Source organism: Oryx dammah, unplaced genomic scaffold (assembly GCF_014754425.2).
Source record: "Oryx dammah isolate SB20612 unplaced genomic scaffold, SCBI_Odam_1.1 HiC_scaffold_15, whole genome shotgun sequence".
In the NCBI taxonomy this organism is placed as follows: Eukaryota; Metazoa; Chordata; class Mammalia; order Artiodactyla; family Bovidae; genus Oryx; species Oryx dammah.
In genome coordinates, this window is record NW_024070199.1 from 37,811,399 (window position 1) to 37,883,487 (window position 72,089).

The 72,089-nt window shown below is 42.1% G+C and overlaps 1 protein-coding gene and 1 pseudogene across 1 annotated transcript; both read right to left on the reverse strand.

Annotated features, from left to right (window-relative positions):
• Positions 1 to 20,387: 20,387 nt before the first annotated feature.
• Positions 20,388 to 25,372, reverse strand: LOC120874084 (annotated as a pseudogene).
• Positions 25,373 to 35,807: 10,435 nt separating this feature from the next.
• On the reverse strand, positions 35,808 to 44,951 carry LOC120874517 (pregnancy-associated glycoprotein 6-like). Its single transcript, XM_040255940.1, is given in 9 exon segments — positions 35,808 to 36,080; positions 37,770 to 37,868; positions 37,944 to 38,097; positions 39,773 to 39,889; positions 40,816 to 41,009; positions 42,210 to 42,328; positions 42,427 to 42,544; positions 43,520 to 43,670; positions 44,851 to 44,951. Coding segments are annotated over 9 exon segments (1,203 nt in total). The 3' UTR covers positions 35,808 to 35,930.
• Positions 44,952 to 72,089: the final 27,138 nt, after the last annotated feature.

Genomic DNA, 72,089 nt, shown 5'->3' on the forward strand with positions numbered 1-72,089 from the left:
GTCCTGAGTCAAGAACCCATGAATATCACCAGACAGTTACAGGCTCCTGCCCAACAGAGGCAGCCTCAGCATCCTCAGCGACACCGAACTCTGAGCCACTTGTCCACTGATTGGCACTGAGCTTCAGTCTGGAACAAGTGTTCTGGAGCAAGTCCAATCTCCCTCATCCAAGAGATGGGAAACTGAACCCTGGAGTGTATGACTCACCTTAAGGCTGCAGGTAAGTTAGTGAAGATTTAGGACCCAGGAACTCTGGTTCCCAGGCTAGGAGACTTCAAGGAGGGGAAAGATGAGAGAAAGCTCAATTGTGTACACTATTGGGTAGCTCTCAGATGTCTGCAAGCACCAGAGTGGAAGTTCCTTTCCCTTTGTCCTTCAAGTCTGGTTCTGATTTTATCAGCAGACCTGCCTCCATGTAGCAGCAGGAAAGCAATATTCAGGGCTGTTTCTTTTGGGTTCCAGGCACAGTGGGGGAACCCCAGCTGTAGTGACCCCAGTAGGCAGACCTGCAGGTGGTGACTGACTCATTCCCAACTCAGAGTCCAAAGAGCTCCCACTCCTCATTCACACAACACAGACTTTGGGTGACTGGATAACCTGCACCTGCATTCAAGTGAGAAGCATTCATTTCTCAGCCTTCTGGCAACTTAGATAAGTGTCTTATATTTCTTCAGAGAACACCTGGCTGACCAAGGCTGGAGTCTGAGACTAGCGTGGATGAAGCGGATGTGTTCCCTCTTTGATGCTCAAAATAGACCTTGGAGATTCAAAGGCCTTGAGGGGGTTACAATCACACTTATGTTTTTTCAGGACTTTGCTTGATGAATCTGCTTGGAGAAAAAGGACAGAAACACAGGACAGGGCTGGACATTTCTGGGTCCCAGCTGATTGTGAGTTGAGTTCCAGCCACCAAGCTACAGAGTCAGGTGCTGATGTTATTCACAAGCCATCTTTGAAGAAGGAATAGAGGAAAGAGTTGTTGGGCAGAGAGCAGTGTGGTCAAAGGGTGATGGGAATCACACGAGGCAAGATGAAACAAGAGTCATTACTTGTTTCTTTGCTCTATCAGTTCCTTGGCGTTTCTACTCCTGAGAACAAGTACATGGAAATAGAGGCATTGGTGGTGCTCCTGGCACCTGATGCTCCTGGGGATAACCAGTTTGTGAACACTTCCCTGAGTCCAGAGCATATTCAGCCTCGTGATAGCTTCAGGTTCTCCCTTCTTGGGTAGACCGATATCCCTCATTGCTGCTAACTCACAACTGAAGCATGGGATGAGGTCATGGTGGTTGACCTGTAGACCAAGTTCCAAACATGCAAGGAAGATTGGCCGTGGAAGGGTAGCCATTTACTAACCTTGGTTACTTTGTTCCTTAACAGGGGCAACTTCCCACATCTACAATGATTTTCTCCCAGCATTTGCATGGCCAGGTCCTTCTCAACATTTACCATCATCTCAAATGAGTCTCTCTCAGGCTTGCTTTCCCTGGCCACAGACCCTCATGCAAAAAGTGCCTATAGACACTTCCCTCCATCAATACCACAATTATAGTTATCAAAGTGGAAAGGTGGGAGAGGGATAAATTGAGAGTTTGAGATTAATATATGTATACTACTTTATTTAATATATCATCAACAATGACCTACTGTACAACACAGGACTTATGCTCAATAGACTGTAATAACCTGTACGGGAAAAGAATCTGAGAAAGAATGGATACATGTGTATGTATAAGGGAATTAATTTCCCATACAACTAATACGAATACAATACTGTAAATTAACTATACTCCTATATAAATTAAAATCCGAATTTTGAAAAATACCTTTGTGAACCACAGAAAATCTTGTGTAATGGAACTGATGTGAGAGTCATCTGTTTCAACAATCGGTATTTGATCTTTATTGGTGATTAACATATTGTCTTTGTAATAAAATATAACAGCTATGTAGAGTCCCCTAAAAAGAAAAAGCAAAATAAAAATTGTCCTCAACCATCTTCTACAAAAAAAAATGCTTATGTCTAGAGACTCATGGAGTTCTTTAGACTTGCAGGATTCCAGATATGATGCTGGAGATGGCAAAGTGGGTGCAAAAATCGAGACATTATCTGAGGTTGCATTTTCCTGAGCTTTGGTGTATTCTTGCTTCTAGTGTCACCTTTGATTTGTCTTTGGAGGATCTAATACAAAGGCTACGAGACACCAGCTCAGTGTTATTTGAAGAGTAAGAGGGAGGTTCTAGTGGGAGAGTGAAATCCCAGCTCCCTAGTCTTGGGTTGGGGCACAAATTATGTCCCAAGTTCCCTATGAAAACAGGCTGTAGTTTCCCTCTCCACGACTTGCATGATATCAGACCCAGACTGGTTCATCCTTTTTCATGTCCTGCTTCCCCTGAGACCTTACGGATTTCTCTATAAGAATATTTTTTAATATACATTGATTTACTTTAATTGGAGGCTAGTTACTTTACAATATGGTAGTGGTTTTGCCATACATTGACATGAATCTGCCACAGGGGTACATGTGTTCCCTATCCTTAACCCCCCTCCTACCCACCTCCTCATCACATCTCTCTGGGTCATCCCAGTACACCATCCCCAACCACCTTGTCTCGTTCATCAAACCTGGACTGGCGATCCATTTCACATATGATAGTATACATGTCTCAGTGCCATTCTGCGAAATCATCCCACCCTCGCCCTCTCCCACACAGTCCAAATGACTGTTCTATACATCCGTGTCTCTTGCTGTCTCATATACAGGGTTATCGTTACCATCTTCCTAAATTCCATGTATATGAGTTAGTATTGCTGTATTGGTGTTTTTCTTTCTGACTTACTTCACTCTGTATAATAGGCTTCAGTTTCACCCACCTCATTAGAACTAATTCAAATGTATTCTTTTTTTTTCCCCCGGGTCATCTTACTCATTGATTTATTAAAAGCTTTTTTTTTGTTTGTTTGTTTGGGTTTTTTGTTGTTGTTGTTGTTGTTGCTGCTGTTATTTATTTATTTATTTATTTTTACTTTACAATACTGTATTGGTTTTGTCATACATTGACATGAATCCGCCACGGGTGTACATGAGTTCCCAATCCAGAAAGCCCCTCCCACCTCTCTCCCCATATCATCTCTCTGGGTCATCCCAGTGCACCAGCCCCAAGCATGCTGTATCCTATATCGAACCTAGACTGGCAATTCGTTTCTTACATGATAGTATACATGTTTCAATGCCATTGGCTGAGTAATACTCCATTGTGTATATGTACCAAAGCTTTCTTATCCATTCGTGTGCTGATGCATATCTAGGTTGTTTCCATGTCCTAGCTATTATAAACAGTGCTGCGATGAACACTGGGGTACTCGCATCTCTTTCAATCCTGGTTTCCTCAGGGCATATGCCCAGCAGTGGGACTGCAGGATCATAAGGCAGTTCTATTTCCAGTTTTTTAAGGAATCTCCACACTGTTCTTCAGAGTGGCTGTACTAGTGTGCATTCTCACCAACAGTGTAAGAGGGTTCTCTTTCCTCCACACCCTCTCCAGCATTTACTCTTTGTAGACTTTTGGATCGCAGCCATTCTGACTGGTGTGAAATGGTACCTCCCTGTGGTTCTGATTAGCATTTCTCTGATAAAGAGCGATGTTGAGCAACTTTTCATGTGTTTATTAGCCATCTGTATGTCTTCTTTGGAGAAATGTCTGTTTAGTTCTTTAGCCCATTTTTTGATTGGGTCGTTTATTTTTCTGGAATTGAGCTGCATGAGTTGCTTCCATATTTTTGAGATTAATTATTTGTCCATTGCTTCATTTGCTATTATTTTCTCCCAATCTGAAGGCTGTCTTTTCACCTTGCTTATAGTTTCCTTTATTGTGCAAAAGCTTTTAAGTTTAATTAGGTCCCATTTGTTTCTTTTTGCTTTTATTTCCAATATTCTGGTGGTTGGGTCATAGAGGATCCTGCTGTGATTTATGTCAGAGAGTGTTTTCCCTATGTTTTCCTCTAGGAGTTTTAGAGTTTCTGGTCTTATGTTTATATATGTACTCCATTTTGAGTTTATTTTTGTGTATGGTGTTAGAAAGCGTTCTAGTCTCATTCTTTTACAAACGGTTGACCAGTTTTCCCAACAACACTTGTTAAAGAGTTTGTCTTTTCTCCATTGTGTATTTTGCCTCCTTTGTCAAAGATAAGGTGTCCATAGGTACGTAGATTTATCTCTGGGCTTTCTATTTTGTTTCACTGATCTACATTTCTGTCTTTGTGCCAGTACCATACTGTTTTGATGACTGTAGCTTTGTAGTAGAGCCTGAAGTCAGGCAGGTTGATTTCTCCAGTTCCTTTCTTCTTTCTCAAGGTTGGTTTGGCTATTCAAAGTTTTTTTTTTTTTTTTGTATTTCCATATAAATTGTGAAATTATTTGTTCTAGTTCTGTGAAAAATACTGCCGATAGCTTGATAGGGATTGCATTGAATCTATAGATTCCTTTTGGTAATATACTCAATTTTACTATACCGATTCTTCTTATCCATGAACACAGTATATTTCTCCATCTATTAGTGTTCTCTTTGATTTCTTTCACCAGTGTTTTATAGTTTTCTATATATAAGTCTTTTGTTTCTTTAGGTAGATATATTCCTATGTATTTTATTCTTTTCATTGCAATGGTGAATGGAATTGTTTCTTTAATTTATTTTCTATTTTCTCATTATTAGTGTATAGGAATGAAAGGGATTTCTTTGTGTTGATTTATATCCTGCAACTTTACTATGTGGATTGATTAGCTCTAGTAATTTTCTGGTGGATACTTTAGGGTTTTCTATGTAGAGGATCATGTCATCTGGAAACATTGAGAGTTTTACTTCTTCTTTTCATGTCTGGATTCCTTTTATTTATTTTTCTGTAATGATTGATGTGTCTAAAACTTCCAAAACTATGTTGAGTAGTAATGATGAGAGTGGACACCCTTGTCTTATTGCTGACTTTAGGGGAAATGCTTTCAAATTTTTCACCATTGAGGATAATGTTTGCTGTGGCTTTGTAATATATGGCATTTATTATGTTGAGGTATGTTCTTTCTATTCCTGCTTTTTGGAGGGTTTTATCATAAATGGATGTTGAATTTTTTAAAAGGCTTTCTCATCATCTATTTATATAATCATATGGTTCTTAGCTTTCAATTTGTTAATGTGGTATATTATGTTGATTGATTTGTGGATATTGAAGAATCCTTGCATCCCTCATAATAACCCACTTGGTCATGATGTATGATCTTTTTAATATGTTGTTGGATTCTGTTTGCTAGAATTTTGTTAAGGATTTTTGCATCTATGTTCATCAGTGATATTGGCCTATATGTGGCATCTCTATCTGGTTTTGGTATTAGCGTGATGGTGGCCTCATAGAATGAGTTTGGCAGTTTGTCTTCGTCTGCAATTTTCTGGAAGAGTTTAAGTAGGATAGGTGTTAGCTCTTCTCTAAATTTTTGATAGAATTTAGCTGAGAAGCCGTCTGATCCTGGGCTTCTGTTTGCTGGGAGATTTCTGATCACAGTTTCAATTTTTGTGCTTATGATGGGTCTATTAATATTTTCTATTTCTTCCTGGTTCAGTTTTTGAAAGTTTATTTTTCTAAGATTTAGTCAATTTCTTCCCAGTTGTCCATTTTATTGGCATATAGTTGCTGATAGTAGTCTCTTATGATCCTTTGTATTTCTGTGTTGTCTGTTGTGATCTCTCTATTTTCATTTCTAATTTTGTTGATTTGATTCTTCTCCCTTTGTTTCTGATGAGTCTGGCTAATGGTCTGTCAATTCTATTTATCCTCTCAAAGAACCAGGTTTTGGCTTTGTTGATTTTTCTTATGGTTTCCTCTATTTCTTTTGCATTTATTTATGCCCAAATTTCTAAGTTTTCTTTCCTTCTACTAACCCTGGGGTTATTTATTTCTTCCTTTTCTAGTTGCTTTAGGTGTAGAGTTAGGTTATTTATTTGACTTTTTTCTTGTTTCTTGAGGTAAGCCTGTATTGCTAGGAACCTTCCACTTAAAACTGCTTTTACAGGATCCCATAGTTTTGGGGTTCTTGTGTTTTCATTTTTATTCTTGTCTATGCATATTTTGTTTTCCTTTTTATTTCTTCCATGGATTGTTGGTTATACAGCAGCGTGTTTTTCAGCCTCCATATGATGGAATTTTTCATAGTTTTCTCCTGTAATTGACATCTGATCTTACTTCATTGTGGCCAGAAAAGATGCTTGGAATTATTTCTGTTATTATGAATTTATCAAGGCCAGATTTATGCCCCAGGAAGTGGTCTAACCTGGAGAAGTTTCCATGTATAGCTGCAAAAAAGGTTAAATTCATTGTTTGGGGGGTGAAATTGATATCTATAGATATCAATGAGGCCTAACTGGTCTATTGTATCATTTAAAGTTTGTGTTTCCTTATTATTTTCCTGTTTAGTTTATCTATCCCTAGGTGTGAGTGGGATATTAAAGTTTCCCATAATTCTTGTGTTATTGTTACTTTCCCCATATATATATATATATATATATAATTTAATTTTTTTTTTGGCTGCACTAGGTCTTCATTGCTGCTCAGGTCTTCTCTATTTGCAACGAGCTGGGGTTACTTGCAGTACATTGGGGTAATTACAGTACACTGGCTTTTTAATCCTGTGTTTCACTTGATGCAGATCACAGGCTCTACGGCACTCAGGCTCAGTAGTAGTGGCCCGTTGGTTTAGTTGCCCTGGGCCATTTGAAATCTTCCCAAGCCAGGTCTCAAACGCGTATCTTAAGCACTGGATCAAAAGGGAAAACACTCTGGAAGGAATTTGAAATACATCAGTTTTACATGAAACTTGGCACCATGGCCTATTTTTAAGGAGACCAATAGAGGATTGTCCACTATTTCAAGTATTCTCCTGAGACCAGGACTGATTTAGGTGCCCATTCCAAGTGTTCCTACAGCATCTTGAAGCTGTCCCCACCATGATGCTTTGTTCTTCCTTGAGTTTCTGAAACCCACACTAGACCACAGCTTCCAGAGGGCAGGGCTGTCACTTGACTCACTTGTAAGTATACGTCAGTAGATCTTGTCTCATTATACCAGACTCTAATGTCTAGACAAGGGTAACACAAAGACCAGTTATTCTATTATGAGTGTTAGGTTACAGGTTCAACTACTGTAATCGAACCTTAAATAACATTGTCTTAAATACAATACAGTTTCAATTCTCTTTTATATAATATTAGTGCAGGTCTCTCCACAGAAATGGGGACCCACTTCTTTCTTGTTACATCTTCCACCTGTGCTACTTAACTCTGGTCAAATATGGCTGTTCCAGCCCCTATCACTACATCTGCATTCCAGCTAGTGGGACAGAAAATAATACTTCCGTTTAGAAGTGACATACCATCAGTATCTTTCATGGTCATGGCAAACCTGGGGGTGATGTGTCCACAGAAGGGCAGGGGAATGTGATCCTACTACAGAATATTCATGATGAGTAACAAGGGCCACCACCCTTCATTCATGTCCCTGTAATTCATTCTTCTTTGGTTCTCCCCACACAGCTTTCAGCCTGTTTACATCTGCAGATATAGATATGGATGAGATTATAAGAGAGGAAATAGCCAAGGCTGTACAAATATGGAGAAAACAAGAAAGGAAAGAAGATAAGAAAGTATAAAGATGCAAAATCTATAAGAAAGTATACTTATAATCATAATTTTGCAGTTATAAAATTTAGATATACCTGTGGTTGATGAATCAATTTATAAAATAAAAATAAGAGTAATGTAAAATATAAATATATTTACTAAACACAACAAAATAATAAGGCTATATCATATTAAACACATAGTAGTATCAGGATTATTTTGGATACACAGTGCAAAAAACTAGAACAACCATAATTTTAGCAAGATAAGCTTGATTTTTCCCTCCCACTGAAACAAAACTGGAGGTGGGCCAGTGAGAGTTTGGGTGGTATCCATCTCCAATGTTACCTGATTGTCCAATACAACTGCAGGAGTTCCAGACATCACAATTAAAATCCAGGGAGCAGTTAGAAAGAAAGTAGGGAAGGGAAGAAACTCATCTCTCAGCTAAATCAACTCCTTGAAAGCAGTCTTCTAAGAAATCTTTCTTACAGGTCTGCTCGCATCTCAGTCACCAGTCACGAATAAAAGCACAAGTGTGTAGGAAATGCAGTCCTGTAGCTACTGGGCTCATGGCTATATAACAATTTTCACTTTTGAAAGAGAAGCAGAGAATAGGTCATTACGTAGGCAGCCAGCAGTGTCTGCCTTAAAGTACAAACCTGTTCTGAATTTATTAGGCTGAACAGCTGGGCACAGTGTGGGAGCCAGGAGGAAGGAGCAGCAATGAGAGAGAGCTGGATGGATCTGAACTGTGCTCCAGGAAAAAAAAAAAAAAAACAGACAGACTGGTCAGTAGAGATCTTCTAAGGACTGAAGTGAGGATTATACATATCACAGGACCCAATTTGGTTTGAAAACTGCTTTTCCAACTCAGATCCCAAATCTATCTCAATTCTTCAGCTTCTAAATACCTTATCTTTGTTACCTCACATTCTGACCTACCTGTCTCACCTTCCTTACTTCTGTTCACATCACTTCTCCATCTAGTCCACCAGCATTAAAAAACCCAGTACTGAGGAGTTAGCAACACTTTCTAGAAGTGTGTAGAAACACAATGACTATTTCTACTTTAATATTAGTTTCTCCTGATCAAGGTCTTTTGAAGGACTGATATGGCTAGAATTATAGAGATCTCACATTTGAGGCCTTTTTAAAAACATTTCTTGTTACACTGGTGTGTTGGTGGTGATGCAGTCTCATAGTTGTTGTATGTCTGAGAAAGTATTTTATCCTGTTTTTGATATGTATTTTTCTTGGGTATAGAATTCTGAATCAATTATATTTCTCTCAGCATTTTAAGATGTGGTGTCAGTGTCCTCTGGCTAACATTGTTTCATATGCCTAATCTATTGTTTTTCCCATTTTTTGTTCTACTGTGCCTGTTTTTCCTTCTGGTTACATTTCTTTGGTTGATTGTTTTAAACAATGAATTATCATGCACCATTGAATAGTTGTCCTATTTCTTGTCTTTGAATTAATTAAACTTTTTTGTTAATGGGTTTAAAGCTTTCATCATATCTGGAAAATTTTCAGCCAGTAATTATGAAATTCTTTTCTCTATTCTCTTTCTTTCACTTCCTGTGGGATTCCATTCACATATATTTCAGTGTTATTAAAGTTGTTTCAAATCTCTGCAATGCACAATTAATTTTTTGCCACAGTCTTTTCATTCCTATTTTCCATGTCTGTATTTAACACACTCAATCTTCTTCAGCTTCATGGCTATTAAGATTATTATTCTAGGAAACATTTTAATGTCCTTCCCTGCTAATTATAATGTATATTTTAACTGAGTTTTTACTAATTGATTTTTCCCTCATTATGGATATTTTCTTGCTTCTTTACACATTGGATTTTTTTTCTTTTTAAATTTATGTATTTATCTTAGAGTATAATTACTTTACAATATTTTGATTGACATAGGACAAATATTTTCACAATTCATATAGAAATTTTAAATTGCATATTGGATTAGAAAGATGGTAGCGATAACCCTGTATGTGAGACAGCAATGGAGACACAGATGTATGGATATGGCAATTGTTACACTTTGGATGCTGGATATACTTAATTTTCATAAATTATTCCTGGAACTGTTTGCAAATACTGTTAATTTCTTGGAAACAATTGTATTTCTTGAAGGCTTGCTGTTCAGGTTTTTTAGCTGATATAAGACCAGCCTTTAGACCAGGTTTACTATTCCCCACTAGTAAGGCAATATTGTCTTCAGGGCCACACTGATGTCATGGAAATTATGAATAATTTCCATGCTGGGGGGGGGGGGCACACCAATAGACTTGGAGCAATTTGAGACTCAAGGATTGTTCCCTATAATCCTGACCAGTACTATCAACTCTCTGCTGAAAACTGGAAGGGTATCACATGTACACTCACACAGTTCTCTGTGTGTAGCTCTCTCCTGTGAACTCTAACTACCTAGAGTCTCAAATTTCTCTACTTGAGGAGACTGTTTGTCTCTGCCTGTATCCCTTCCATGTATTTCCCTTCCAAATATTCTAAAATATTTCTAGAGTTGGTGCAATTGTAGAACTCACCTTGCTTACTCCCCACCTCAGGAATCCATTCTCTGCTGCTTGACATTTGACGTAAAAAACTGATCTTTAATTTATCTCATCTACTTTCAAGTTGTTTGAGACAGGAGGATAAATGTGTCCTTTGCTCCTCTCTGCCCACCAAAATGGAGGTTCCCCTGCAATCAGAACTCACTGAATGCCTTGTGAATGTTAAGCAGTGACTTCTGTGCATGGGTGCAGACTAACTAGGGATATGTGTTGGGGCCTTGGGGAGCCCTGTCTTGCTAGAAAAACATGATAATTACAACTAGCATTTCCTATGGGGTATGTTCAGTTCAGTTCAGTCTCTCAGTCGTGTCCAACTCTTTGCAACCCCATGGACTGCAGCACGCCAGGCTTCTCTGTCCTTAACCAACTCCTGGATCTTTCTGAAACTCATGTCATCGAGTCAGTGATGCCATACAGCCATCTCATCCTCTGTCATCCTCTTCTCCTCCTACCTTCAATCTTTCCCAGTAATAGGGTCTTTTCTAATGAGTAAGTTCTTCACATCAGTTGGCCAAAGTATTGGAGTTTCAGTTTCAGCATCGGTCCTTCCAATGAATATTCAGGATTGATTTCCTTTAGCATGGACTTGTTGGATGTCCTTGTAGTCCAAGGGACTCTCAAGAGTCTTATCCAACACCACAGTTCAAAACCTTCAATTCTTCATTACTCACCATTCTTTATGTTCCAACTGTCACATCCATACATGAAAACTGGAAAAAATCATAGCTTTGTTTATACTGAATTTTTTCAGCTTTTAAAAATGCTGCTAGGCTTGTCATAGCTTTTCTTCAAACAAGCAAGCATCTTTTAATTTCATGGCTGCAGTCGTCATCTGCGGTGATTTTCGAGCCCCCCAAAAATAAAGTCTCTCACTGTTTCCATTGTTTCTCCATCTATTTGCAATGAAGTGATGGGACCAAATGCCATGATCTTCATTTTCTGAATGTGGAGTTAAAGCCAAATGTTTCTCTCTCCTTTTTCACTTTCATCAAGAGGCTCTTTAGTTTCTCTTCGCTTTCTGCCATGAGAGTGGTGACTTCTGCATATATGAGGTTATTGATATTTCTACCAGAAAAAGTGATTCCAGATTTTGCTTCATCCAGTGGGGCATTTTGCATGATGTACTCGGCATATAATTTAAATAAGCAGGGTGACAATATACAGCCTTTATGTACTCCTATCCTGATTTGGAACCAGTCTGCTGTTCCTTGTTCAGTTCTAACTGTTGCTTCTTGATCTGCATACAGATTTCTCAGAAGGCAGGTAAGATGGTCTGGTATTCTAATCTCAGTAAGTTTTCCACAGTTTGTTCTGATCCACACAGTTAAAGGCTTTTGCATGGTCAATAAAGCAGAAGTGTGTATATTTCTGGAATTCTCTTGCTTTATTTATGATCCAATGGAGGATGTCAATTTGATCTCTGGTTCCTCTGCCTTTCCTAAATCCAGCTTGAACATATGGAAATTCCCAGTTCATGTACTGTTGAAGACTTAATTGGAGAAATTATTTTGGTAGCATGTGAGATGAGTGCAACTGTGTGGCAGTTGAAAATTCTTTGAAATCGCCTTTCTTTGGAACTGAAAATGAAAATGGCCTTTCCAGTACTGTGGCCACCACTGAGTTTTCCAAATTTGCCAGCATATTGAGTGCAGCACTTTAACAGCATCATCTTTTAAGATCTGAAATAGCTCAACTGCAATTCCATCACCTCCACTAGCTTTACTCATAGTGATGCTTCTTAAGGCCCCCATGACTTCACATTTCAGGATGTCCAGCTCTAAGTGAGTGATCACACCATCATGGTTATCTGGGTCATTAATATCCTTTTTGTATAGTTCTTCTACATATACTTTCAACCTCTTCTTATTATATTCTGCTTCTCTTAGGTCCATGACATTTCTATCTTTTATTTGACCCATCTTTGCATGAAATGATCCTTCCCTACCTCTAAATTTCTTGAGCAGATCTCTGGCCTTTCCCATTCTATTGTTTTCCTCTATATATTTGCATTGATAACTTAGGAAGGCTTTTTTAAAATCTCTTCTTGCTGTCTTTGGAACTCTGCATTCAGAATGGTAGGTGTTTATTTTCTCTTTGCCTTTTGCTTCTCTTCTTTTCTAAGTTATTTCTAAGGCATCCTCAGACAACTATTTTGCCTTTTTGCATTTCATTTTCTTGGGGATGGTCTTGATGAGGTATGTACATATCAAGAAACGAAGATCACTGCATCCAGTTCCATTATTTCATGGCAAATACATGGAGAAACAATGAAAGCGGTGACAGACTTTATTTTCCTGGGTTCCAAATTCACTGCAGATAGTGACTGCAGCTGTGAAAAAAAAAAAGACACTTGGTCCTTGGGAAAAACACTGTGAAAAACCTTGACGGTATACTAAAAAGCAGAGACATAACTTTACCAGCAAAAGTCTGTATAGTCAAAGCTATGGTTTTTCCAGAAGTCGTGACAGATGTGAGAGTTGGACCATAAAGAAAGCTGACCTCTAGAGAATTGATGCTTTTGAATTGTGTGATGTACAAGACTCTTGAGAGTCCCTTGGACTGCAAGGAGATCCAACCAGTCCATCCTAAAGGAAATTTATTCTGAATATTCATTGGAAGGACCGATGCTGAAGCTGAACTTCCATTACTTTGGCCAAATGATGGGTAGAAATGACTCAATATAAAATACCCCAGTGCTGGGAAAGATTAAAGGCAGGAGACAAAGGTGAAGACAAAAGACGAAATTGTTGGGTGGCATCAACATGTTTAACTTGGTAAACATGAGTTTGAGCAAGCTCTGGGAGTTGGTGATGGACAGGGAAGCCTGGCATGCTGCACCCCATGATATAGCAAAGAGTTGGACATGACTGAGAGATTGAACTTAACTCATGTACAGAGGACAGTCAGGGAGCAGGCAGAAATCTTTAAGGAAAGAGGAAAGAACAATTCCTGGATAGCTGAAAATTATGGGTCAGCAGGCCATTTCAAGCTGGAGAAGCTCTAGGGAAGCAAGTCTATGCCAAGTGGAGAGGATGGTAAAAGAAAGGCAGGGTGGCAGTGCTGGGATTTCCCAGATGACTAGATCCCACTTCTATTAAGCTTTATCAATGGTCAATATTATTAGGTGATTAGAAACATGAGTTTTGTTTTTTTAAGTGGTAGAGCAATATTCAATGGAAGGACTGATGATGAAGATGAAGCTCCAACACTTAGGCCAATGGTGTCAAGACCCAAATCTTTGGAATAGACCTTAATGCTGGGAAAGATTTGGGACAGAAGGAGAGGGAGTAAAAGGATGAGATTACGAGATGGTCACCTACTCAAAGGACATGAATTTGAGGAAACTACATGAAATAGTGAAAGACAGGGAAGCCTGTTTTGTTGCCGAACATGTAATCACAAAGAGTGAGACATGACCTAGCAACTGAATGATACCAATGGGGAAACAGGGTCCAGTGAAGGCTCTGGTCCTGGTTTGAGTAGAGAAAGACTTAGTTGAAATGGGAAGCTTCTCATCCTCTGGTGCAGGTCCTTGAATCCAAGGCAAGGAGCACCAGATTTTGAATGCATTACCAAGTATTTTTTTTCTAAAAAACAAGATCTCTTTTCTGCAGGAAAGAGAGCGTTGACTGAGTTTGTTCTCTAGATTTTACTGAGGGATGTGGAAGGGATCTGGAGTGGGATGAGTCTGCAAAAACCAAGTGACCAGCTGCTTCAGGGCAAAGCTTGTGGTAGACATTCTGCACTAGGTGGAAAACGAATCCAGAGAGTGTCCCTTCTGGCGTGTACATGTCAATCTCTCACATTGATTCAACAGATCACTTCAATGTTGTTTGTGGCAAGCAAGAAATGGATGGAAGATTTGCTATTTTCAATTCCTGTGGGTAGTTAGATGGCCAAATTTTTGCTTATTTCATTGCATGGTTGGAATGATGCTTGGGAAAGAAAACTAGATCAAGTCCACACATATTTGGTCCTTAAACAGCAAGCATAGGAAGGTTTCTAAGGCAACTGTAGCTAATTTAAACATGCGGGGCCAAATGGGGACAGTTTTATTAAACAGGCTGAGATTGGACTGTACAGGTTGCCATAGCTGTTGCTATGACAAGTAGCCATAACCGCTACTTCTTGCTCTGCTGGAGATGTGGGAAACCGAAAAGAGACGAAAGCCTTACAACTATACTTGCAGTGTGATTTCAGGGGAGAAGTAGTTGACAAGATTGGGCTGACTGGTAAGGCTGAGAAGGGAGCAATCTGAGCCTGTAATCATTAGCTCTTGTTGGAGCCTAGAAAACAGAAGCATAGGCTCAGTCAGAGTTTGGGGTCAGGGTTCAGAGATAGATGTCATTTGGCTTGAATCAATATTTAGCATTGGGAAGGCAACCATAACCTCTAAACAGAAGAATTCCTTGTCCCCAGGTGGCAGAGTAATTCATATTTGTTCCAAACTCAAGAATGCAGTAAGCCCTCTCATGGCCACCTGTTCTTAGCAGGCACACATGCATCTAGAGGTGGAATTATCATCATCGTGCCCATTGACCAGACTGTAATACTGAGGTTAAGGTACTTGATTAAAGTCACACAGCTAAGCACGTGAAAAGCCACAAACCCAGGGTACTAGTCCTCAAATTGTGTGTTTTTTGCTCCATACCCACTGGGAGTGGTGGGTGGTGATGTGGCAACAATGATTAAGCAGAAGCAAGAAGTATTTAGGCTTAAATTGAAGTAAGTAAGGAAAACCAGTAGAACATTCAGCTATGATCTAAATCAGAATGTAAATCTAAATGGATTAGGTCTGTTAGCCTGAAGAACTATGGATGGATGTTTGTAACATTTTATGAGAGGTGGTCACCAAAACCATTCCCAAGAAAAACAAATGTGAGAAAGAAAAGGGGTTGCCTGAGGAGGGCTTAAAAACAGCTGAGAAAATAAGAGAAGTGAAAGGCAAAGGAGAAAAGGAAAGACATACCCAATGGAATGTGGACTTCCAGAGAATAGCAAGGGGATATAAGAAAGTCTTCATAAGTGAACACTGCAAGAATTAGAGGGAAAAAATAGAATTGTAAAGAGTATAGATCACTTCAGAAAAATTGGAGCTACCAGAAGAAGATTTCATGCAAGGATGGGCACAATAAAGGACAGAAAAGTCAAAGACCTAACAGAAGCAGATGAGATTAAGAAGAGGTGGCAAGAATTCACAGAAGAACTGTACAAACATGGTCATAAAGACTGGGATAGTGATGGTGCTTGGGTCACACATGTAAAGCTTGATATACTGGAGTATGAAGTCAAGTGGGCCTTAGGAAGCATCACTACAAAGAATGATAAGAGAGGTGATGGAATTCCAGTTGAGCTATTTAAAAATCCTAAAGAATGACACTGTAAAAGTAATGCATTCAATATGTCAGCAAATTTGGAATAGTCATCAGTGGCCACAGTGCTGGAAAAGGTCAGTTTTCATTCTAATCCAAAAGAAAAGCAATTCCAAAAAATGTTCATCCTATCATGCAATACAGCTCATCTCACTTGGTAGCAAGGTAATGCTCAAAATACTTCAAGCTAAGCTTCAACAATACATGAACTGAAAACTTCCAGATGTACAAATGGGTTTGAGGAACCAGAGATCAAATTGCCAACATCCATTGGATCTTAGAGAAAGCAAGGGAATCTACCATGGTCCAGCCCCGAATGGAACCAGGGTATCCTCAGGAGGACGTTGTTGGCATCTGAAAAGAGATTAGAGATCTAGAGGGAGATAAAAGGGGAATATTACAGTTAAGAAAATATAGGAGAAAAGAGGCTGATATTCCTTGGTTTATGCAGAAAGCCAATAAAGTCTCAGACAAGAGACTTGCACTGTTCATGTAGGCCACAGGCGCCCACTTGAATAGCGGAGGGTGCCCCTCCTTGGGCTCCCTCTCCCGTGGGTCTTAGAAGCCCGGGCAGAGAAATGAACTCAGAGGGCCCCTGCGCTCCAGGGATTCAGCCTGAAAACAAAGAGGATAATGACGACAAGGGGAGACCACGCTTCATCAAGCAAGGCCCAAACTTTATTTTTTCCAAGGAGCTTATATACCTTGAGTTTTACATAGAAAGTAATGGGAGGTGCAGAGTCATGCAGGGTCAGCAGTCCTGACCTTTATTGAGACCACACTTTCTTTCTGCATTGCTTCCGATATACAAAGTTCTCAGGTGATTTACATCATCTTCTGGCCAAGAGGCCTGCTAACAATTTATGACCCTTTCTGATAATGATTAGTCAAGCAGAAAACTTATTTTCTCCAAAGGTGATTATTCTAAAGTCAGGCTCCACTCTCCAAAAGCACTAGATAAGGTTACATTCCTAATGTTAAGGGTAAAGTAGGCTATAACACAATAAACTGTGGAAAATTCTGAAAGAGATGGGAATATCAGACCACCTAACCTGCCTCTTGAGAAATCTGTATGCAGGCCAGGAAGCAACAGTTAGAACTGGACATGGAACAATAGACTGGTTCCAAATAGGAAAAGGAGTATATCAAGGCTGTATATTGTCACCCTGCTTATTTAACTTCTATGCAGAGTACATCATGAGAAATGCTGGACGGGAAGAATCACAAGCTGGAATCAAGATTGCCAGGAGAAATATCAATAACCTCAGATATGCAGATGACACCACCCTTATGGGAGAAAGTGAAGAGGAACTAAAAAGCCTCTTGATGAAAGTGAAAGTGGAGAGTGAAAAAGTTGGCTTAAAGCTCAACATTCAGAAAACGAAGATCATGGCATCTGGTCCCATCACTCCATGGGAAATAGATGGGGAAACAGTGGAAACAGTGTCAGACTTTATTTTTTTGGCTCCGAAATCACAGCAGATGGTGACTGCAGCCACGAAATTAAAAGATGCTTGCTCCTTGGAAGAAAGTTATGAGCAACCCAGATAGCATATTCAAAAGCAGAGACATTACTTTGCCGACTAAGGTCTGTCTAGTCAAGGCTATGGTTTTTCCAGTAGTCATGTATGGATGTCAGAGTTGGACTGTGAAGAAAGCTGAGCACCAAAGAATTGATGCTTTTAAACTGTGGTGTTGGAGAAGACTCTTGAGAGTCCCTTGGACCACAAGGAGATCCAACCAGTCCATTCTGAAGGAGATCAGCCCTGGGATTTCTTTGGAAGGAATAATGCTAAAGCTGAAACTCCAGTACTTTGGCCACCTCATGCGAAGAGTTGACTCATTGGAAAATACTCTGATGCTGGGAGGGATTGGGGGCAGGAGGAGAAGGGGACAACAGAGGATGAGATGGCTGGATGGTATCACTGACTGGATGAGTGTGAGTCTGGGTGAACTCCAGGAGTTGGTGATGGACAGGGAGGCCTGGCATGCTGCGATTCATGGGGTTGCAAAGAGTCGGACACGACTGAGGGACTGAACTGAACTGAACTGAGGCTATAACATGGAAAGAATTTCTGATGTGGTTAAATCAAAGGCTACAACTTATTTTTCCACATACCAACTATACTAATTAATGTATACTCTCAAAAACTTAATGGATAAGGGATATGGAAACTTAGCAGCAACAATTGGCTCAACAATGAAACCCTCCACAAGTACTATTCTAATAATTTCTTAACTCCCCATAAGGCTCTACATTTTTAGAATACTATAGGCTTCCCGTGCCTCTCATGGTTGCGAGGCTATAAACAATCACATGTGTAACTTCAGGAGTCTGAACAAAACCTGTCAGGCAAGCTAGAAAGTCATCAGAGGGGTTTGGATTGGAACACTCTTATTATGCCCAGGAGGCTTATTAACTAAAGTTCTAAGTTGATTTTATTCAGAGAAAGGTGGTGGGGATAGCTCCTCGTTAATGTCGGAAGTTGTTGGTGAGAGGCATGAAATAGTAAGACAGACAGATTCTGGTTTTTGGGTAGATGCGCAAGCAGGTTCAGGGGATCCCTCGGGTCCTGATCTGCCTTACCCGATAGGTCTCTCCGCATGAGCTTGTCATGGGTGGGATCTACCGTGCTAGCTCCCGGCAGGAATCCCAGAAAATATTTCCATCTGCTTCACTGACTATGATAAAGCCTTTCAGTTTGTGACCACAACAAACTGTGGAAATTTTTTAAGGAAATGAGAGTACCAGATCACCTTACCTGTCTCCTGAAAAGTCTGTATGTAACTCAAAAAGCAGCACTTAGAATCAGACACAAACCAACTGAAAGATTTAAAACTTGGAAAGAAGTGTGACAAGGTGTACATTCTCACTCTGGTTATTTAATTTCTAAATAGGATACATCATCCAATATGCTCAACTGCATAAATCCCAAGCTGGAATAAAGATTGCTGGGAGAAATATCAACATCCACAGATATGAAGATGACATTGCCCTAATAGCAGAAAGCAAAAAAGAACTAAAGAGCCTCTTGGTGAGGAGAGGAGATGCAAAAACTGGCTTAAAACTCAACATTCAAACAACTATTCACAAAAATATACTGAATATTCATGGCATCCGATCCCACCACATCATGGCATGTAGATGACAGAAAAGTGGAAACAGTGGCAGATTTTATTCTCTTGGGCTCCAAAACCACTATGGACCTTGACTGCAGCCACAAAATTAAAAGACATTTGCTCCTTGGAAGGAAGAAAGGCTATGAAAAAACCTGCACAGTGCATTAAAAAGCAGAGACTCACTTTGCTACAGAGGTCTGTAGTGTCAAAGCTATGATTTTTCCAGTAATCCTTTACAGATGTGAAATCTGGACCATAAGAAAGGATGAATGCCAAAGAATTGAGCTTTTGAACTGTGGTGCTTGAGAAGATTCTTGAGAGTCCCTTATACAACAAGGAGATCAAACCAGTCAATCTGAAAGGAAATCAACCTGTGACCCTTGCTGACCCAGTTGAGGCATCTACTGAGGTCCTCCAGGTGGAAAGAACGGATGCTTCCACTTCAAAATTGCCTACCCATGGCAGCTCCAAGCAAATAGTTTGTAGCTCCACCCCTCGAGGAAGCTCAGAAAGGCTGAAGGCTCTGTGTACCCTGGGTCCCCCGATTCATGCATTGCATTCTCCCCAGCAGCATTGGAGGCCAAGCAAGGGGCATTCTGGGCCCTGAAAGAGTGGGACAGCTCAGGGATCCACTGTGGCCACAACTTACCAAGTAGAATTGTAAACAGAGCAGGCATATGTGGCAGAGAGCTGGTGACTGGGGTGTGGGAACAAGAGGGAACCAGCTCTGCATAAAGTACATCACCCAAAATCCCCTGGAGGACAAGCCCAGTGATAAGGTCATCTGAGATGGGACAAAAAGAGTCTATTTCATTATCCCTTATAATTCCTCTGAATGAGGAGGTGGTGGAGTTGATGGGTCATCACAAACTCTTCCATTGCCTAGACCATCCTCCAGTCGCTATCCTTGGGGCTGCCTCTCCCCAGCTTCAGTCATGTAGTTCTGGAGGAAATTGACAATCATGAGTGCTGCTGGGTCAGGGCCCAAGAGGATGTAAAGCCAGTCATAAGACCCCATATCCCTGCCAAGATGGCTGATCTAGGGTTGTACATGTGATCTGAGGTGGGCCATTCAGAGAACACCCTTGAACTCTGATGTCTGCAATCTTCTTTCCTTACTAGGTGATGCCTTTGGGATTTAAAACCCTAGGTCAGGTAGCTTGAACTCCCTCACTAAGTGTAGAAGCCTTAGGGAAGAAAGTTGCCAGGCTAAGACCATCAAAGTAGACTGAAGGGAATGAGAAAAGGTGATAGAGAATTGATGACTTCTGATTTCTTGGGTCCATTCACTGAGATCTTTGTATTTGCTCTGATTCTTGTGTCGTGGATTCCCAGAATCATTTCAATGAGTCTCCGTTTTCCTTGAAGCCAGTTTGAGTATGGCTCCTCTCAATTTTGATTCAGACTTGGTTCTAGATCCTTCACTCCCAGACACAAACAGAGGCAACCATTTGTTTCAGCACCATTAAGAGTGAAATCCTTTATTCTTTACTGAGAATAGGTTGTGCAGACCACCGAATACAGTTCACCAGCATCCTGGGCAGCAGTGCCCAAAGTGTGAGGGAGTGTGTGTTAGAAGCAGCCTTACTGATTCCTGAACCACTCCAAGCATTTATATTGCCCGTGCCAGGCCAATCCTGTCATTTCCTCAATCAGAGACCGAAAAATACAGCCTCAGGAAGACGTCACCCAGGAACCAGGTCTCTGTAGAGGAACTCACTCGGTTCTCTTGAAAGGTGGTATAGCAGTGGCCTCTATCATCCTGGGGGAATCAGAGACATACACCAGTCAGCATGAGCCCTTACCAGTGACTTCCCCCAATACCCAGACCCAGCACAATTTTTTGTTTTATTTCCCTCTTTTGATAAGTATCAAGGGGTTTTCTCAGCAGCAGGGGATGTGAGAGTTCGTCCAAAACCAGAGTGCCAAGCTATGAGCTTGCCATGAGGAAGGATGTGGTGAGTGGAGGACTGGGAGTTGGGGAAACAGGAATGAAAAACAACAAAGTCCTACTGTAGAGCATAAGGGACTATATTCAATGTTCAATGATAAACCATATGAAAATAATAAGAAAAATATATATTTTTTCTGTGTATAACTGAGTCACACTGTTGTGCAGCAGAACTTAATGCAACACTTAGGAGTAGCCACACATCAATGTAATTTTTTTTAGAAAAGAACAAGTGTGTCCATAGTGTGTCCATTTTCTCTGCAGAGAATGCTGGTTCTCCTCCTGCATCCCCACAATCCAAACTTTATTTAAAAAAAAAAAAAACTTTTTTTGTATTGCAATATAGCTGATTAACAATATTCTGAGTTTCAGGTGGACGGGAAAGGGACTCAACCGTATATATCCATGTATCCTGGTCCCAAGGGCACCTCTCCCACCCAGGCTGTCATATAACTGAGTGGAGTTCCCGGAGCTACAAAGTAACTTGTTGTTGGTTATCCATCTTAAATAGAGCAGTGCCCACAACACGTTCTTGAAGACTTAACTCAGGAACTCTGAGAAGCCTCCTTCGGACTGCACTCACCCTCTTTGGCCACTCCAGGCTTGGTTGGGTGATGTACTCTGGTTCCCCATCCCCACTGGTCAGTCCGTAGCCCTCATCACCCCTCATAAGTCCCCAGTGCCCCAGTGCAGACCACCTTCAGTTGCCATTTTCATGGAATCCAGTGCAGTTTTGCCTAGAACCAGGCAACCCTCCATATGGCTCAATGAGTTTGTGGATTTAGAATTCCTGAAATCCCCTCTTTTCCTCAAAGCCTTCTTTGAGCCCATCAGCCTACTCTGAACTCTTGCATGGAGCTGACATGCAGCCTCCACCCTGTGCCGGGGCTGAGCAGTTACTGTGCACCCTTTATTTACTTTAGCATCCAACCTCCCCACAAAGGGATCGCGTACCTCATCTCACAAAGGAGGCACCTGGCCAGAGCAATGGGAACATGCAGCCAAGAACTAGGCTGACCATGTAATTTATCATCCAAACCAAGAAGTTTGAGAAAGGAATGGAGATAGTTAACGTATGCTGGGACATCACACTGGGACTGTCCCCAGCCATTCTCCTTGTAACATGGCCTATTTCAGGGACTGCTAGAGCTGAATTTCATCTTCATGTACCTACGGGTTCAGATTGAGTTGAAACTCTTTGAGGACTGACAACCTTAGTGTTCCCCTCTCCTTGTGACTCCCACCATGCCATATGGTGTGGCACATCCACATTTATTTCAGGAAGATCAGTGTCCCACACAGCCCTTACTTCTCAAGTGATTCGTTTTGTGGGAGGCACTGGCCCAGCCACAGGGCTCAGCAGCATCTGCAATGGTAAGACATGGCCTCCAGAGGGCTCCCTGCTTCCAGCAGGAGCCCAAGTGTTCCTGCAAGGTCCAGTTTGAGAACAAGTGCTCAGTATTGTCCCCTCACCTTGAGGATGTAGGCTCGACCTGGCACTGTGTAGTTGATGCCATTGATGGTGAAGATAATAGAGGGCAGGGTATTGACCTCAGAACACAAAACGTAGTGCTGTTATAGAGAGAGAGAGAGAGGTTGGCCCTGGAGATTCTTGTTGTGTGTGGAGAGTGGGAGTAACCCTGGGGCATGACCCTTCACCTCGGAACCCCGTGGCATGGCACCAATGTACATATGAATATTATTGACCAGTCTTCTTGGGCCTACGATATCTGATGTCCCGATGTCCACAAGGGCCTTGCAGCCGTCAAAACAAGCAATAACCTTTCTTTCAATGGAGATGCTGAGAGACAATGGAAGAAAGCAGGCATCAAAGTCACTCTGAGTCTCCTCAGAGTAGTCCTCTTCCTGACTGTCTCATAAACAGCCCTTCATCTGTTGCCCTCTTTTCCTTTACTCTCGACACAACACCTTTCTTCACATCCTCGGATGCAGTACTTGAATACACCAGGATCTTTTGTACCTTGACACAAGCTCGTCTTCCTTCCTAGAAGACTCCACTCCCCTTTGACTAGCAAATTTCTTCTCATCTTCCAGATTCCACCTTAATTGTGTTGTTTTTGGGAAGTCTTTCCCACGGTGTTTATCAGTCTCCTATCTTGGTCACTCTCTGTAGACCCTTCCTCAAGTCTACTCCTGCTGCTGCTGCTAACTGATTTCACTCATGTCCAACTCTGTAGAACTTCATAGAGGGCAGCCCACTAGGCTCTGCCATCCCTGGGATTGTCCAGGCAAAGTACTGGAGTGGGTTGCCATTACCTTCTCCTCCTCATGTCTAGCATGTACCAAAGTCACAATTAACTATGTGGGTGAGTCACTTCATGTACATCTGCCTTCTTAGATGTGAGGGAGAGTTTTATTCTCCTTGCCTCCCTAAAGTGCCTGGCACACAGTGGATGCCCAAAGCTTATCTGTTAAATGAGTGAATGAAGACTGAGAAAACAATAAGAAACTTCCAGAGAGCTGTATCTGATGGGGAACAAATAATGTGTTGCACAGAGTTAAGATGGAGATTCACAGAGGCAGCAGATTCTCAGAGTAGGGGAGAGAGGGGCTTCTCTGGAAGAGGGTTTCTCCCAGCACTGCTCCTACAACCAGCACAGACCCTGAGACCCTGGCCAGGAAGTACATGACTAGCCCACAGAAACTCCAAAGGATAGATCAACTTTTGTCTGAGGGTATCACACAGAACCGTATCCAATATGCCTCTTGTCTTTAAGTCATTCCTGGATCCCATCTTCCTGATTCTCTGTTATAGACCCTGCCCCACTGTGTGCCCAAGAAAGTGGGGTGTCCTTTTTATTAGTTGCTTTTACATCTTAAGACTGCAGCCAACCTCTCTCCACTGCTGGGTAGCTGCTCCCTAATAAGACCCGTTCTCCCCATTTTCTCAGGACTGTCCCTGTTTTTAAAATGACATTTATCTGTACTGACAACTTCCTATGTCCTATCTAGCCCTGAACAGTTAGTCATCTTATCATAACTCTGTTCAGGCTGGTGAAATTCTCCCTGATCCTCTGGTTACCACACTGTAGAGTCCTCTAACCATGCTCCCCACCTCAAAGGGCAGTGGGTGCAGCCCTCTCCCAGCTGCACAGACTTCTCTGGACACTTTTATGACCCTTGTCAGAGCCTTGCTCAGAAGGCCTAGGGATTATGAACCAATGGGTTGTTTGTGTATCTGTGTGCTTGTGTGTTTGTTTGTATGTGTGCTTGTATGTGTCTCTGTGTGTGCTTGTGTGTCTCTGACTACCTATGCATAATTTTGTGTCTGTGTAGGTTTATATGTGTCTGCTTGTGTGTTTCCATGTGTCTGTGTATCTGTCTGTGTCTTTGAAGGTGGCGTCTGAGAATGCATTTGTGTGTGTCTGCCTGTGTCCATGTACAGTAGTGGGAGCATCACTTGGGCTGACCCTCAGAGGGAGAGGCTAACTGGTCCATGTGTACACTCCAGTAGCCAGCTTGGATCAATGGTACCCAGTTGAGCACTTCCTGGTAGTAGGATTTATCCACCCCACCAAACATCACCACACTGCCTTTCACCCTGCATGTGTAGAGAGAAGAGAGGAGGGGATCCTTGGGAGACAGTAACAACAGCACTCTCTCAGAGCTGTGCTTGTCCACCCATCAAAGCCCTAATAAGGTCTCCATATACAGATGCAGAAATCAAGGCTAGGAGAGATTGAGATCCAGACCGAGGTTGGCTACTGGCTAATGAGTGACACAGAGGAGGTTAGAAGCTGACACTTTCATTTGACATGTATTTACTCTTTTCCTAACTCTCAGGCTGGCATGGGCATGCTTGAAGACAAAATAAGCCCTTTTTCTAATCTAAAAACAGTAAGCACTGTGTTAGATTCTGTAGGCTTTACACAGAATACAAGTACAGTAACTTTTTACTGCTGTGGTTCTTGCATCTGTGGAAACTGAATTCCTCTGCCTGGTTGTTCTCAATTGCTTTGCAGTTGGTTCTACCTTCTGACCAGAGATGGTTCACTCTTCATCTGTAACTAGTTGACTGCTTTAGTTCAGAAGGAAGTGCTGCTGCTGCTGCTGCTGCTGCTAAGTCGATTCAGTCGTGTCTGATTCTGTGCAACCCCATAGATGGCAGCCCACCAGGCTCCCGAATCCCTGGGATTTTCCAGGCAAGATCTCTGGAGTGGTTTGCCATTTCCTTCCCCAATGCGTGAAAGTGAAAGTGAAGTCATTCAGTCATGTCTGACTCTTAGCAACCCCATGGACTACAGCCTACCAGGCCTCTCCACCCTTGGGTTTTTCCAGGCAAGAGTACTGTAGTGGGTCATCATTGCCTTCTGCTCAGAAGGAACAATCTCCCTCAAACTAATGACACATCTTTGACACAGAAATGGATGTTTACCTGCCACCTGGTAATTTCTGGGCCCAGTCCCCAAGGCAACAGTTGAGGATGATAGTGCCTTCTCCTCTGTGTGAGGCCCCTTTTGCCCAGTGTTTCTGCCTCCTGCAGGAGCCCCAGCCCCAACATATCACGTGGCATCTCCAGATGAGCCCCAGTGCTAAGCTAGAGCACCAGGGGGCTCTGTGGAGCACCATCCTCCCAAAACACTCACATCCACGATGTTCCTCAGGGGGTGCATAGTTATATTTGAGCCACAAGAAGAAATCTGGGGAGGGTCTGTAAGCATGTTCCTTCAGGAAATTGTTCAGGATGTTTTTTTCACTGAAGGTATTTCTCATGGTCTTCTCTTTCCTTAGAGGTATTATTTCACCAAACATTTGACAAAGAAAACAAAGAAGATGCTACAATTAGGTGTCAGTGTTAAGGTATAACTGTCATTGCAATGGCACTGTGTATTTTCTAATCATTTTTATGAGTCACCTTATTATAAGAATTGTATGCATATTCCATGGCAAAGAAATAGGTTTGAATAAAGTTTCTGTTGTATAATATTGGGTAAGCCATATGACCATGTGGGGTCTCAGTCTCCCCTTCCCTAAAGTGGTGGAATGTAACAATTCAAACCCTCCAAATAGAATATCTTGGGGATAAGTGAAGTGATGAATATAAGGTACCTGATAAATAGGAAGTCTCAACAATAACAGCAATTAACATTGCTGTTTCAACCCCACTGTATCCTTCTCATAGTAGCTCAGGGAATGGGATAGAAGGGGGGTTCATATCCTCTTTTACAAGGGAGGAATTTGAAATGCAAGAGGCTTATGAATTGGCTGTGATCACACTGCTTGTCAGATATAAAACAGTGTATAAGTAGCTCTCCCAACCTTTCTCCAATTTAAAGAGAAGAGAGAGTTGAAAGAAGAATCCAGGAGACAGGGAACAAGTTTAGAAAATGTAGAAAATTAAAAGAAAAGTTAAAAGAAAACACTACAGAGAGAAATACACTCACAGAGAATTCCAAAGGGATGGAGACATAAATAATAGTGATACAGAGATGCAGACATAGACATATACACACTTAAGTAGAGAGGGGACAAAGAGGACATACTAAATAAAAGGTAGAGAAGGGCTATTACACAAGACCACACCTACATCAGCCTTGACTGTGCGCTGAACAATTGCAAGGAATTCCAATTTCAATAGGTCATGACATGACTGGACCCCAAGAGTTGTGCAACTATGCAAATCTACACCAAGAACCTAGGGTCCCATGGTTCCTGTAGCAAGGTACTTATCAACAAGTAAGGGTTGAATTTTAAGATTGTCAGGGAAATATTCCATTGTGTTCTAAACTTGATGAATAGAATAATAATCAGATAAAAAGAAAAATCACAGAAATTAAGATGATGTGGCTTACAGTCTCCCTACTTAAATGACTCTGCACTCTGAGAAGGCCACCAGCCCGAGGAGCACAAGCCACTTCATGCTTCTTTCCTGGCTCCAAGGCCTCAGGGAAGTTCAGGTTCTTAGCATGTAGTGGTGACCAGGAGCCCCTAGTTATATATGCCCTGACATGCCTAGTTTAGCCCTTTAGGCCAATAATAGGTCTGGATAAAACACAAAGCTCTCAATCAAATCTTTACCTTCATCAGTGTCCTTGGCGAGTGGACTTTGAAGCTTCACAGAATACAGAGAATTGAGCTGTAATCTCTTCCTTGAAGCTTGGCTGGAAAATCAAACTGATCTGGATGGACATCTAAGAAGATGGAGAACCTTGCCAACTTGGAGAAAAAAACTGTTAAGAACATCATAAAAATGGATACTAAGGGGCATGCTGGACATTCGTGGTTATATGTCATCTTCCTAGATACTTCGTGAGATATGTATTGCTGTCTTCATTGGAGAGGAGATTGCTAGGAGGATAAGTTGTCAAAAGGCAAAGTGAAGACTTCAGGGACAGCCCAGGGACATAAAACTAGCTTTAGGTATTGGATCTAATGGCAGACATCCGGGGCACCTATGTTGCAAGGCTGCATCAAAGATTTAGGGTAGAGCAGTACTTCTATTGTATGGTTTCAGTATTGGAAGAAATGTCATATGCATCCACAAGATATTTTATAACATCCACCAAACGTTCAAGGAAGAACTCTGTGCTAGGTTCTGGGTTAAAGGCTTCAAAGTCAAAGTTGATCAGGACAAAAATAGTCTTTATCTTAAGAAAGCTAGCAGTCTAGTTCTCTCAAAGTCATGACCCCCAGAGGCAGGGGATATGATACTAGGACTAGATGGCCATGTTGAACCCTGGGCCACACAGGCTTTACCAATAGAAGCAGCCTTTCCTCCACTTCACCCTTGCTGGGAAGCAGGCCAGTTGGCCATGTTTTTGAGAAAATCGGAAGTTTGGATATTTATGTACAATCTACTGATTTTAATGTTAGCAACTAATTTTTTTTTCCCTGAAAAAACAGTGCAAATGAAATCTCCACAGTGATGTGCTGGAAATAGCCTTCAGTCTCTGCAGGTTTTTATTTCTTGCCTAGAGTTGGGAGTGCAGTGGGGAAAGAGAGGAATTTAATTCATGTCGGTTGATTTAAAAAGAGATTGAATGCATACTGAACATGTGTGTTTCCTTTCTATTTATAAAGAAAGATCATCAAAGACATACAAACCAAAATTTAACTGCTGAAGATAAATGGATATATTTCTGATACAATTATCCCATAGTGTCTATGCCATGAAATTTTTGTCTGCCAAACCAAACATACAAAAAAATAATTTTGAAATGTCTTCCCAATCAAAGAAGAAAAAAAGAACTGTGGCAGCAAAAGAAAAGGCAATCGTGTTTAATGACTCATCCAGGACTCCCAGGGCCTATTCCTCATGAGATCTATCCATGCCTGTCCCTTGAATACATCAGGAGCCTCTTCTGTTTCCAGATGTGTTTATATGGGGCACTGTGACTTAATCCTCATTTTTGCATGTTGTTTAAATTCAGTTCTGGTGGTTAAATCTCAACAAGGGTAATATGACATCACTGACGAATGGCACACACATATGCCTTTTGAACTATGGTGTTGGAGAAGACTTTAGAGAGTCCCTTGGACTGCAAGGAAATCAAACTAGTCCATCCTAAAAAAAGAAAAAAAGAAAAAAAATCAGTCCTGAATATTCACTGGAAGGACTGATGCTGAAGTTGAAGCTCCGATTATTTGCCCACCTGATGGGAAGAACTGACTCACTGGAAAAGACCCTGATATTAGGAAAGATTCAAGGCAGGAAGAGAAGGGGAAGACGAGATGAGATGGTTGGATGGTATCACCAATTCGATGGACATAAGCTTGAGGAAGCTCTGGGAGTTGGTGATGGATAGGGAAAACTGGCATCGTGCAGTCCATGGCATTGCAAACAGACGGACATTACTGAAAGGACTGAAGTGAACTGAACAAATTGAGAACAAAGAGAATGCTGCTGCTGCTAAGTCGCTTCAGTCTTGTCCAACTCTGTGCAACCCCATAGACGGCAGCCCACCAGGCTCCCCCATCCCTAGGATTTTCCAGGCAAGAACTCTGGAGTGGGTTGCCATTTCCTTCTCCAATGTGTGAAAATGAAAAGTGAAAGTCGTGTCTGACTCTGTACGACCCCATGGACTGCAGCCTACCAGGCTCTTCCACCCATGGGATTTTCCAGGCAAGAGTACTGGAGTGGGGTGCTATTGCCTTCTCCAGAAAAAAGAGACTGATAAATCTAATTGCATCAAGTTGGTGACTAGCTGCCCATAACAACACATTACTTAAGTGGCTTTAAAATTCAGAATTATGACTACATTCAGAGTGGAATATCTTCTAGGGAAAAACAAAAATACTGCCCATACATTAAAAAAAAAGAAAGAAAAAAGAAAAGAAACAGAAAAACAGGAAAGAAATCTGAAACTATATTCAACAACTTATTGTTCCTCATAACTTCTGTTATTGTGACAGAATCATATGCATGTTAACAGGTAAAAGCAAGACAATAATTAAAACTAACGTTCTGAAGTAAGCCTTTCAGTGGCTAGAAAAAGAGGTTCACACATAACATTAAAAAAGTTTAATTCAAACCCTGCTGTCTTAAATCTTGAACTGAAAGCATAAGTTTGTACCAACTAATTATATTCCTTTATATTTTATTTGTTAAGGAAAATGTGTACTTCCGACTCTAACAAATGTAAAGCCTACAAGCAATGACAGTTTGATAACAGTGACTATTCTAACTATTCTAACATGTAGCTTTTAAATACATTTCCCATCAGGTGATGTATGGACTCTTAAAGAGATGGCTGATTTCAGGACTGGGTAAAGAAATGGACAAAATAATCTTGGGAATCATGAAGGACCAGAAGGCTAAGGCACTTCAAAGCCCAATGAGGACTGGACAGAAATTTTAGGAATCCAAATGAAAAGTCCAAACATCTACCAGTTTGTTGGGCAGAATGATGTTTCTGCTACTCAACACACTGTTGATGTTTCTCAAGCTTTCCTGCCAAGAAGCAAACATCCTGTGATTTCAAGGCTGCAGTCACCATCCACAGTGGTTTTAGAGGCTGAGATGAAGAAATCTGTCACTGCTTCCACCTTTTCTCCTTCTATTTGCCATGAAGGATGGGGCTGGATACCATGATCTTAGTTTTTTAAGATTTAATTTTAAGCTGGCTGAATGTGTCCAAATGTTAGTAGGCAACATCTAATTTTTCACTGTGATAGATTATTAGGGCACCAACTCACCATTCTGAGCATTGAGAAAGGAAAATAACCATCAATATTTATGCTATTTTTGTTTCTATTATGCATATTCTATGTAACTACAAACAGTTCCAGGAAAACAAGCTAGACTGTCCCTTCTGGGGATGATGAGAGAGTGATGGGGAGCAGCTATAATATAGATGAAGCCTCACTCACTGGCCTGCAGCTCACCTCCTGCTGTGCAGGTCTGGTTCCTAATAGACCAAGGACTGGTACTGGTCCTGACCCACTGTGCTGGTTTTGTGGACTCCTGCTCTAAACCCAATAGTGGGACATTCTGTAAGACAAACCACCCTGCTTCCACCCAGTTTCTGAATAAATAAATGACATTAAAATTGGGAGAGGAATATTTATTTAGTCTTAAAGTAGAATAACCAAGCGCAACATATGACAACATTCTTTCAATAAACTGTGAAAACTGCTTTTTAAAAAACAGGGAAATTTGTACATGGACAGGATACTATATGTTAATTTTATTGGGAACAAAACAGCATTTTTTTCACATCCTATCATTTTACCCCAAATACTCATTATGTATATTTTTTGAAATGTTCATCTCGTCCCTAAAACCCTTCAGGAAAAAATGAACAAGGGGTAAAAGAAAGAATGAAACGAGGGTCTATCTCTATTTAAAAACAGATCTGCACAGCTGCTATGGATTGAATTGTGTCCGTGCTTGATTCCCAATGTGATGGTATTAGGAAGTAGGGCCTTTGGGAGGTATGCAAGTTGACATGGGATTTTGATCATGGTCCCTCATGATGGGATTATCCTCTCCCTCTTTTTCTCTCTTATTCTCCCTCTTCCTCCTTCCCTTCCCCCACCACAAATGAGAACATAGCAAGAAGAGAAAGACCTGATGCAAATCAAGAATGTCTTCACCGGGAACTCAAATGTTCCCGGTGAACTCAAACCATGACCTTGGTGTTGCATAATTTCTGGTCTATGAAAACCTGTGGGACTAAGAGGTTGGTTTTGTAGTTATAGATGCTAAATGATGAAACATAGGGTTCATGACCCTCTTCTTTCTTAAATTTGTTATGTTTGAAATCGTTTTGTAGTAATAAGTTTATAGAATGAAGTTTCTGTTTTAGTGATACCCTGAGGGGCCCAAGATATGAGATTCAGGCAGGTCCCTGATGAGTGAGTGGTTGGAGGACCACACGCTCCTTATCCCAACTCTTCTTTTGTCATCTGAAAACCATCCCCCCATACCTGACAACCTTACCTCCAAATATATCTGCATCTCCACTCCCCTGCTAAGCTACTGACTCATCTAGTTGGAGATGTTGATGATTCAGGACAGTCTGGAAGGAGAGGAATGCAGACATTTTTAGAAAGAATGCGCTGAGCCTACTCCTCCTTGGTTTTCTCTTCTTTAATGGCATCTTCACGTGAGGGATAGGGTCTGGTTAGAGAGGAAGCCACAAGTGAGACTGCATGTATATTTGCAAGAGAAGGGAGGAGGAATTCACAACCCAAAAACCAGGAGGTGGGCAGTTTGCACAGGACCCAGGAGGGAAGGAAGAAGCACTGGGAAAAGAATAGTGCCTACCTGAGTCCCAGACCTACCTGAGTCTTCTTGTTAAACTTGGAGGTCGCTTCCTTCGTGGTTTAATTTCTGCTCCAGATGTGGAGGAGATAGAGCTGTACTCACTGCTAATAAGTCACGGGGAGAGGGACAGCCTCCCCTGGGAGCCCTTTGATTCCACTCTAACTGTGGGTATCGTTTCAAGCCAGAGTGCAAATGGCAGGTAATCCAAAAGATGACCTACTTTAAATAGTATTTAAAATACTACAAAATTTGTCTAAGAGTCCTGGCATATCTTGTTCCCAGTGTTTTTTAGGAGAGATGATTCCTTAGTCTAATTTGGCTTCTGCTGAGAATTCTACAAGCTTCAGCATTGGTAACTTCTTACTTCTAACTACCGGATTTCATCCCACAGAACCCAAATGATGATAGGCTCCAGGTGGCAAGGCCTTTAAGGTCCTAGGTGTCACAGCAGCTGTGTGCCAAGTGGCCTACCACTCCCAGTCCTGAGCTGAGGACTCATGAACATCACCAGACAGTTACAGCCCCCTGATACCAGAGGCAGCCTCAGAATCCTCAGCAACACCCACCTCTGAGCCACGTGCCCACTGTTTAGCACTGAGCTTCAGTCTGGAACAAGTGTTCTGGAGCAAGTCCAGTCTCTTATCCAAGAGATGGGAAACTGAACCCTGTAGTGTATGACTCACCTTAAGGCTGCAGGTAAGTTAGTGAAGACTTGGGACCCAGGAACTCTGGTTCCCAGGCTAGATGACTTCAAGGAAGGGAAAGATGAGGGAAAGCTCAATTGCATCCACTGCTGGGTAGCTGAGATGTCTGCAAGCACCAGAGTGGAAGTTCCTTTCCCTTTGCCCCTCAAGTCTGGTTCCAGTTTTATCAGCAGACCTGCTTCCATGTAGCAGCAGGAAAGCAATATTCAGGGCTGTTTCTTCTGGATTCCAGACACAGTTGGGGAGCCCCAGCTGTAGTGACCCCAGTAGGCAGTCCTGCAGGTGGTGACTGACTCACTCCCAACTCAGAATCTCTAGAGCTCCCGCTCCTCATTCACACAACACAGACTCTGGATGACTGGATAGAATGCACCTGCATTCAAGTGAGAAGCATTATTTTCTCAGCCTTCTGGTAACTTAGATATGTGTCTTATGTTTCCTCAGGGAACCCCTGGTGAGCAAGGCATGGGTCTGAGACTAGCCTGCATGAAACATATCTGTTCCCTCTTTGATGCTCAAAATAGACCTTGGAGCTTCAAAGGCCTTCAGAGGGTTACAGTCACACTTACGTTTTTTCAGGACTTTACTTTATGAATCTGGTTGTAGAAAAAGGACAGAAACACAAGACAAGACTGGACATCTCTGGGTCCCAACTAATTGTGAGTTGAGTTCCAGGCTTCAGAGACAGGTGCTGATGTTACTCACAAGCCACATTTGAAGAAGGAATAGAGGAAAGAGTTTTGGGGCAAAGAGCAGTGTGTTCAAAGAGCCATGGGAATCACCCAGGGCAAGATGAAACAAGAGTCATTACTTGTTTCTTTGCTGTGCCATTTCCTTGGAGTCCCTACTCCTGAGAACAAGTACATGGAGATAGTCAGAGGCATTGGTGGTACCCCTTGCTCCTGATGCTCTTGGAGATAACCAGTTTGTGGGCACTTCCCTGAGTCCAGAGCATATTCAGCCTCAGGATAGCCTCAGGTTCTCCCTTCTTGTGTAGGCTGACATGGCTCATTGCTGCTAACTCACAACTAAAGCATGGAATGAGGTCATGGTGTTTGACCTGTAGGCCACGTTCCAAGCATGGAAGGAAGGTTGGCAGTGGAAGTGTAGCCATTTATTAAGCTTGGTTACCTTGATCCTTAGCAGGGGCTACTTCCCACATCTACAATATTCCTCTCCCAGCTTTTTGCTTGGCTAGGTCCTTCTCAACATTTACCGTCAACTCAAATAAGTCTCTCTCAGGCTTGCTTTCCCTGGCCACTGCACTCTCACATGCACAGACTCTGATTCAAAAATTGCCTATAGACACTTCCCTCCATCAAAAAAATAATTATAGTTACAAAAGGGGAAAGGTGGGAGAGGGATAAATTGAGAGTTTGAGATTAATATCTGTATACTAATTTGTTTAATAAATAATCAACAAATACATATTGTACAGCAAAGGAATTCTGCTTAATAGTCTGTAATAACCTGTATGGGAAAAAAATTAAGAAAAATGGATACATGTGTATGTATAAGGGAATTAATTTTCCATATAACTAATATTAATACAATACTGTAAATTAAGTATACTCCTATATAAATTAAAAGCTGAATTTTGAAAAATGCCTATGTCTAGAGATTCATGGAGTTCTTCAGACTCGCAGGATTCCAGATATGATGCTGGAGATGGCAGAGTGGGTGCAGAAATTGAGACATTATCTGAGGTTGCATTTTCCTGAGCTTTAGTGTCTTTTTGCTTCTAGTATCACTTTGATTTGTCTTTGGAGGATCTAATACAAAGGCTCTGAGACACCAGTTCAGTGTTAGTTGAAGAATGAGGGGGAGGTGCTAGTGGGAGAGTGAAATCCCAGCTCCCTAGTTTTGGGTGGGGCACGTTTGAGGCATGATTTATGTCCCAAGTTCCCTATGAAAACAGGATGTAGCCTTCCTCTCCACGACTTGAATGATATCAGACCCAGATTGGTTTATCTTTTTGCATGTCCAGCTTCCCCTGAGACCTCACTCTTTTCTCTATGAGAATATTTTTTAATATAAATTTATTTACTTCAATTGGAGGCTAGTTACTTTACAATATGATAGTGGTTTTTCCATACATTGACATAAATCTGCCACAGGTGTACATGTGTTCCTCATTCTTAACCCCCCTCCCACCCACCTCCCCATCACATCCCTCTGGGTCACCCCAGTGCACCATCCCCAAGCACCCTGTCTCATTCATCAAACCTGGACTGGTGATCCATTTCCCACATGATAATATACATGTTTCAATGCCATTCTCCAAAATCCTCCCACCCTTGCCCTCTTCCATAGAGTCCAAAACACTGTTCTATACATCTGTGTCTTTTTTGCTTTCTTGTGTATAGGGTTATGGTTACCATCTTTCTAAATTCCATATATATGTGTTAGTATACTGTATTGGTGTTTTTCTTTCTGGCTTACTTCACTCTGTATAATAGGCTGCAGTTTCACCCACCTCATTAGAACTGATTCAAATGTATTCTTTTTAATGGCTGAGTAATACTCCATTGTGTATATGTACCACAGCTTTCTCATCCATTTGTCTGCTGATGGACATATAGGTTGCTTCCATGTCCTGGCTATTTTAAAAAGGCTTGTGATGAACATTGGGATACATGTGTCTCTTTCAATTCTGGTTTCGTTGGTGTGTATGCCCAGCAGTGGGATTGCTGGGTCATAAGGCAGTTCTATTTCCAGTTTTTTAAGGAATCTCCACACTGTTCTCCAGAGAGGCTGTACTAGTTTGCATTCCCACCAACAGTGTAAGAGGGTTCCTTTTTCTCCACACCCTCTCCAGCATTTAATGTTTGTAGACTTTTGGATAGCAGCCATTCTGACTGGCGTGAAATGGTACCTCATTGTGTTTTTTATTTGGATTTCCCTGATAATGAGTGATGTTGAGGAACTTTTCATATATTTGTTAGCCATCTGTATGTCTTCTTTGGAGAAATGTCTGTTTAGTTCTTTGGCCCATTTTTTGATTGGGTCGTTTATTTTTCTGGAATTGAGCTGCAGTAGTTGCTTGTATATTTTTGAGATTAATTCTTTGTCCATTCCTTCATTTGCAATTATTTTCTCCCATTCTGAAGGCTGTCTTTTCACCTTGCTTATAGTTCCCTTCATTGTGCAAAATGTGTGCTGCTGTGTCAGGGCCAATGACCATGTAAGCCCATCCATCAAAGGACCCTATGGCCCTGCCAGGATGGCTGATCTCATGCAGTACATGTGAACTGAGGTGCATCATTCAGAGAATACCCTTGAACTCTAATGGCTCCCAGCTTCTTTCTTTACTAGGAAATGCCTTCAGGATATAAAACCCTAGGGCAGGTAGCTTGGACTCCCTCACTAGGTGTAGAAGCCTTAAGGAAGAAAGTTGTCAGCTAAGACCGTCAAAGAAGAGGGAAGGGAAAGGCTGAGGGAGAAAAAGAGAGAACTGATGACTTCTGATTTCTAGGGTCCAGTCACAGAGATCTTTGTATTTGCTCTGATTCTTGTATCCTCGATTCCTATAATCATTTCAATGAGTCCCCCTTTTCCTTGAAGCAGGTGGAGGAGGGCTCCTCTCAATTTTGATTCAGATTTTGTTCTAGGTACTGCACTCCCAGACAAAAAAAAAACAGAGGCAACCATTTGTTTCAGCACTATTAAGAGTGATACCCTTTATTCTTTACTGAGAATAGAGTGTGCAGACTATCAAACACAACACCAGCATCCTGGGAAGCAGTGCCCAAGTGTGAGTGAGTGTGTTAGGAGCGGCATTATTGATTCCTGAACCACTCCAAGCATTTATACTGACTGTGCCAGGCCAATCCTGTCATGTCCTTGATCAAAGACTGTGAAATACAGCCTGAGGAAGACATCACCCAGGATCCAGGTCTCTGTAGATGGACGAAAATAGCTCTCTTTAAAGGTGGTATAGCAGCGACCTCTAGAATCCTGGGGGAATCAGAAACACACACCAGTCAGCATGAGCCCTTACCGGTGACTCCCTCCAATATCCAGACCCAGCACAATTCGTTGTTTTATTTCCCTGTTTTGGTAAGTATCAGGGGGTTTTCTCAGCAGCAGGGGATATGAGAGTTCATCAATCAAAGAGGGCCAAGACATGAGGTTGCCATGAGGAAGGGTGTGGGGTAGGGGAGGCCTGGGAGTTGGGGAAATAGAGGAATGAAAAACAACAAAGCCCTACTGTAGAGCACAAGAAACTATATTCAACATTCAGTGATAAATCATATAAAAAGAATTTTAAAATATATATTTTTATGTGTATAACTGCATCACATTGCTGTGCAGCAGAACTTAATGCCACAATGAAGATTAGCCACATTTCAATATAAGTTTTTTTTCAAAAAGAACAAGTGTGTCTATAGCTCTCCTCACTCCCTATTTCTTTCCTTCTGACTCTTGCTCCTTGTTTTCTCTGCAGAGAATGCTGGTTCTCCTCCTGCATCCCCATAATCTGTACTTTATTAAAAACCTTTATATTGTATTTGCGTATAGCTGATTAACAATATTCTGAGTTTCAGGTGGACAGTAAAGGGACTCAACCGTATGTATCTGGGTATCCTGGTCCCAAAGACACCCCTCACATCCAGCCTGTCATATAACTGAGTAGAGTTCCCTGGGCTACACAGCAACATATTGTTGGTTATCCATCTTAAATAGAGCAGTGCCCACAACACTTTCTTGAAGCTTTAACTCAGAAACCCTGTGAAGCCTCCTTCAGCCCACACTCACCCTCTCTGGCTACTCCAGGCTTGGTTGGATAACATGTTCTTGTTCCCCATCCCCACTGGTCTCTCCGTAGCCCTCATCACCCCTAGTAAATCCCCAGTGCCCCAGTGCAGACCACCTTGAGATGCCATTTGCTGGAATCCAGTGTAGTTTTGCCTAGAATCAAGCAACCCTCCATATGGCTCAATGGGTTTGTGGTTTTAGAATTCCTGAAATTCCCTCTCTTCCTCAAAGCCTTCTTTGAGCCCGTCAGCCTGCTCTGAACTCCCTATGGTGCTGACATGAAGCCTCCACCCTGTGCCGCGGCTGAGCAGTCACAGTGCACCCTTTATTCACATTAGCATCCAACCTCCCCACAGAGTTGCTGGGTACTCGAACTCACAAAGGAGGCACCTGGCCAGAGCAAGGGGAAGATACAGCCGAGAACAAGGCAGACCATGTAATTTATCATCCAAACCATGAAAACCTTGAGAAGGGAAGGGAGCCTGTTAATGTATGCTGGGACATCACACTGGGACTGTCCTCAGCCATTCTCCTTGTAACATGGCCTATTTCAGGGACTGCTAGTGCTGAATTTCATGTCCATGCACCTAAAGGTTCATATTGAATTGAAGCTCTTTGAGGACTGAGGACCTTAGTGTTCCCCTCTCCTTAACTCCCACCATGCCATATGGTGAGGCCTCTCCACATTTATTTCAGGAATATCAGTGTCCCACACAGCCCTTAACTCTCAAGTGATCGGTTTTGTGGGAGTCACTGGCCCAGCCACAGGGCTCAGCAGCATCTGCAATGGTTTGATATGGCCTCCAGAGGGCGCCCTCCTCCCAGCAGCAACCCAAGGATTCCTGAAAGCTCCAGCTTCAGAACCAATCCTCAGTATTGTCCCCTCACCTTGATGATGTAGGCTCGACCTGGCACTGGGTAGTTGATGCCATTGATGGTGAAGATAACAGAGGGCAGGCTATTGACCGCAGAACATGAAACGGAGTACTGTTAGAGAGAGAGGGTAAGAGGTTGGCCCTGGTGATCCTTTTTGTGTGTGGAGACTGGGAGTGACCCTGGGGCATGACCCTTCAGCTTGGAACCCCGTGGCCTGGCACCGATGAGCTTCTGCATGTTATCAACAAGTGATTTTGGGCCTTCGATGAATGCTGCCCCGGTGTCAACAATGACATTGCAGCCTCCAGAACAAGCAATAATCTTTCTTCTCATGGAGATGCTGAGAGACAAAGGAAGAAAGTGGGCATCAAGGTCACTCTGAGCCTCCCCAGAGTTGTCCCCTTCCCGACTGTCTCCTAAACAGCCCTTGGTCTCTTTCCCTCTTTTCCTTTGCTCTCGACACAGCACCTTTCTTGACATCCTTGAATGCAGTACTTGAATATCCCAGGATCTTTTGTACCTTGACCCAATCTGGTCTTCCTTCCTAGAAGACTCCAATGCACTTTGACTAGCAAATTTCTTCTCATCTTCCAGATTTCAGCTTAATTGTATTGTTTTTGGGAAGTCTTTCCCCTGGTGTTTATGAGTCTCCTGTCTTAGTCACTCTCTGTAGACCCTTCTTCATGTCTGCTGCTGCTACTGCTGCTAACTCACTTCAGTCATATCCGACTCTGTGCGACCTCATAGAGGGCAGCCCACCAGACTCTGCCATCCCAGGGATTGTCCAGGCAAGAGTACTGGAGCGAGTTGCCATTGCCTTCTCCTCCTCATGTCTAGGATGTACGAAAGTCACAATTCACTATGTGGGCAAGTCACTTCATGTACATCTGCCTTCTTAGATGTGAGGGGGAGTTTTATGCTCCTTGCCTCCCTAAAGTGCCTCACACACAGTGGATGCCCAATATTGTCTGTTCAATGAGTGAATGAAAACTTAGAAAACAATAAGAAACCTCCAGAGAGCTGTATCTGGTGGGGCCAAATAACAAGTCGCACACAGAATGAAGATGGAAATTCGCAGGGGCAGCAGATTCTCATAGTAGGGGGAGAGAGGGGCTTCTCTGGGAGAGGGTGTCTCTCACCACTCCTCCTACAACCAGCTCAGACCCTGAGACCCTGGCCAGGACATACATGACTAGCCCATAGAAACTCCAAAGGACAGGTCAACATTTGCCTGAGGGTATCACACAGAATCCTATCAATTATGCCTCTTGTCTTCAGGTCACTCCTGGATCCCACCTTCCTGATCCTCTGTAATAGCCCCTGTCGCATGTGTGCCCAAGAACTTGGCATGTCTTTTCTATTAGTTGCTTTCACATCTTAAGACTGCAGGCAACTTCTCTCCACTGCTGGGTAGCTGCTCCCTGAGAAGATCAATTTCCCCCATTTTATCAGGACTGCCCCTGTTTTTAAACAGACATTTATCTGTACTGAGAATTTCCTATATCCTAGGTAGCCCTGGACAGTCAGTCATCTTATCATAACTCTGTTCAGGCTGGAGAAATTCTCCCTGATCCTCTGTTCACCACACTGTAGAATCCTCTAACCATGCTCCCCACCTCAAAGGGCAGTGGGTGCAGTCTTCTCCCAGCTACACAGACCTCTCTGGTGCCTTTTAGGACCCTGATCAGAGCTATGCTCAGAAGGCCTGGGGATTATGAACCGATGGGTTCTTTGTGTATCTCTGTGCTTGTGTGTTTGTTTGTATCTGTATTTGGATGTTTCTTTGTGTGTGCTTATGTGTCTCTCACTAGCTATGCATGTTTTTATGTGTCGCTGTGTATGTTTTTATGTGTCTGCTTGTGTGTTTCCACGTTTCTGTGTGTCTGTCTGTGTCGTTGCGGGTGGTTTATATGTCTGTGGGACTGTGTGTCTGAGAATGCATTTGTGTGTGTCTGCCTGTGTCCATGTACAGTAGTGGGAGCATCACTTGGACTGACCCTCAGGGAGAAGCTTACCGGTCCATGTGTACAATCCATGTGCCCGCTTGGATCAATGGTACCCAGTTGAGCTCTCCCTTGTAGTAGCGGTGGTCCACCCCACCAAACATCACCACACTGCCCTCCTGCCCGTCTCTGTAGAGAGAAGGGAGGGGGCAATCCTTGGAGGACAGTAACAACAGCACTGTCTGAGAGCTGTGCTTGTCCACTCATCAAGGCCCTAATAAGGTCCCCATGTACAGAGGCAGAAATCAAGTCTAGAAGAGATTGAGATCCAGACTGAGGTCTGTTACTGGCTAATGAGTGGCACAGAGAAGGTTAGAAGCTGAACCCACTTGGATGGGTTCCACCCACTATGTCTTCTGAAGACGCCCTGGACCTCCAGCGACCTGAGTGCTCAGACACCCTCAGAGGACAGGGTGCTGAAGTGTTTGGGCTTTCCCCTTGTCCACTTTGTCATTTTTCAGGAAAATCAAGGCCTGGGAGTTCTAAGGGTATGGGTTCAGGTCACCCAGATTTGGCTTCACTGGCCTGTGACCTCTACTGTCAAAAGGGCCCCAAACTCAGAAGGGACCCAACCTCTGCTTTCCCTGTCTTGAAATGCATACTATTTATTAAACAAGGGGTCCCACACTTTTGTGTCCCACACTTTCATTTCTCACTGGCTCCTACAAATTGGGTAGCTGGTCCTGGGCTCCCAGTGAAATGCTAATGAGGAAGGAAAGATATCCACCATCCTTCTCCTTCCTTCCTTATCAAATTCGTAAGCAAATCCTAATGCCTTTTCCTTCAACTTGTTTCCTGTGGCCTTCCATTAGCCTTCCTCCTCACTCACCCCTCTAGACCAAGTTACCGGTCTTGAGCCCAGGAGTAGGCTTGTGTTCCAATAAACTTTTATTTCTAAAAGCCAGGGGTGAAGCCAGGTAAGGTCCTGGGTCCATAGTTATCCTGGGTTAGATTATCTCTCAGGATACTTGTTTATCAAGTGTTCTATAACTTTTGTGTAACTGAAAGCATCTTACAGCTAATTTGGTGAAAGGGATTGTCCATCTCAGACTTACTTGCTCAAGTATAAGGCAAAAACAGGCTCAGAAATGGCACCTTCATTCTTCAGCTTGTCAAAGATGGGGATTACTCCAGAAGAGGATATGTTGGGGTAGTTCAAGCCCAAGACACCATCAAAAGGTATATGCTTAAACCCGTATTCTGCCGTACTGAGACCGAACGGCTGGTCAGTGCTCACAAGGTCCCCAATCTGTGGGAAAGCAGAGTGTTCCCACTTACAGATACGTGAAGTGGGGCTAGGACTGGGCTGGGATGCATTGCCATTAGATCCTCAGAGAAGAATTGAGGCTGGGCTCTGTCTTCGGTGGCCGACAGACAGTGAGATCAAGCTGGGAGGGGAATTTGGGTTTGATTTGAGAGAGGCTGTGAATTTCATAACATCTGCCCCTCTGAAAAACACCACCTAAGTGAGTCATTTTGGCCTCGTGGCTTCTGTACAGGTGGGGCAACCAAGAGTCAGGCCAGGTCCCATTGCTGTCACCTTATAGACAAAGCAATCAAGAACAAGATGGCCTTCTCTTTGGCATCACTGTGACCTAATGACAGGAACGGACTGCATTCTCTGTAATGTACTGTGGATTCTGCATCTGTCCAGGAAGACAGAAGTCTAAAACACAATCTTGCTTGCAGTGCTCTATGAAATTACTGCCTGTGGAAATCACTTTTGGGGATATGTGTATATTCCTGTGAGTGTATATGAGAGAAAAGAGAGAGCAGAACTACTCAAGTATTTTGGGGGAGGCGGGCCATAGTTTTCTTAGACTCTCAAGTGTCCTCTAGAGTGAGAAATCATTCATTAGTCCCCTTGACATCTCAGGCCACCAGCTTCCCACTCTGGATACCTGAAGCCCTTGACTGCTCCCAGGGTCCTCAGATCAGTTTTATCCTGTCCACAAACACCCCACAGCATATTCAGTCCTGAAAAGCCATCCTAACTCCACCTTTAACCATGTGTGTGCCCTCAGCAAGGACCTTGCTGTCTACACCTCAGTTTCCTCATATGTCTCATGAGCTAGTCAGAGTAAGTGCTGTGTGGGGTTGTTGCAGGATTAAACCAGTTATCACCTGAAAGTGCCTGGAATAGTCTGTGAATATAAAAGTGGGTGCTTTTATCCTTTTTTTTTTTTCACTTCCAGCAAAATGAACCTTGAAGTGCTGATGGGCAGAGGAGCTGCAAGTCCACACCTCAAACCACTCTCTGGGTTAGCTAATCTGTTTGTTCGTGTGCCACCAGAGGCACTGCCTCCCCAGAGACATGATCCTGTGGGTAAGATGGCCAATATCTATGGGAGTTGGGCTTGGAAGGGTCCTGCCAGATGGTCCTGCATCTGTTTTGCAAGCAGTGGTCACTCCCTAGCCAGTCCTGACCCAGCATTTGTTACACTGTTACCCGAACTGTGTCATGAGCAATAACTCCTTTCATTCTTCCACATCCGTAAGTGATGCTGAAGGTCTTATTGGTAGGCCGGAGGGTGGAAGACTGAAGATGTCTGAACCTAGTGTGTGTAGCTGTAGACACAAGAGATGAGTGTCATCAGGTACCAAGAATGGAAACAGGATGGCAGGGCAAGTGAAGGAGGGTCTGGGTACAAGGTATCTGTACTCACAACAGACTTCAGTGGTGCAAAAGTCAGAGGGCACCCACAAGTCAGATGAGCCTGTGTCAAAGACAACCTGGAATTCCTGAGGGGGTGTTCCAATGGTGATGTTACCCAGGTAGAACAACTACAGGGAGAAGGAGGGAGTGGGTTAGTGCACAACTGGCTACCCTCTATTCCCAAACTGCTGCCTCCCTCTGGGTGTCACATATCTCTTGAGATTACTTTCTAACCACCGTGCAGCTAGCAGACTTTGGTCACAGAGGTATCTGCATTTGATATATTTTTCCTGTGCTACCTTGTATGCAGGATATTGACTCTATGCCTAGGCGTTGATGTGGTTCCTCTAGAATGGGAATCCCATAGGCATAAACACCGGGCCTCCAGGACCACTGGATGCCCAGGGAAGTCCTGGTGCCTTCATTTGAGAAGCTCTGTAGTCTCTTCAAACCCAGCCTTAGCACCCACTTCTCCAGGAGGTCCTTCTTGATCAACCCCAGGCACTCCCTGCAAACTCAGACCACATCCAGTCAACACCACACAGGTGACCCTTTCATTTGACATGTACTTACTCTTTACCTATCTCTCAGGCTGGCATGGACATTCTTGAAGACAAAATAAGCTCTTTGTCTAATCTAAAAACAGTAACCACAGTGATTCTTACGGCCATACATGGAATACAGGTTCAGTAACTTTTTAGTGCTATTATTCTTGCATCTGTGAAAACTGAATTTCCTTGCCTCAGGATTCACAATTGTTCTGCAGTTGGTTCTACCTTTTGATCAGTGATGGCTCACTCTTCATCTGTAACTGAGGAGCTCACTTAGTTTGGAAGGAAAAATCGCCCTCAAACAAATGGCACATCTTTGACACATATATGGATATTTTCCTGACACCTGGTAATTTCTGGGCCCAGTCACAAAGACCAACAGTTGAGGATGAGACTGTCTTCTCCTCTGGTTGGGGGTCCCTGTTTTCCAGTGTCTCTGCCTCCTGCAGGAACCCCATCCCCATCATTCCACCGGGCACCTCCAGATAAGCCCCAGTGCTAAACTAGAGCACCAGGGGGCGCTTTGGAGCACCATCCTCCCAAAATACTCACATCCTTGGTGTTTCTCAGTGGGTGAATAGTTAGATTTGAGCCACGAAAAGAAATCTAGGACAGTCTGTAAGCATGCTCCTTCGGGAAATTGTTCAGCATGTTTTTTTCACTGAGGGTTTTTCTCATGGCCTTCACTCTCCTTAGAGGTATTCTTTCACCGAGCATTTGACAAAGAAAACAAAGAAGATGCTACAATTAGATGTCAGTGTTAAGATATAACTGTCATTGTAATGTCCCTGTGTATTTTCTAATCATTTTTATGAGGCACATTATTATCAGAATTTTATGCATATACTATGGCAAAGACATAGATTCCAATACTGGTTCTGTTCTGCAATCTTGGGTAAGCCATATGACCATGTGGTGTCTCAGTCTCCCCTTCGGTAAAATGGTAGAATGTAACAATACAAACCCTCCAAATAGGGTATCTTGGGGATAAGAGAAGTGATGTATATAAAGTGAAAGTGAAGTCACTCAGTCGTGTCTGACTCCTTGCGACCACATGGACTGTAGCCTACCAGGCTCCTCCATCCATGGGATTTTCCAGGCAAGAATACTGGAGTGGGTTGCCATTTCCTTCTCCAGGGGATCTTCCAGTTTCAACAATGACAGCCATTATCATTAGTGTTGCCATCTCACTCATTCCTTCTCATAGAACCTCAAGGATGTAGGTTGAAGTGGGGCTCATCCTCTTTTACAAGGGAGCAATTTGAAATGCAAGAGATTTCTGAGTTGGCTGTCGTCACACTGCTTGTCAGATATAAAACAGTGTATCTTTCTCCAAGTTGACAGAGAAGAAAGAATTGAAAGAAGAATCCAAGATATAGGAAACAAGTAAGGGAAATTCAAATGCTGGAGAAGGAAGGATGAGTCAAATGAAAAATTAAAAAAAAAAAAAACACAAAGAGAATTACATTCCCTGTGACTTCCAAAGAGATAGAGAGATAAATGACAGTGATACAGAGATGTAGACATAGGTGTATACACACTGAAGTAGACAGGGAAAAAAGAGGACATGTTGAATAAAATGTAGAAAGTGCTCTTCCACAGGACCACATCGACATCTGCATAGACAGTGCACTGAACTATTACAAGGAGTTGCATTTTCAATAGGTCATGACATGACTGGACCCCAAGATTTGTGCAACCCAACCAAGACCTTGGGATCCACAGTTCCTATAGCGAGTTACTTATCAATAAATAAGATTGGAGCTTTAAGACTCTTAGGGAAATATTCCATTCCCTCCTGAACCTGATGGGTGGAAGAATAATCAGATGAAAAGAAAAATCCAAGAAAGGAATATGACCTAACTTACAGTCCCTATACTTACTTGACTATGCACTCTGAAAAGGCCACCAGCCCGAGGAGCACAAGCCACTTCATGCTTCTTTCCTGTATCCAAGTACTCAGGGAAGTTTGGGTTCTTAGCATGTAGTGGTGACCAGCAGCCCCTAGTTATATATGCTCTGACCTCCCTAGTTTTCCCCTTTAGGCCACTAAAAGATCTGAAGAAAACACAAAGCTCTTGATTAAATCTTTACCTTTATCAGTGTCCTTGGTCAGTGGCTGTTGAAACTTCTCAAAATATAGAGAATTGAACTGTAATCTCTTCCTTGAAGCTTGGTTGGAAAATCAAACTAATCTGCATGGACATCTAAGAAGACAGAGAACCTTGCCTACTTGGAGAAAAAACTGCTAACACCATGAAAATGGATACTAGGGCCCATGCTCGACATTCGTGGTTTCAGGCCATCTTCCTAGCCACTTCATGAGATATGCATTGCTGTCTTCATTGGAGAGGAGATTGCTAGGAGGATAAGTTGTCAAATGTCACAGTGAAGACTTCAGGGACAGCCTAGGGATATACAACTGGTTTTAAGTAGTGAGTCTATTGGCAGACATCAGGGTCACCTATGATGCAAGCCTGCATCAAAGATTTAGGACAGAGCAATACTTCAATTGCATGGTTTCAGTACTGGAAGAAATGTCATATGCATCCACAAGAGATTTTATATCATCCAACAACTGTACAAGAAGAACTGTGTGCTAGATTCTGGGTTAAAGGCTTCAAAGTCAAAGTTGATCAAGACAAAAGTAGTATTTATCTTAAGAGAGCTAAAAGTCTAGTTCTAACAAGCTCGTGGCCCCAGGAGGCAGGAAATATGATACTAGGACTAGGAGGCCATGTTGGAATCTGGGCAGCACAGGCCTTACCACTGGGAGCAGCCTTTTTTCCACTTCACCCATGCTGGAAAGCAGGCCAGTTGGCCATGTTTTCAAGAGAATAAAAGTTTGGGTATTCATGTACAATCTACTGATTTTAATATTTACAACTAATTTTTTTTCCAAAAAAAAAAAAAAAGTGGGAATGAAATCTCCACAGTGATATGCTGGAATCAGCCTTCAGTCTCCGCAATTTTTGTTTTTGGCCTAGAGTTGGGAGTGCAGTAGGGACAAAGAGAAATTCAATTCATGTTGGTTGATTTAAAAAGAGACTGAATGCACACTAAACATGCTGACTCATTGGAAAAGACCCAGATATTAGGAAAGATGGAAGGCAGGAGAAGCAGAAGACAGAGGATGAGATGCTTGCATCACCAAGTTGATGAACATGAGCTTGAGCAAGCTCTGGGAGTTGGTGAGGGGTAGGGAAGCCTGGCATGCTGCAGTCTATGGTGTTGCAAAGAGACGGACACAACTGAAGGACTGAACTGAACTGAACAAATTGAGAACAAAGATTAATAAATCTAATTGCATCAGGTTGTTGACTAGATACCTATAACAACACATTACTTAAGTGGCTTTAAAATTCAGACTTATGACTCTACATTTAGAGTGGAATATCTTCTAAGGAAAAATTAAAATACTGCCCATCAAAAACAAAACCAAAGGAAACCAAAAGAAAAAAAGGAGGGGGGCGGTCCTAAGTTCTTGGAGGAATAGGATGGGGAGACCACTTTCTCCCCCACAAATTCATCAAAAGAACATTTAAATGGTAAGTAAATTCCACAAAACAACTTCTGAATGCCTGCAGAGGACATCAGGCAGCCAGAAAAGCAGCCCATTGTCCTTGAAAGGAGTTAGGAAAAAATAAAAATGACCAAAAAGAGACAACAGAGGTAGGGACAGAGCTCCGTCCCTGGAAGGGAGTCTTAAAAAGAGAGAAGTTTCCAAACACCAGGAAACACTCTCACTGCCGAGTCCGTGGCAAGCCTTGGAAGCACAGAGGGCAGCATAACAGGGAGGAAAAATAAATAAATAATTAAAACCCACAGATTATGAGCCCAATGGTAACTCCCCCAGTGGAGAAGCAGCACAGACGCTTACACCCACCACTAGAAAGCGGGGCCTGGGCAGGGAGGCACTGGCTGCATTGCTTAGAGTAAGGACCAGGCCTGAATGCCCTGAGGGCAATCTGAGCAAACTAACTTTGGCTAGCAAACCAGATTGTGGGATAGCTACCAAGCACAAAGCCCTAACCTAAGACTCTGCCAGGCCTGCACACAGAACAAAGGAGTGAACAGAACTAGCCCACTGCAGACCATCCCCCTCCAGTGACAAGCAGCCAGAGCTGGAAGAGGGCAATCGTGGCCCCAGAAAGGCATTATCTAGCAAACTGCAAGCAGGCTTCTTTATTAACTAAGACTTCTTGGGGTTCTGGACAGTCAAAATCTGCCTGAGAAGGTGCACCGGTTGTACACCCAGAAAACCGAGCAGCAGGGACGGGGGAGGCGATAAGTCACAGTGACCATGCTCACAAAACACCTCATCACTTGAGCTGCTCAGACCTGGGAAGGGCACAAAACACAGGCCCAACTGAGTCTGTGCCTCTGAGGACTACCCGAGTCCCTGAACCTGAGTGGCTTAGACCTGGGAGGTGCATGCAGCCCAGGGCTGGGCTTGGAAGGTTCCCAGCAGAGCATCCTACAGCCTGAGCAGTGTGGGAAGGGAGGGCACAGGCGCCATGAGGGGGGGCAGGCCCAGTGTGGCTGAGGCACTGTGAGTACACCCCAGTGTTATTTGTTTGCAGTGTCCCTTCCTCTCCATAGTACGACTGAACAAGTGAGATTTTAAAAAGTGTCCACCACCGCCCCCCTGGTGTCAGGGTGGAAACCAGACACTGAAGAGACCAGCAAACAGAGGAAGCTATAACAGAAGGAATGCCTTGGAAGTGACAGGTGCAATAGATTAAAATCCTGTAGTTAGTACTGACTACATAGGAAGGGGCCTATAGTTCTTGAGAAATATAAGCTGGACCAAGGAACTATCCGAAAATTAACTGACCCCACACTGTCCACAACAACACCAGAGAAAGTCCTAGATATATTTTTACTATTTATACGAACAGTCTTTTTATTTTTTTAATCTTTTTTAAATTTTAAGTCCTCTATTACTCCTTTAATTTTCATTTTTATAAGCTACTATTACTTTGAAAAAAAAAAAGACCCTATTTTTTTAAAGCAAACTATATATGTGTGTGTGTGTGTGTGTGTGCGTGTATATAATTTTGGTGACTTTGTCTTGTTTTATTTTTTTTCTTCTTCTTCTTTTCTTTAATATTGTACATTTGAAAATCCAACCCCTAGTTTAAAGTTTTAATCTTTGCTTTTTGGTATTTGTTATCAATTTTGTACCTTTGAGAACCCAATCTTCATTACCCATTTTTACTTGGGGGCAAGATTACTGGCTTGACTGCTCTCTCTCCCTTTGAACTCTCCTTTTTCTCCACCAGGTTGCCTCTGTCTCCTCCCTCCCCCTTCTCTTCTCTACCCAACTCTGTGAATCACCAGTGTGTTCTGGACGGTGGACAGTGCTTAAGGAACTGATTATTAGCTGGATCTTTCTCTCTCCTTTTGATCCTCCGCCTTTTATTCTCCTGGCCACTTCTATCTCCTTCCTCCCTCTTCTCTTCTCTGTATAAACTCCGTGAACATCTGAGCGGTCCAGACTGTGTAGCTCACATAAAGAAGTGATTACTGGCTAGCTTGCTATCTCCTCTTTTGATTCCAGATCATCTCATTCGGGTCACCTCTAAATCCCTTCTCCCTCTTCTCTTCTCCATGTAACTCTGTGAACCTCTCTGGGTGTCCCTCACTGTGGAGAAACTTTTCATCTTTAACATAGATGTTTTATCAACAGTGCTGTTTAGAAAAAGTATTCATACTACTGTAAAAATAAGACTGAAAACCAGAAGCAGGAGGCTTAAGTCCAAATCTGAAAACACCAGAGATTTCCTGACCCTAGGGAACACTAATCGACAGGAACTCATCAATCACGTCCATACCTACACTGAAACCAAGCACCACCCAAGGACCAACAAGTTTCAGAGCAAGACATACCACGCAAATTCTCCAGCAACACAGGAACACAGCCCTGAGCTTCAATATATAGGCTGCCCAAAGTTACTCCAAAACCATTGACATCTCATAACTCATTACTGGATGCTTCATTGCACTCCAGAGAGAAGAAATCCAGCTCCACCCACCTGAACACTGACATAAGCTTCCCTAACCAAGAAACCTTGACAAGCCACCTGTACAACCACACCCACAGCAAAGAAACTCCACAAAAAAGAGAACTCCACAAACTGCCAGAATACAGAAAGGCCACCCTAAACTCAGCAATATAAACAAGATGAAGAGATAGATGAATACTCACCATGTGCAGGAACAGGAGAAATGTCCATCAAACCAAACAAAAGAGGAAGAGATATGGAAACTAACTGAGAAAGAATTCTGAATAATGATAGTGAAAATGATCCAAAATCTTGAAAAAATGGAATCACAGATAAATAGCCTGGAGACAAGGATTGAGAAGATGCAAGAAAGGTTTAACAAGGACCTAGAAGAAATAAAAAAGAGTCAATATATAATGAATCATGCAATAAATGTGATCAAAAACACTCTGGAGGCAACAAATAGTAGAATAACGCAGGCAGAAGATATGATTAGTGAAGTAGAAGATAGAATGTTAGAAATAAATGAATCAGGGAGGAGAAAAGAAAAACGAATTAAAAGAAATGAGGACAATCTCAGAGACCTCCAAGAGAATATTAAATGCTCCAACATTCGAATCATAGGAGTCCCAGAAGAAGAAGAAGATAAAGAAAGAGCATGAGAAAATAAATGAGGAGATAATAGTTGAAAACTTCCCTAAAATGGGGAAGGAAATAATCTCTCAATCCAAGAAACCCAGAGTCTCAAACAGGATAAACCCAAGGCGAAACACCCCAAAACACATATTAATCAATTTAACAAATATCAAACACAAAAAACAAATATTAAAAGCAGCAAGGGGGAAAAAAAACAAATAACACACAAGGGGATTCACAAAAGGATAAAAGCTGACCTTTCAATAGAAACTCCTCAGGCTAGGAGGGAACGGCAAGACATACTCAAAGGGAGGGAAAAAAAATAATCTACAGCCCAGATTACTGTACCCAGCAAGGATCTCATTCAAATATGAAGGAGAAATCAAAAGCTTTACAGAAAAGCAAAAGCTGAGAGAATTCAGAACCACCAAACCAGCTCTCCAACAAATGCTAAAGGATATTATCTAGACAAGAAACACAAAAAGGGGGTATAAACTCAAACCCCAAACAATAAAGTAAATGGCAACGGGATCATACTTATCAATAATTACCTTAAACATAAATGAGTTGAATGCCCCAACCAAAAGACAAAGACTGGCTGAATGGATATAAAAACAAGACCCCCTATATATGTTGTATACAAGAGACCCACCTCAAAATAGGGGACACATTCAGACTGGAAGTGAAGGAATGAAAAAGATATTCCATTCAAATAGAGACCAAAAGAAAGCAGGAGTAATAATCCTCATATCAGATAAAATAGATGTTAAAACAAAAGCTGTGAAAAGAGCTAAAGAAGGACACTACATAATGATCAAAGGATCAATCCAAGAAGAAGATATACCAATTATAAATATATATGCACCCAACATAGGAGCACCACAAAATGTAAGCCAAATGCTAACAAGTATGAAAGGGGAAATTAACAATAACACAATAATAGTGGGAGACTTTAATACCCCACTCACACCTATGCATAAATCAACTAAACAGAAAATTAACAAAGAAACACAAACTATAAATGATACAATAGACCTGTTAGACCTAATTGATATCTATAGGACATTTCACCCCAAAACAATGAATTTCACCTTTTTCTCAAGCACACATGGACCCTTCTCCAGGATAGATCAAATCCTGGGCCATAAATCTAGCCTTGGTAAATTCAAAAAAAATTGAAATCATTCCAAGCATCTTTTCTGATCACAATGCAGTAAGATTAGATCTCAGTTACGGAGAAACATTATTAAAATTTCCAACACATGGAGGCTGAACAACATGCTGCTGAATAACCAACAAATCACAGAAGAAATAAAAATAAGTAATCAAAATATGCATAGAAACAAATGAAAATGAAAACACAACAACCCAAAACCTGTGGGACACTGTAAATCAGTGCTAAGGGGAAAGTTCATAGCAATGCAGACATACCTCAAGAAACAAACAAACAAAAAAAAAGCAAACAAATAACCTAACTCTACACCTAAAGCAACTAAAAAAGGAAGAAATTAAGAACCCCAGGGTAAGTAGAAGGAAAGAAATCTTCAAAATTCAGGCAGAAATAAATGCAAAAGAAACGAAAGAGACCATATCAAAAATCAACAAAGCCAAAAGCTGGTTCTATGAAAGGATAAATAAAATTGACAAACCATTAGCCAGACTCATCAAAAAAACAACTGGACAAATATCAAATCACTAAAATTAGAAATGAAAATGAAGAGATCACAACACACAACATAGAAATACAAAGGATCATAAGAGACTACTCTCAGCAATTATATGTCAATAAAATGGATAACGTGGAAGAAATGGACAAATTCTTAGAAAAGTACAACTTTCCAAAAGTGAACCAGGAAGAAATAGAAAATCTTAGCAGACCCATCACAAGCACGGAAATTTAAACTGTAATCAGAAATCTTCCAGCAAAAAAAAAATCCTAGGTCCAGATGACTTCACAGCTGAATTCCACCAAAAATTTAGAGTGGAGCTAACACCGATCCTACTCAAACTCTTCCAGAAAATTGCAGAGGAAGATACACCTCCACTCTCATTCTATGATGCCACCATCACCCTAATACCAAAACCTGACAAAGATGCCCAAAAAAAAACAAAAACTACAGGCCAATATCACTGATGAACATACATGCAAAAATCCTTAACAAAATTCTAGCAATCAGAATCCAACAACACAGTAAAAGATCATACACCATGACCAAGTGGGCTTTACCCCAGGGATGCAAGGATTCTTCAATATCTGCAAATCAATCAATATAATACACCACATTAACAAATTGAAAAATAACAGTCATATGATTATCTCAATAGATGCAGAGAAAGCCTTTGACAATATTCAACATCCATTTATGATAAAAACTCTTCAGAAAACAGGAAGAGAAGGAACATACCTCAACATAATAAAAGCTATACATGACAAACCCACAGCAAACATTACCATCAATGGTGAAAATCTGAAAGCATTTCCCCTAAGGTCAGGAACAAGACAAGGGTGCCCACTTTCACAACTACTATTCAACATAGTTTTGGAAGCTTTGGCCACAGCAATCAGAGCAGAAAAAGAAATAAAAGCAATCCAAATTGGAAAATAAGAAGTAAACTCTTACTGTTTGCAGATGACATGATCCTCTACATGAAGTGAAGTGAAGTGAAGTCACTCAGTCGTGTCTGACTCTTGGCGACCCCATGGACTGTAGCCTACCAGGCTCCTCTGTCCATGGGATTTTCCAGGCAATAGTGCTGGAGTGGACTGCCATTTCCTTCTCCAGGGGATCTTCCCAACCCAGGGATCGAACCCGAGTCTCCCGCATTGTAGACAGACGCTTTACCGTCTGAGCCACCAGGGAAGTAAAACCCTAAAGACTCCACCAGAAAATTACGAGAGCTAATCAATGAATATAGCAAAGTTGCATGATATAAAATCAACACACAGAAATCACTTGCCTTCCTATACACTAATAATGAGAAAATAGACAAATTAAGGAAATAATTCCATTCACCATTGAACAAAAAGAATAAAATACTTAGGAATATATCTACCTAAAGAAACTAAAGACTTATATATAGGAAACTATAAAACACTGGTGAAAGAAATCAAAGAGGACAGTGATAGATGGAGAAATATACCAGGTTCATGGATAGGAAAAATCAATATATTGAAAATGAGTATAACACCCAAACCAATCTATAGATTCAATGCAATCCCTATTGAGCTACCAACAGTATTTATCACAGAGCTAGAACAAATAATTTCACAATTTGTATGGAAATACAAAAAATCCTCGAATAGCCAAAGCAATCTTGAGAAAGAAGAATGGAACTGAAAGAATCAGCCGGCCTGACTACAGGCCCTACTTCAAAGCCACAGTCATCAAGACAGTATGGTACTGGCACAAAGACAGAAATATAGATCAATGGAACAAAATAGAAAGGCCAGAGATAAATCCACACACCTATGGATACCTTATCTTTGACAAAGGAGGAAAGAATATACAATGCAGAAAAGACAATCTCTTTAACAAGCGGTGCTGGGAAAACTGGTCAACCACTTGTAAGAAAATGAAAATAGAACACTTTCTAACACTATACAGAAAAATAAACTCAAATGGATTAAAGATATAAATGTAAGACCAGAAACTATAAAACTTCTAGAAGAGAACATAGGCAAAACACTCTCTGAGATAAATCACAGCAGGATCATCTATTACCCACCTCCCAGTATACTGGAAATAAAAGCAAAAATAAACAAATGGGATCTAATTAAAATTAAAAGCTTCTGCACAACAAAGGAAACTATAAGCAAGGTGAAAAGACAGCCTTATGAATGGGAGAAAATAATAGCAAATGAAGCAACTGACAAACAACTAATCTCAAAAATATACAAGCAACTTGTGTGGATCAATTCCAGAAAAATAAAAGACACAATCCAAAAATGGGCCAAAGAACTAAATAGGCATTTCTCCAAAGAAGAATACACATGGCTAACAAACACATGAAAAAAATGCTCAACATCACACATTATCAGAGAAATGCAAACTAAAAACACAATGAGGTACCCTTTAATGCCAGTCAAAATGGCTGCGATCCAAAAGTCTACAAGCAATAAATGCTGGAAAGGGTATGGCAAAAATGGAATTCTCTTACACTGTTGGTGGGAATGCAAACTACTACAGCCACTCTGGAGAACAGTGTGAAGATTCCTTAGAAAATGAAATTGAACTGCCTTATGACCCAGCAATCCCACTCCTGGGCATACACACTGAGGAAACCAGAATTGAAAGAGACACGTGTACCACAATGTTCATCCCAGCACTGTATAAATAGCCAGGACAAGGAAGAAACCTAGATGCCCATCAGCAGATGAATGGATAAGAAAGCTGTGGTACATATACACAATGGATTATTACTCGGCCATTCTAATGAGGTGGGTGAAACTGGAGCCTATTATACAGAGTGAAGTAAGCCAGAAAGAAAAACACCAATACAGTATACTAATGCATATATATGGAATTTAGAAAGATGGAAATGATAACCCTATATGCAAGACAGCAAAAGAGACACAGTTGTTTAAAACAATCTTTTGGAGTCTTTGGGAGAGGGAGAGGGTGGGATGATTTGGGAGAACGGCATTGAAACATGTGTAATATCATATAAAAACTAATCACCAGTCCAGGTTCGATGCAGGATACAGGATGCTTGGGGCTGGTGCACTGGGATGACCCAGAGGGATGGTACGGGGAGGGACGTGGGACGGGGGTTCAGGATGGAGAACACTTGTACACCCGTGTTGTATTCATGTTGATGTATGGCAAAAAAAAATACAATATTGTAAAGTAGTTAGCCTCCAATTAAAATAAATAAATTTAATTTTTTAAAAAAAAAGGAAACAAGGAAAGAAATCTGAAACTATATTCAACAACTTCAGTTCAGTTCAGTTGCTCAGTCATGTCCGACTCTTTGTGAGCCCATGAACAGCAGCACACAAGGCCTCCTTGTCCATCACCAACTCCCAAAGTCCACACATACTCAGGTCCATTGAGTTGGTGAGGCCATCCAACCATCTCATCCTCTGTCATCCCCTCTCCTCCTGCCCTCCATCTTTCCCAACATCAGGGTCTTTTCAAATGAGTCAGCTCTTTGCAACAGGTGGCCAAAGCATTGGAGTTTCAGCTTCAGCATCAGTCCTTCCAGTAAAAATTCAGGACTGATTTCCTTTAGGATGGACTGGTTGGGTCTCCTTGAAGTCCAAGGAACACTCAAGAGTCTTCTCCAACACCACAGTTCAAAAGCATCGGTTCTTCGGGGCTCAGCTTTCTTTATAGTCCAACTCTCACATCTATACATGACCACTGGAAAAACCATAACCTTGACTACATGGACTTTTGTTGACATAGTAATGTTGCTACTTTTCAATATGCTGTCTAGATTGGTCTCAACTTTCCTTTCAAGATGTAAGCATCTTTTAATTTCATGGCTGCAGTCACCATCTGCAGTGATTTTTGAGCCCAGAAAAATGAAATCAAGCACTGACTTCACTGTTTACCCATCTATTGGCCATGAAGTGATGGGACCAGATGCCGTGATCTTAGTTTTCTAAATGTTGAGCTTTAAGTCAACTTTTTCACTCTCCTTTTTCACCTTCATCAAGAGGTTCTTTATTCTTCTTCACTTTATGCAATAGGGTGGTGTCATCTGCATATCTGAGGCTATGGATATTTCTCCCAGCAATCTTGATTCCAGCCTGTGCTTCCTCCAGCCCAGGGTTTTCATGATGAACTCTGCATATAAGTTAAATAAGCAAGATGAAAATATAGAGCCTTGACATACTCCTTTCCTATTTGGATCCACTCTGTTGTTCCATGTCGTTATAACTGTTGATTCCTGACCTGCTTACAGGTTTCTCAAGAGGCACGTCAGGTGGTCCGGTATTTGTATCTCTTTAAGAAATTTCCACATTTCATTGTGATCCACACAGTCAAAGTCTTTGGCATAGTCACTAAAGCAGAATTAGGTGTTTTCCTAGAATTTCTTGCTTTTTTGTTAATCCACTGGATGTTGGCAGTACGATCTCTGGTTCCTCTGCCTTTTTTAAAACCAGCTTGATCATCTGGAAGTCCATGGTTCACTTACTGCTGAAGCCTGACTTGGAGAATTTTAAGCATTACTTTACTAGTGTGTGAGATGAGTGCAACTGTGCTGTAGTTTGAGCATTCTTTGGTACTGCCTTTCTTTGGGATTGGAATGAAAACTGACCTTTTCCAGTTCTGTGGTCACTGCTGAGATTCCAAATTTGCTGGCATATTGAGTACAGCACTTTCACAGCATCATCTTTCAGGATTTGAAATAGCTCAACTGGAATTCCATCACCTCCACTAGCTTTGTTCATAGTGATGCTTCCTAAGTCCTATTTGACTTCACATTCCAGGACGTCTGGCTCTAGGTCAGTGATCACACCATCGTGATTATCTTGGTCATGAAGATCTTTTTTGTACAGTTCTTTGTATTCTTGCCACCTCTTCTTAATATCTCCTGCTTCTGTTAGGTCCATACCATTTCTGTCCTTTATTGAGCTCATCTTTGCATGGAATATTCCCTTGGTATCTCTAATTTTCCTGAATAAATCTCTAGTCTTTCCCATTCTGTTGTTTTCCTCTATTTCTTTGCATTGATCGCTGAGGAAGGCTTTCTTATCTCTCCTTGCTATTCGTTGGAACTCTGCATTCAAATCGGTATATCTTTGCTTTTGTCTTTTGCTTTTTTCTTCACTCCTTTTCACAGCTATCTGTAAGGCCTCCTCAGATGGCCATTTTCCTTTTTTGCATTACTTTTTCTTGGGGATGGTCTTGATTCCTGTCTCCTATACAATGTCATGAACCTCCATCCATCGTTCATCAGGCACTCTGTCTATTAGATCTAGTCCCTTAAATCTATTTCTCACTTCCACTGTATGCTCATAAGGGATTTGATTTAGGTCATACCTAAATGGTCTAGTGCTTTTCCCCACTTTCTTCAATTTCAGTCTGAATTTGGCAATAAGGAGTTCATGATCTGAGCCACAGTCAGCTGCTGGTCTTGTTTTTGCTGACTGTGTAGAGCTTCTCCATCTTTGGCTGCAAAGAATATAATCAATCTGATTTTGGTGTCGACTATCTGTTGATCTCCATGTGTAGAGTCTTCTCTTGTGTTGTTGGAAGAGGGTGTTTGCTATGACCAGTGTGTTCTCTTGGCAGAACTCTATTAGCCTTTGTCCTGCTTCATTCTGTACTAAGGGATTCCTGCCCACAGAAGTAAATATTATGGTCATCTGAGTTAAACTCACCCATTCCAGTCCATCTTAGTTCGCTGATTCCTAGAATGTCTATATTCACTCTTGTCATCTCCTGTTTACCACTTCCAATTTGCCTTGATTCATGGACTTAACAATCCAGGTTCCTATGCAATATTGCTCTCTACAGCATCGAATCTTGCTTCTATCATGAGTCCCACACACAACTGGGTGTTGTCTTTGCTTTGGCTAAATCCCTTCATTCATTCTGGAGTTATTTCTCCACTGATCTCCAGTAGCATATTGGTGCCTACCAACCTGGGGAGTTCATCTTCCAGTGGTCTATCTTTTTGCCTTATCATAGTGTTCATTGGGTTCTCAAGGCAAGAATACTGAAGTGGTTTGCCATTCCCTTCTCTAGTGGACCACATTCTGTCAGATCTCTCCAACATGACCCATCCATCTTAGGTGGGCCTACATGGCATGGCTTAGTTCCATTGAGTTTGACAAGGCTGGTCCACGTGACAGATTGGCTAGTTGTCTGTGATTGTGGTTTCAGTCTGTCTGCCCTCTGATGCCCTCTCTTAGTGCCTACCATCTTACTTGGGTTTCTCTTACCTTGGACGTGGGGTATCTCTTCACGGCTGCTCCAGCAAAGTGCAGCCCCTGCTGCTTACCTTGGAAGTAGGGTAGCTCCTCTCAGCTGCTGCCCCTGATGTGAACACGGGGTAGTTCCTCTCCACCGTGCCTCTGCATTCCTATTGTAGCCGCCATGTATCTGCACTACCATCACAGCTGTGGCAAGCAATAATTCAACAACTTATTGTTCCTCATATTGTTTCTCTTATTGTGACAGAATCATATGTATGTTAACAGGTAAAAGCAAGACAATAATTGAAACTAGTGTTTTCAAGTAAGCCTTTCAGTGCCTAGAAGAAGAGGCTCACACATAACATATAGAAGTTTAATTAAAACCCTGCTGTCTTACATCTTGAACTGAAAGCATGTTTGTACCAACAAATTGTATTCCTTTTTATTTTAATTTTCAAGGAAAATCTGTCCTTCCTCCTCCAACCACTGTAAAGCCTAAAAGTAGTGACAACGTGATAACAGTGACTATTCTGAGGTCTAACATCTAGCTTCCAAATACATTTCTCATCAGACGATCTTAAAGAGATGGCTGATTTCAGGACTGGATAAAGAAATGCTCAAAATAATCTGGGAATCATGAAGGACCAGAAAGCTGAGGGACTTCAAAGACCAATGGGGACTGGAGAGAAAGTTGAGGAATCCAAATGAAAAGGCCAAACATCTAACAGTTTGTTGGGCAGAATGATGTTTCTGCTTCTCAACAAACTGTTTAGGTTTGTCATAGCTTTCCTGCCAAGAAGCAAATGCCTTCTGATTTCATGGCTGCAGGCAGCATCCACGGTGGTTTTACAAGCTAAGATGAAGAAATCTGTCAGTGCTTCCACCTTTTCTCCTTCTATTTGCCATAAAGGATGGGGCTGGATCCTATGATCTTAGTTTTTTATTTAATATTTAATTTTAAGCTGGCCGAATGTGTCCAAATGTGAATAGGCAACATCTAATTTGTCACTGTGATAGACTGCTAGGGCACCAACACACCTTTCTGAGCACTGAGAAAGAAAAATAATCATCAATATTTATGCTATTTTTTGTTTCTATTAACCACCGACTCCAGTATTCTTGCCTGGAGAATCCCAGGGACAGAGGAGCCTAGTAGGCTGCCATCTATGGGGTCGCACAGAGTTGAATATGACTTAGCAGCAGCAGCAACAAGCATAGGTTATGTAGCTACAAACAGTTCCAGGAAAACAAGCTAGACTGTCCCTTCTGGGGGTGATGAGAGAGTGATGGGGAGCAGCTATAATACAGATGAAGCCTCACTCACTGGCCTGCAGCTCACCTCCTGCTATGCAGGTCTTTTTCCTAATAGACCAAGGACTGGTACTGGTCCTGACCCACAGTGCTGGTACTGTGGTCTCCTGCTCTAAACCCAGCAGTGGGATATTCTGTAGGACAAACCACCCTGCTTCCTCCCTGTTTCTGAACAAACAAATGGTATTAAAATTGGGAGAGGAATAGTTATTTAGTCCTAAAGAGAACAACCAAGTGCAACATATGAATACATTCTTCAATAACTGTGAGAAGACATCTGCTTTTTGAGAATCAGGGAAATTTGCACATGGACTGGATACCAAATGTTCTTTTTATTGGGACCAAAAGAGCATTTTTTTCATATCCTATCGTTCTACCACAAATACTCATTATGTACATTTGGTGAAATTTTCATCTTGTCCCTAAAATGAACGTGAACGTGAAGTCACTCAGTCATGTCCGACTCTTCGCGACCCCATGGACTGTAGCCTACTAGGCTCCTCTGTCCATGGGATTTTCCAGACAAGAGTACTGGAGTGGATTGCCATTTCCTTCTCCAGGGGATCTTCCCAACCCAGGGATCGAACCCGGGTCTCCCACATCGTAGACAGACTCTTTAGCGTCTGAGCCACCACTTCAGGAAAAATGAATAAGGAGTAAAAGAGAGAATGAAATGATGGTCTGTCTTGATTTAAAAACAGATAGCTGCTATGCTATGCATAGTTGCTATGGATTGAATTGTGTCCACCCTTGAGCCCCAATGTGATGGCATTAGGAGATAGGAACTTCGGAAGGTACCCTGGTTGACATGGGGTTTTGATGGTGGTCCTTCATGATGGGATTACCCTCTCCCTCTTTTTCTCATTCATTCTCTCTCTTCTTGTTCCCTTCAACCACCACATGTGAGAACATAGCAAGAAGAGAAATACTTATGCAAGTCAAGAATGTCTTCCTGTGAATCAATTGGCCACCACTTTGATGTTGTGTGGTCTCCAGTCTATGACAACCTGTGGGACTAAGAGGTTAGTTTTGTAGTTACTGATGCCGAGTGATGAAATGTAGGGTACATGACACTCTTCTTTCTTATATTTGTTATGTTTGAAATTGTTTTGCAGTAAGAAGTTTATAGAAAGTCCATTTTGAAGTTTCTGTCTTAGTGATACCCTGAGGAGCCCAAGATAGAAGAATCAGGCAGGTCCCCAATGAATGAGTGGTTGGAAGACCATATGCTCCTTACTCCACCTCATCTCTTGTCATCTGAAAATTCTCCCCCACACCTGACACCCTTACTGCCCCCACATCTGCATTTCGATTCCTCTGCTAAGCTGAGTCATCTAGTGGAGATATTGATGATTCAGGACAGGATCTGGAAGCAGAAGGAATGCATACATTTTTAGAAAAAATGAACTGGGAAGACCCGTCTTGGTTTTCCCTTCTTTATTGCCATCTGCAGGTGAGGGATTGGGCCTGGGTAGGGAGGAAGGCAGCAGTGGGACTGCATAGATATCTGGAAGTGAAGTGAGCAGGAATTCAGAGTGCAGTAACTTGGAGTTGGGCAGCTTGCACAGGACCCAGGAGGGAAGGAAGAAGCACTGGGAAAACAAAAGTTCCTCCCTGAAGGCCAGAACTTCTTGAGTCTTCTGGTTAAACTTGGAGGTCACATCCTTCCTGCTGGAATTCCTGCTCCAGATGTGGAGGGGAGAGAGCTATACTCACTGCTAATGAGTCACAGGGAGAGGGACAGCCTGCCCCAGAGGCACTCCACTCTAACTGTGGGTATCATTCCAAGCCAGAGAGCAAATGACAGGTCATTTAAGATGACCTACTTCAAGTGGTATTTAAAATACTGCAAAATTTGTCTAAGAATTCTGGCATATCTAGTTCCCAGAGGTTGTTTTTTATTTTTTATTTTTTGAGAGATGATTCATCAGCCTAATTTGGGATTCTGCTGACGAATCTACAAGCTTCCCCAGTGGTAACTTCTGATTTATAACTACCTGATCTCATCCCACAGAACTCAAATGATAGTAAGGTCCAGCGGGCAAGGCCTCTAAGGTCCTTGGTGTCACAGCAGCTGTGTGCCAAGTGGTCTACTACTCCCAGTCCTGAGCCCAGGACCCATGAACATCACCAGACAGTTACAGCCCCTTGCCCACCAGAGGCAACTTCAGCATCCTCAGAAACACGCCCCTCTGGGCCACTTGTCCACTGATTGGCATTGAACCTCAGTCTGGAACAAGTGTTCTGGAACAAGTCCAGTCTCCCTCATCCAAGAGATGGGAAACTGAAGCCTAGGGTGTATGACTCACCTTAGCTGAAATTAAGTTAGTGAAGACTTGGGACCCAGAAACTCTGGTTCCCAGGCTAGGAGACTTCCAGTAAGGGAAGGATGAGAGAAAAGCCCAATTGCATCCAATCCTGGGTTATTCTCAGATGTCTGCAAGCACCAGAGTGGAAGTTTCTTTCCAATTGCCCTTCAAGTCTGGTTCCGATTTTATCAGCAGAGCTACCTGCATGTAGCAGGAGGAAAGCGTGTTCATTGCTGTTTCTTCTGAGTTCCAGGCACAATAGCAGAGCCCCACCCTTGGAGGCAGTCCTGAAGGTGGTGATGGACTCACTCCCAACTCAGATCACCAGAGCTCCCGCTCCTCATTCATACAAGACAGACCCTTGGCTGACTGGGTAGCATCAACCTGCATTCACAGCGAGAAGCATTCTCTTCTCAGCCTTCTGGCAACTTAGATATGTGACTTATGTTTCCTCAGGAAACCACTGGCTGAGCGAGGTTGGGGTCTGAGACTAGCCTGGATGCAGGGGATGTGTTCCCTCTTTGATGCTCCAAATAGACCTTGGAGATTCAAAGGCTTTGAGAGAATTACAATCACAATTATATTTTGTAGAGACTTTGCTTTATGAATCTGGTTGGAAAGAAAGGACAGACACACAGGACAAAGCTGGACATCTCTGGGTCCCAGGTGACTGTGAGTTGAGTTCCATCCACCAGGCTTCACAGTCAGGTGCTGATGTTATTCACAAGCCATCTTTGAAGAAGAATTTTGGTCAGAGAGCAGTGTGGTCAAAGGGCCACGGGAATCACCTGGGGCAAGATGAAATAGCAGCCATTATTTGTTTCTTTGCTCTATCAGTTCCTTGGCATTTCTACTCCTGAGAACAAGTACATGGAGATAGTCAGAGGCACTGGTGGTGACCCTGGAACCTGTTGCTCCTGGTGATAACCAGATTGTCCAGAACATATTCAGCCTCGTGATAGCTCCAGGTTCTCCCTTCTTGGGAAGGCTGACATGCCTCATTGCTAACTCACAACTGAAGCATGGGATGAGGTCATGGTGGTTGACCTGTAGGCCAAGTTCCAAGCATGCAAGGAAGATTGGCAGTGGAAGAGTAGCCATTTATTAAACTTGGTTACCTTGGTCCTTAGCAGGGGCTAATTCCCACATCTAGAATGTTTTTCTCCCAGCTTTTTGTATGGCCGGGTGCTTCTCAACATTTAGCATCATCTCAAATGAGTCTCTCTCAGGCTTGCTTTCCCTGGCCACTGCACTCTCACAAGCAAAGACCTTCATCAAAAAAGTGCCTAGATCCTTCCCTCCATCAAAACAATAAATATAGATAACAAAGTGGAAAGGTGGGAGAGTGATAAATTGAGAGTTTGAGATTAATATATATATACTACTTTATTTAATAGATAATCAACAACGACCTACAGTTCATCACAGAAATTCTGCTCAATAGTCTGTAATATCCTGTATAGGAAAATAATCTAAGAAAGAATGGATACATGTGTATGTGTAACAGAATTAATTTGCCATACAACTAATATTAATACAATGCTGTAAATTGACTACACTCCTATATAAATTAAAACCTGAAATTGTTTTTAAAAATGCTTTCATGTAGAGGCTCATGGAGTTCTTTAGACTTGCAAAATTTCAGATATGGTGCTGGAGATGGCAGAACGGGTGCAGAAATCTAGACATTATCTGAGGTTTCATTTTCCTGAGCTTTGGTGTCTTTTGCTTCTAGTGTCACCTTTGATTTGTCTTTGGAGGATCTAATACAGGGGCTTGGAGACACCAGCTGGGTGTTAGTTGAAGGATGAGAGGGAGGCGCTAGTGGGAGAGTGAAATCCCAGCTCCCTAACCTTGGGTTGGGGCACGTCTGAGGCACAACGTATATCCCAAGTTCCCTGTGAAAATGCTGTAGTTTCCTTCTCCACGACTTGCATGACATCAGACCCAAACTGGTTTCATCATTTTACATGTCCTGCTTCCCCTGAGACCTCACTGGTTTCTCTGGGAGAATTTTTTTTTTTTTTTAATTTTGGCAGCACTGTTGGGACCTAACCTGAGCCATGACAGGCTCAACAGGCCATGCTAGGCCTGAGCCTCAGGTTCTTGTAAGCATGAGTCATAATTCTAGGAAGCCCCACCCTAGGAGAGTTCCCTGGTGCCAAACCAGATTAAAACCTGAGTCTTGGGAACCACACCCTGGGAAAGTCCCCAGTGGCGCCAAACCTGAGCCAATCTGGATAAGGATGTAGGATTTGGAAATCAGGCGTGTGTACGGCTCACCCAATCATTACCCGCCAGCTGTACTAAGAACCGCCTGTATAAAAGCAGCTGTGAGTCGGAGCTCAGGGCTCTCTCGTCAAGACTCCACTGCTCTGGATGAGACTTGAGGCGTAGCTCGAGCTAGCAATAAACCCCTTTATGCTTTTGCATTGCTGTGGACGTCTTATTCTCTCAGTTTTGGGGACTCGGACTCTGGGCATAACAGTGGTAGGTCTTCATTTCAGAGAAGGCAATGACACCCCACTCCAGTACTCTTGCCTGGAAAATCCCATGAACACAGAAGCCTGGAAGGCTGCAGTTTGTGGGGTCGCTGCATTTGGAGAAAGAAATTACAACCCACTCGACTGTTCTTGCCCGGAGAATCCCAGGGACCTCGGAGCCTGGCGGGCTAATGTCTATGGCAATGCACAAAGTCAGACAAGACTGAAGTGACTTAACAGCAGCAGCAGGTCTTCATGCTGCTCAAGAATTCTCTATTTTCAGCGAGCAGTGGCTCCTCTGTAATGGCAGTGCACTAGCTTTTCAATCCCGTGCTTCTCTTAATGTTGATCACAGGCTCTGTGGCACTCAGGCTCAGTAGTTGTGGCCCACTGGCTTAGTTTCCCTGGAGCATTTACAATCTTCCCAAACCAGGTCCAAATGCATATCTTAAGCACTGGATCAAAAGGGAAAACACTATGGAAGAAATTTGAAATACAAAACTTTTACATGAAACTTGGCACCATGGCCTATTTATAAGGAGACTGAGAGAGGGTTGTCCCTGCTTCAAGCAACCACCTGAGATCAGGACTGATTGAGATTCCCTTCCCAAGGGTTCCTACAGGATCTTGAAGCTGTCCTGCCATGTGGCTTTGTTCTTCCTTCTGTTTCTGAATCCCACACTAGACCACACCTTCCAGAGGACAGGGGTCTCACTTGACTCACTTATAAGTATGTGTCAGTAGATATTGTCTCATTCAGACCCTAATGTCAAGACAAGGCTAACACAAAGATCAGTTATTCTATTATGAGTGTTAAGTTACAGATTCAACGACTGTAATCAAACCCTAAACAACATTATCTTAAATACAATACAACTTCAGTTCTCTGTCAAATAATGTTAGTGCAGGTCTCTCCACAGAAATGGGGACCCATTTCTTTCTTGTCACATCTTCCACCTGTGCTACTTACCTCTGGTCTAACGCTGCTCCAGCTCCTGTTATTACATCTGCATTCCAGCTAGTGGGACAGAAAATAATATTTCCATTTGGGAGTGACATATCACCCCTACTCAGATTCCACTGGGGGAAGTATCTTCCATGGTCATGGCAAACCTGGGGGTGGTGGGCACACAGAAGGGCAGGGGAATGTGATCATACTTCAGAACATTCATGATGGCCACCACTCTTCATTCATATCCCTATATTTATTCTTCTTTGGTTCTCCCACACACAGCTCTCTGTCTGTTTTGGCCAGCAGATATGGATATGGATGAGGTTATAAGAGAGGACATGGCCCAGGCTGTACAAATATGGAGAGAACAAGAATGGAAAGAAGATACAAAAGTATAAAACTCAAAATCAAATAAAAGCATGCATATATCATAATTTTGCATTTATACAATTTAGATGTAATGGTTGATAAATCAATTTATAAAATAAAATTTAGAGAAATATAATATATAAATATATTCACTAAACCCAACAAAATATTAAAGCTATAATGCATTAAACAGATAGTAGTATCAGGATTAAGTGTGGATGCACATTGCAAAAAACTAAAACAACTGTAACTTTAGCAAGATAAAGTTGATTTTTCTCTCCCACTGAAACAAAGCTGGAGCTGGGCCAGCCAGAGCTTGGGTGCTATCCATTTCCAAGGTTACATGATTGTCCAATACAACTGCAGGAGTTCCAGCCATCACAACTAAAATCCAGGCAACAGTTAGGAAGAAAGTAGGGAAGGGAAGAGTCCCATCTCTCAGTTAAATCAGCTCCTTGAAAACAGTCTTCCAAGAACTTCCTCTTACAGATCTGCTTGCATCTCTGACTCACCTGTCATGACTAAGAGCATGGGTGGGCAGGAAATGCAGTCCTGTAGCTACTGGGCTCATGGCTATATAACAAAGTATTTTCAGTTTTGAAAGAGAAGCAGAAAATAGATCATTTTGTAGGTAGCCTGCAGTGCCTTCCTTAAAGAACAGCAACATCAAAAAAGAATGGAGTAGGCTGAACTTCTGGGCACAGTGTAGGAGCCAGGAGAAAGGAGCATCAATGAGAAATAGCTGGACGGATCTGAACTGTGCTCCAGAAAATAGAGGCAGACCGGTCAGTAGAGATCTTCTAAGGACTGGAGTGTGGATTAAACATACCACATGATTCAATTTGTATTGCAAGCTGTTTTTCCAACCCAGGTCCAAAATCTCTCTCAATTCTTCAGCTTCTAAATATCTTCTCTTTGTTACCTCACATTCTGACCTACCTGTCTCACCTTCCTTATTTTTGTTCACATCACTTCTCCATCTAATCCACCAGCATTACAAGATCCAGTATTGAGAACGTAGCAACACTTTCTAGAATTGGGTAGAAACACAATGACTATTTCTACTATAGTATTTGTTTGTCCTGATCAAGGTCTTCTGAAAATACTGAAATCGCTAGAATTATGGAGATCTCACGTTTCCTGTAAAATCCCAAACAAGAATGTGACTTCCTTGGACCTGGAGGGGATGCGTTCAGGTTTGGATCCACAGGTCTTAGGAGAACTGTAAGTCCCCTGTATATGAACAACTTACTTTTGAAAAGGGTGTTCAAAATCCCAATTTCTTCATAAATCCAGCAAAGTTACTTAGGTGGCCAACAAAGACAATTGGCTATATATTACTGTAGTTTAATAGATTTATGATACTTTTCACAATAATAATACATAAATAACAAACACAAACAATAAAAGAAACATTTTTAATCTTGCAGTACCTGGAGAGGGCATGGCAACTCAGTCCAGTATTCTTGTCTGGAGAATCCCCATGGCAAGAAGAGCCTGGCGGACTACAGTCCATATGTTGAAAATTCAGACACAGCTGAGCAACTAAGTGCACCTTTAAAAATGGAATAGAAGTACCATCTACATTACCACTGAATTTATGCTTCCTTTCAGAAACCGTAGGCTTGACATAAAATTCTTGCACTATTGTACTCCATACAGTTCTGTACAATAAAGTACACAAATGCACACCAACCTGTCTTGGATGTGCCCACGACAATGGGTGTCAGATCTGTAAATTAACTGATGTGATGGCACATGCAAATGCACTTTTACATGCTTGAAAGTTTTCAACTTGAACGTTTGTATGTAACAAACTTGCTACACAGGTCTTCAGTGAATGTATGTAGTGAAGGAACAAGAGAGGAGAGTAAGGAGCTGCCTGTTCTTTCCCTTTTTGTGTGTATTGTGGCCACTCTGAATAGGAATTTCACTGAGTGTAACTGAGGCCCCATGGATGGGAACATGGCTGCAACTGACAGAGGACCAGGATCCCAGGGGGTAGGACAAGAGCTGTGGTTGGTTGAAAAGAGCCAAGAATGTGAAATAGGAGGAAACAAGTTTTCACTAGTTTATGTGAAAGACTCGGTAAATATCATCTGGATTTGTGTGTAGTGATTGAGCTGTGGTTTAGAGGAGCAGTCCCTGTTCCCCAGGATGAGCAAGAGAGGAGAAGAGAGAGGAGACTGAACCGTGAAAATCAAACATGTATGACTAGTATTGTCTATGTATGTCAAGTATGTCTAGTATTGAAGAGATGTAAGTCCTGTCAATTTATCTGCTCCCTCCTGAGAAGAATTAGAGTTGTAAAAGAGGGAAGGTCTGCACTATGCTAGCTCCTTATTCTTCCTCTGCCCAGTGAACATTGATTTCTAATGCCCTTTCTTTATAAACAGAGGATGTACTTTGTATGATTGAAGCCTTCTAATTTACTGTTCCCTATAATATTCTGGTGCTGTTCTGTCCCCAAGCACATGGGGCCCTGGGGCCTGGCAGGCTCTGTTTTGGCTGTACAGTGCAGTGTATGGGGATCTGCTGTCATCTGGGCCCTGGGGTATATCTTCAGTCTGGGTTCACATCTGAGGAGTTAACTCTGAAAGTGAGTGAAGTTGCTCAGTCGTGTCCAACTCTGTGCGACCCGTGGACTGTAGCCCACCAGATTCCTCTGTCCATGGGATTCTCCAGGCAAGAATACTGGAGTGGGTTGCCATTTCCTTCACCAATGGGGTTAATTCTAGCTGGGTTTATTTCAATCATCTTGCTCTTTATCTGCAGTTTGTCCCATGTTCTTTCTTTCCATGTCTCTTTTTATCCCTGACTTCTTTGTGACTGAGTAGTTTTTATGATTCCCTTTTATATCCTTTGTCACTTTATTAAGTGTAACTGTTTTTAAATAGTTTTGAGACCAACAATATTCATCTTTAACTTGCCAGTATACCATTACTAATTATGATAATTATTAAATCATTTATTTATTTATCATTTCTTTGTCTGTACTGGGTCCTAGTGTGGCATGCAGAATCTTCCTTGTGGTAGGGACTTTCTATTTGAGGAGGGAAAGCTCAGTAGTTGCAGCATGTAAACTCTATTTGAGACATGCAGGCTTAGTTGTTCAGTGGCCTGTGGGATCTTAGTTCTCTGGCAAAGGAACAAACCTTTGCCATTTGCAAATGCTTTGCATTGCAAAGCAGATCCTTAACCACTGGACCACCAAGAAAGTCCATATACTTACCTTTTAATACATATTACATGTTTATCATTTTTGGGTACTGTTCATTCCCCCTGTAGATACAGATTTTCACTTTGTTTTAAATTCCTTCTGACTTGAAACCTTTTCTAAAAGTTCTGTTGGTGGTGATGCAGTCTTGTAGTTGTTGTATGGCTGAGAAAGTATTTTATCTTGTTTTTGATATGTATTTTTCTTGGGTATAGAATTCTGAATCAATTATGTTTCTCTCAGCATTTAAGATGTGGTGCCAGTGTCCTCTGGCTAACATTGTTTCATTTGCCTAATCTGCTGTCATCCCCACTTTTTGTTCTACTATGTCTGTTTCTCCTTCTGGTTACATTTCATTCATTGATTGTCTTAAACCATGAATTATGATGTGCCTTTGTATAGTTGTCATATTTCTTGCCCTTGAATTAATTGAGCTTCTGTGTTAATGGGTTTAAAGCTTTCATTATACCTGGGAATTTTTCAGCCGGTATTTATGAAGTTCTTTGCTCTATTCTCCTGCTGTTCACTTCCTGTGGGATTCCATTTACATATGTTTTAGCACTCTTAAAATTACTTCAGATCTCTCTGATGCACAATTAATTTTTCCCACAGTCTTTGCATTTCTATTTTACATGTCTCTATTTAAAATACTGAATATTCTTCAGCCTCATGAAAATAAAGATTATAGATGTAGTAAGCATTTTAATGTCCTTCCCTGCTAACTATGTCATTTATATTTTATTTGTATTTTAACTAACTGATTTTTCCCTTGTTATGGATATTTTCTTTCTTCTTTATACATCTGGAATTTTTAAATTTAATTATTTATCTTAATCAGAGATAATTACCTTATAATACTGAGATGAAACTAGGACAAATACTTTCACAATTTATATGAAAATTTTAAATTGGATTGTGGATGTGGTCATTTTAAAGTGCCTTTGGATGCTGGATTTTTTTTTTTTTTTATAAACTATTCCTTTCACTGTTTGCAAACATTGTTAATTTCTTGAAAACAATTGCATTTTTTGAAGGCTTGCTGTGAAGTTTTTTAAGCTGAGATGCAACCAGCCTTTAGACCATGTTTACTATTCCCCACTAGGAAGGCATTATTGTCTTCAGGGCCCTATTGATCTCACAGGAAATAGGAGTAATTTCGAGGGCAGTCACAAGATGGTGGAGGAATGGGACAGGGAGACCACTTTCTCCCCAACAAATTCATCCAAAGAACATTTGAACGCTGAGTAAATGCCACAAAACAACTTCTGAATGCAGGCAGAGGACATCAGGCACCCAGAAAAGCAGCCCATTGTCTTCAAAAGGAGGTAGGAAAAAATGTAAAAGATAAAAAGAGAGACAAAAGAGGTAGGGATGAAGATCTGTCCTGGGAAGGGAGTCTTAAAAAAGAGAGAAGTTTCCAAACACCAGGAAACACTCTCACTGGTGAGTCCGTGGTGATCCTTGGAACCTCAGAGGGCAACATAACTGGGAGGAAAAATAAATAAATAATTTAAACCCACAGATTACATGCCCAATGGTAACTCCCAGTGGGGAAGCACTGCAGACACCTGCACCCACCACTAGCAAGCAGGGGCTGGCCAGGGAGGGGCCGGCTGCATTGCTTAAAATAAGGACCAGGCCTGAATGCCCCGAGGGCAACCTAAGGGAATTAACTTGAAATAGCAAACCAGATCCTTGGATAGCTACCACAGCAAAAAGCCATAAACTAAGACACCACCAGGCCTGCTCACAGAACAAAGGACTGAGCAGAGCTAGCCAGCTGCAGACCAGCCAATGCCCTGCCAGAGACACGGAGGCGAGGTCAGCTGGAGCTGGAAGGGGGCAACCACAGCCCCAGAGAGGCATCATTTACCAAACTGCAAGCAGGCTTCGTTGCTAACCAAGACTTCTTGGGATTCTGGACAGTCAACATCCACTTGAGAAGGTGCGCCATTTGTACACCCAGAAAAATGAGCGGCAGGGATGGGAGAGACAATAAGTCGCAGTGACCACGCTCTCCAAACACCTGGTCAACTGAGCAGCTCGACCTGGGAAGGGCAAAAAATGCAGGCCCAACCAAGTCTGCCGCCTTTGAGGAGTACCCGAGTACCTGAACCTGAGCGGCTTGGACCTGGGAAATGTAGGCAACCCAGGGCTCACCTCAGACAGTTCCTGGCAGAGCAACCTAGAGCCTGAGCAGTGTAGACTGTGAAAGCACACATGCTGTGACCGGGGGCAAACCTAGTGTGCCTGAGACACTGGGAGCATTCCCCACACACCCAAGTGATATTTGTTTGCAGCGTTCCTCCCTCCCCACAGCACGACTGAACAAGTGAGCCTAAAAAATTGTCCACCACCACCCCCTTGGGTTAGGGTGGAAATTAGACACTGAAGAGACCAGTAAACAGAAGAAGCTAAAACAGAGGGAATCGCCCTGGAAGTGACAGATGCAATAGATTAAAACCTTGCAGTTAGCACCAACTACATAGAGAGGAGACGATAGATCTTGAGAGGTATAAGCTGGATGAAGGAACTATCTGAAAGCGAACTTACCCCACACTGTTCACAAAACCAGAGAAAGTCCTAGATATATTTTTTACTATTTCCATTCTTCAACTTTTTTTTTTTTTTTACGCCCTCTACTACTCCTTTAATTTTCATTTTTATAACCTACTGTTACTTTGGGGAAAAAAAGACCCTATTTCTTAAAGCAAACTTCACACATATATATATATTAAGCAACCTTCAAATATATATATGTGTGTGTGTGTGTGTGTGTGTGTGTGAGAGAGAGAGAGAGAGAGAGAGAGAGACTTTGTTTTTTTTCCTTAAATATTGTATTTTTGAGAATCCAAACTCTACTCCAAATTTTCAAATTTTGCTTTTCAGTATTTGGTATCAATTTTGTACCTTTAAGAACCCAACCTTCAGTAACCATTTTTACTTGGGAGAGAGATCACTGGCCTGATTGCGCTCTTCCAATTTAGATCTCCTTTTCTCTACCAGGTCACCTCTATCTCCTCCCTCCCCCCTTCTTTTCTCTACCCAACTCTGTGAATCTCTTTGTGTGTTCTGGACTGTGGAAAACACTTAGGGAACTGATTACTGGCTGGATCTGTCTCTCTCCTTTTGATTCTCCCCTTTATCCCCCTGGCCACCTCTGTCTCCTTCCTCCCTCTTCTCTTCTCTGTGAAACTCTGTGAACATCTCTGAGGGATGCAGACTGTGGAGAGCATATCAGTTCAGTTCAGTTCAGTTCAATCACTCAGTCGTGTCTGACTCTTTGCAGCCCCATGAATTGCAGCATGCCAGGCCTCCCTGTCTATCACCAACTCCAAGAATTCACTCAAACCCATGTCCGTCGAGTCAGTGATGCTATCCAGCCTTCTCATCCTCTGTCTTCCCCTTCTCCTCCTGCCCCCAATGCCTCCCAGCATCAGTCTTTTCCAGTGAGTCAACTCTTTGCATGAGGTGGCATAAGTACTGGAGTTTCAACTTTAGCATCATTCCTTCCAAAGAACACCCAGGACTGATCTCCTTTTAAATGGAGTGGTTATATTTCTTTGCAGTCCAAGGGACTCTCTAGAGTCTTCTCCAACATCACAGTGCAAAAGCATTAGTTCTTCGGCGCTCAGCTTTCTTCACAGTCCAACTCTCACATCCATATAGGACCACTGGAAAAACCATAGCCTTGGTAGATGGACCTTTGTTTTCCCAGTAATGTTTCTGCGTTTCAATATGTTATCTATTTTGGTCATAACTTCCCTTCCAAGGAGTAAGCATCTTTTAATGTCATGGCTGCAATCACCATCTCCAGTGATTTTAGAATGCGAATAAATAAACTCTGACACTGTTTCTACTGTTTCATCATCTATTTTCCATGATGTTATGGGACCAGATACCATGACCTTATTTTTCTGAATGTTGAGCTTTAAGACAACTTTTTCACTCTCCTCTATCACTTTCA